Source organism: Mauremys mutica, chromosome 13, assembly GCF_020497125.1.
Source record: "Mauremys mutica isolate MM-2020 ecotype Southern chromosome 13, ASM2049712v1, whole genome shotgun sequence".
NCBI classification, from domain to species: Eukaryota; Metazoa; Chordata; order Testudines; family Geoemydidae; genus Mauremys; species Mauremys mutica.
This window is the reverse complement of record NC_059084.1, coordinates 27347275-27417863: the sequence shown is the minus strand read 5'-3', so window position 1 is coordinate 27417863 and position 70589 is coordinate 27347275. Positions and strand designations below refer to the sequence as shown.

The 70589-nt window shown below is 46.3% G+C and overlaps 2 protein-coding genes and 1 long non-coding RNA gene across 9 annotated transcripts; 2 read left to right on the top strand and 1 right to left on the bottom strand.

Annotated features, from left to right (window-relative positions):
- Positions 1-16192: 16192 nt before the first annotated feature.
- On the bottom strand, positions 16193-28011 carry LOC123348688 (perilipin-3-like). Of its 2 annotated transcripts, none has more exons than XM_044986291.1 (8): positions 27869-28011; positions 25643-25719; positions 23707-23899; positions 21774-21853; positions 20304-20559; positions 17993-18180; positions 17604-17732; positions 16193-16927 (listed from the first exon to the last, which is right to left on the bottom strand). In XM_044986291.1, exons 2-8 carry the CDS (start codon positions 25700-25702, stop codon positions 16556-16558), a joined length of 1278 nt encoding a protein of 425 aa, XP_044842226.1. In that variant the 5' UTR covers positions 25703-25719; positions 27869-28011; the 3' UTR covers positions 16193-16555. The 2 variants fall into 2 exon arrangements, with proteins under 2 accessions (XP_044842226.1, XP_044842227.1); XM_044986292.1 differs by lacking the exon at positions 27869-28011 and adding an exon at positions 26410-26444.
- Positions 28012-32356: 4345 nt separating this feature from the next.
- LOC123348689 (perilipin-3-like) lies at positions 32357-42187 on the top strand. 4 transcript variants are annotated; one of them, XM_044986294.1, is made up of 8 exons: positions 32357-32465; positions 33553-33633; positions 34115-34310; positions 37793-37875; positions 38272-38503; positions 39028-39218; positions 39461-39586; positions 39678-42187. In XM_044986294.1, exons 2-8 carry the CDS (start codon positions 33568-33570, stop codon positions 40041-40043), a joined length of 1260 nt encoding a protein of 419 aa, XP_044842229.1. In that variant the 5' UTR covers positions 32357-32465; positions 33553-33567; the 3' UTR covers positions 40044-42187. The 4 variants fall into 4 exon arrangements, with proteins under 4 accessions (XP_044842229.1, XP_044842228.1, XP_044842230.1 ...); XM_044986293.1 differs by having other exon boundaries at positions 39675-42187; XM_044986295.1 differs by lacking the exon at positions 33553-33633 and having other exon boundaries at positions 32373-32465; positions 39675-42187.
- Positions 42188-48636: 6449 nt separating this feature from the next.
- Positions 48637-63402, top strand: LOC123347949. 3 transcript variants are annotated; one of them, XR_006573127.1, is made up of 4 exons: positions 50265-50367; positions 58335-58501; positions 62651-62906; positions 63288-63402. It is a non-coding gene; the product is annotated as an uncharacterized LOC123347949 (long non-coding RNA). The 3 variants fall into 3 exon arrangements; XR_006573126.1 differs by lacking the exons at positions 50265-50367; positions 63288-63402 and adding an exon at positions 48637-48775 and having other exon boundaries at positions 62651-62933; XR_006573125.1 differs by lacking the exon at positions 63288-63402 and having other exon boundaries at positions 62651-62933.
- The last annotated feature ends 7187 nt before the right edge of the window (positions 63403-70589 follow it).

Genomic DNA, 70589 nt, shown 5'->3' with positions numbered 1-70589 from the left:
GGCTAGTCTACACTGGCAATGCTAAAGCACTAAACTCTCCCAGCGCTCTAAAAACACCCACCTCCACGAGGCGCAGGAACAAACCATCCCGATGTGCAGAAAGAATAGCAAATATGGCAGGTGACCAGCTTGGCTTAACAGAGAAATCTTCGGTGATCTTAAACACAAAAAGGAAGCTTACAAGAAGTAGAAACTTGGACAGATGACCAGGAAGGAGTATACAAATATTGCTTGAGCATGCAGGGATATAATCAGGAAGGCCAAGGCACAATTGGAGTTGCAGCTAGCAAGGGATGTGAAGGGTAACAAGAAGGGTTTCTACAGGTATGTTAGCAACAAGAAGGTGGTCAGGGAAAGTGTGGGACCCTTACAGAATGGGGGAGGTGACATAGTAACAGATGATGTGGAAAAAGCTGAAGTACTCAATGTTTCTTTTGCTTCAGTCTTCACAGACAAGGTCAGCTCCCAGACTGCTGCAGTGGGCAGAGGAGCCCTCAGTGGTGAAAGAACAGGTTAAGGACTATTTAGAAAAGCTGGACATGCACAAGTCCATGGGGCCGGATGCGATGCATCTGAAGGTGCTGAGGGAGTTGTCTGACGTGTTGCAGAGCCATTGGCCATTATCTTTGAAAGCTCATGGCGATCGGGGGAGGTCCCCAACAATTGGAAAAAGGCAAATATAGTGCCCATCTTTAAAAAAGGGAAGAAGGAGAATCCGGGGAACTACCGACTGGTCAGCCTCACCTCTGTCCCCAGAAAAATCATGAAGCAGGTCTTCAAGGAATCCATTTTGAAGTACTTGGAGGAGAGGAAGGTGATCAGGAATAGATTCACCAAGGGTAAGGCATGCCTGACCAACCTGATTGACTGCTATGATGAGATAACTGGCTCTGTGGATATGGGGAAATGGATGTGATATACCTTGACTTTAGCAAAGCTTTTGATATGGTCTCCCACAGTATTCTTGCCAACAAGTTAAGGAAGTATGGGCTGGATGAATGGACTGTAAGGTGGATAGAAAGCTGGCTAGATCGTCTGGCTCAATGAGTACTGATCAAATGTTGGCAGCTGGTATCAAGCGGAGTTCCCCAGGGGTCGGTACTGGGGCCAGTTTTGTTCAACATCTTCATTAATGATCTGGATGATGGGATGGATTGCACCCTCAGCAAGTTTGCGGATGACACTAAGCTGGGGGGAGAGGTAGATACACTGGAGGGTGAGGATATGATCCAGAGTGATCTAGACAAATTGTAGGATTGGACCAAAAGAAATCGGATGCGGTTCAACAAGGACAAGTGCAGAGCCCTGCACTTAGGACGGAAGAATACCATGCACTGCTACAGGCTGGGGACTGACTGGCTAAGCGGCAGTTCTTCAGAAAAGGCCCTGAGGATTACAGTGGATGAGAAGCTGGATATGAGTCAACAGTGCGCCTTTGTTGCCAAGAAGGCTAACGGCATATTGGGCTGCATTAGTAGGAGCATTGCCAGCAGATGGAGGGAAGTGATTATTCCCCTCTATTTGGCACTGGTGAGGCCACATCTGGAGTAGTGGATCCAGCTTTGCCCACCCCCCCCAACTACAGAAAGGACATGGACAAATTGGAGAGAGTCCAGCGGAGGGCAACAAAAATTGGGGCACATGACTTATGAGGAGAGGCTGAGGGAATTGGGATGGTTTAGTCTGCAGAAAAGAAGAGTGAGGAGGGATTTGATAGCAGCCTTCAACTACCTGAAGGGGGGGATCCAAAGAGGATGGAGCTAGGCTGTTCTCAGTGGTGGCAGATGACAGAACAAGGAACAATGGTCTCAAGTTGTAGTGCGGGAGGTATAGGTTGGATATTAGGAAAAACTATTTCACTAGGAGGGTGGTGGAGCACTGGAATGGATTATCTAGGGACCTGGTGGAATCTCCATCCTTAGAGGTTTTTAAGGCCCATCTTGACAAAGCCCCGGCTGGGATGATTTAGTTGGGTTTGGTCCAGCTTTGAGCATGGGATTGGACTAGATGACTTCCTGAGGTCTCTTCCAACCCTTATTGTCTATGATTCTATGATACTAGAAAGATAGGACATGAATTAGCAAATTCTCACCCTGGCTGATGATACAAGCAGGCTACAGATTCTTAAGGCACAAGATACACTTGCTTTGCAGCTTGGAATCCCCAGGTTTTCATACATGGGCTAGAAATCCCTTTAAACTGGGTCCAGCACTTCCCCCAGTTCAGTCTTTGTTCCTCAGGTGTTTCCAGGAGTCTTCTTGTGTGGGGAATGAAGAACCACAGATGATGTCACTCCCTGCCTTATATAACTTTAGCATATGGCAGGAATCCTTTTGTCCCAAACTGAATTTGTGGAAAAACACTGACATCCCAAGCTGGAGTCCAGGGTCATGTGGCCTGGTCACATGCCCTTGCATACCTTACTTACAGGCTGTCTGGATTGTTCACAGGAAGGTGAAGTTCTTACAGAGTCCATTGTCTTTGCTGATGGGCCATCAGCACTGTCTGATTTCTTCATTGTTATACCAGAAAGGCTAGTTGTGGGTGTCACACTGTCATAGGTCTCACCCCCACTTAGAGCTTTTGGGTTCACAAGATGGGGACCTGCATGGACTCCTCTAAACTAAAATCCTAGTTTAGATTTGGTTCTCGCTGCCACCAGTTACGTTTTAAGTGAGTAACACACTGCCTGTTTCCCCAAACTTTCCCTGGGAAACCCAGATTCAATCTCCCTGAATCTCAACACAAAGGGAAGCAGCCCACTTCCCCCTCCCTCTCTCCTAGCCTACTCCGGAGAGATACACACCGAGTCAAATCCTTGACTCAACACAAAGAGGGACTTACCTCCCCCTCCCCTTCCCTAGTCCTAGAGAGAGATACCTTGATTCAACTCCTTGAATCAAGCCCAGGAGGAACTCACTCTTCCCCCCTCTCCTTCCCCTGAATTTCCACAAGAGAAGGAATTAACCAAGTCCAAAGAAAAGAAAAGAATTTATTAAAAGAACAAAAAAAAAGTAAACTGTCTCTGTAATACCAAGATGGAACAATACACAGGGTCTAAACTTATCAATCTTTGGAGAGAATCCCCCCTCCTTTCTTTCTCAGTAAAAGCAATAACAGTACAGAATTAAAGAAATTCTATAGCAAAACACACAATTGCAAATGTAGAAATCAAATAATAAGACTAATCCGCCTTTCTAATTAATACTCACTATTGGATAGTAGGAACTACTCCAGGACAACTTGGAGACATGTCTGGCCTCTCTTAGATCCAAAGAGAGAACACAGAGCCAACAAGGAACACAGACAAAGGCTTCCCTCCACAGAGATTTGAAATTATCCTGTCCCTTGATTGGTCCTCTGGTCAGGTGTTTCTCAGGTTACTGAGCTTGTTAACCCTTTCCAGGTAAAAGAGACCTTAACCCTGATCTGTTTATTTATGACACACACAGAGTAAGCATGATTGAAATATAGATACATAGTCAATATTCCTAACTTTAGATATAAAAATGATACATGCCTACAAATAGGATAATCACTCAGCAAATCATAACTTTTCCAATCACACCTCGCATGACTCGTCTTGTGCAAAATGCATCATAATAATGCCATAATCATATAATAATAATATCACTGTGAAGAATATGGAGTGCAGTGTCACACATGCCTCAAGAGTAATGACACTGTCAGCCTCAAGGGGGAGACTAGTGAGGGCCTGTGACAACTTCCTCAGCCCCTGGCTATGGAGCTTATTTCCCCAAGAGGTTGGAATGACCATGCACCTGACCAGCTGCATATCAGAATGATGAAGTCACTGCCCTCCCACAAGAGCAAACATGGCCAAGACAGGAGGGAGAGAACCTGTTGAGTTAAAGAGTGTGTGCCCCCTAGGTGCTCTGTCTTTTCACAACTACCACCACATCCCCCTTTCTGAAGAGGAAGGGTGCTAATCTTTATCCAGACTTTTCATGGAACAACAACATGTAACTAAATACAATGTCCACACAAACAAAAATAAATACCCCATAGGAAGGATGGGGTAGACTGCCCGAACCTTCGGCCTTGTCTGAGGGACGTATTCTGCCCTTTCACTACATTCGGCTATTAGTCCTCTGACTTTCTTGGATTCTCAAGATCTTAGGTAACCCTCCAGGGATGCAGGAGGCCGTCTTTCTCTAGCTGGGGCCTCCTGGCAGGGAGAGGACATGGAGAGCTTGCTGGCAGTTCTACGTGGGCTGCCAGGAGATTGTTCATAGGTTCTGTCTCATGGTAGGGATCAAAGTGTATGGGAGGTTCCTGGGGCAACTCAGCAAAATGACACGGGTTCCAGTGGGCTGGTTCTTATACATGAGCACAAATATCACACTTCTTGACTCTCTGTTGTAGTTGTTTGCTTAGCCCAGGCCACCAAACAGATTGTTTAGCTCTGTGCAACTTTCCTGCTGTCCTCACTGGGCTGGAGGATTGCTTTGCTGTTTTCCTTTCTCACTCTTTCTCTCTTGCCAGGGTCTGCTGTGATCTTTTGGGTCTTTATTCAGTCCTGTTCTGACCCCTTGTACAGTTCACAGAGACCCAGCGCACCAGGGTGGAAGCGAATACCAACTGACTTCATTTCCTGCCTGCACAGGCTTATGGCTCCCTGCTATGTGCCCCCTAGTGGCTCTAACTTTTCACAGATAACGCCACTGAAACAGAAAACCTTATCGCTGTAAACTTTCAGAATGGATAAGGTGTTACTGGGGAGATTGGGGCAGTCTAGGGGCCTGGAATAAAATAGTGCCACCCCTGTACAGGCTGCATTAGCCTTAGCCTGGCATGTGCTGACATTTTCATGTGATTTTAAATGAAAATATTTGGGTGCAATCATCATCTCTCAAAGAAAAGGAAACATTTCCTTTGCTTTCTCCAGGCCTATTTTCCCACCATCAGACCTACTGAAATCGAAACCTATTTTGGGTGGGGGAGGAGGTGTCCCAAAGAAAAGGGCTCTCCTTTTTCCTTGCTGTGTTGAGGAAAAATAGAAAATGCAGCTTTGCTTCCTTTATGATTCTCCATGCTTAATTCCAATACACGTCTCCTGTGCATTCTATAAAGCAATTAGCCCTGCTGTTGAAAAGGCATCACAACTCAGCAAATGCATGACTTGCTAAGGCAAACAAGGTATTAGGTGGAACGAATTCAGAAAAAAAATGACTCTCTCATCTCTTTCTGCTGAGCTATCTGTGCTGAGGGTTTTGGTTTCCCTTGGTTGCACAGAAGAGCATGTGATTTATAGAAACTGGAAAGTCTTGCAGAGAAAAAATCTGTGAGATTATTTTGTATCTGACACTATCATTATTATTATTATTATTATTATTAATTCTGTAGCCAGGCAGGACACTTATAAACTACCCAACAATGTGCTAAGGAGACTGACTGAAGATCTGATTTCAGAACCTCTTACTGCAGCCGATTCCTTGATGCTTTGTACATATTTCATGCTCCAAAATCTTCAGGTGTAAGTGAAGCAAAAGGAAATTTTTGACTGGTTTAGGGTCTCTGTCACCTGTAGTCGACAGGTGACCCTGTTGTTGGTGTTTCCTTCTTTCTGTGTTTAGATTTTTTTCCTCCAAATAGTGGCCTAAATTCCCTGTGAGGCTAATTGCAAGCAGTGACAACTGAAATGACTGATGTGGTCTGAGCTGGTAAGTGAGAGAGCAGAGAGACGTTCTTCCCTGCTAGTTTATGTTGCTGAGATGCTGTAACCCCTGACTCGTGCAAAGTCAAGTGGGATCATGTAGGCCCTCGAGAGGCATTTCCCAGTGCTACAGTACATGCAAGCCCTTAAACAGGGACTTTGCACCCAAGCCAACCTGAAGAAGCAGATTGTTCATACAACGAGAGGTAATAGACGTGTTTAGCCTTTTCCCTCTGCAATCATTCTCCTTCACAGCTTTGTCTCTCCTTCAGCTTCTTCCAGCAATTAAACCAGAATCCCGTATCAGTACAAGTTCCAATCCAGCTTAGATAGACTGAGAGTGGCTACCAAGTGACGGCAAAAGTGGCCTATGAGAAACAAACTGTTGGCATTGTAGCCAGCTATGTTACTTTAGATATATGGGCATATGCTAAATAAGGTATAGTTATGGATTAAGGCAGTAATACAAAAGCCTACATGTCTCAAGTCTGTAACTATGCTAGCTTAGCCAAAGTAACTAAGACCCAAGGCCTAAACACTTGACATAAGCAACTAACTAGTGCGTGACTCTGTATCACAAGATGTTGCAAGATAGAGTGCTGGTAACAAGTGTTGTTAAACTGCTTACAGCAAGCCACAAGATGCCATTTTATACCAGCTTTGGATATTTTAAGTTAGGAACATCAGCAGAAGTCTGACTGCATGAATTTCATAGTAACTAATTGACATACATGCTGATAAGCTTGAGGTAAAAGGCCTGGTGACCTATGGGAGAAGACAGGCACCCCAACATTAGTAGGATGAGGAATTACACATAAGGAAAAGGGGCTGAGACCCCTACTGAATATGTATTAGGCATAGTGGGCATTACTGTAATCTATGATAAAAAGTGGCACTCGGCCCATGCGTTCGCAGGAGATTTCCTTGAATCCTCCAGGCCAAGGACCACTCATGGGTCATCTTACATATTACAGGGCTCCCCAGCAAAGGATGGTATGAGTACACAGGTTCTGATGCTTGTATTATCACTGTCCACTTAGCACAATCACAAACATTACAATGTAGCAAATGAAATTATTGCCAATTCAAAAGGTCTTCCCTAAGTGTATTTGTGGCACCTTAGAGACTAACAAATTTATTACAGCATAAGCTTTTGTGAGCTACAGCTCACTTCTTCGGATGAGCTGTAGCTCACGAAAGCTTATGCTGTAATAAATTTGTTAGTCTCTAAGGCCTGGTCCACACTAAAAAGGGGGTTCGAATTAGGGTACGCAAATTCAGTTACGGGAATAGCGTAGCTGAATTCGAAGTACCCTAATTCGAACTACTCACCCATCCAGACGCGGCGGGGTCGAACTCTGCGGCTCCCCCGTCGACTCCACCACCGCCGTTTGCAGTGGTGGAGTACCGGAGTCGACCGCGGCGCTTCTGGAGTTCGAACTATCGCGTCTAGCTCAGACGTGATAGTTCGAACTCCGAGAAGTCGAACTCACCGCGTCGACCCGCGTGGTGAGTATGGACCTGCCCTAAGGTGCCACAAGTACTCCTGTTCTTTTTGCGGATACAGACTAACACGGCTGCTACTCTGAAACCTTCCCTAAGTGTGTCTCTCCCGCATAGACCAGGGTCCTTACTCCCAAACTAATTGTAATACTGTGACTGATCTAGAGGCTAATGAACCCTGCCAAACCACCGAATGTTAAACTGGACATGCTAAATAATACCTAACCAAGAATTCATGCAACAGCATTTGTCCAACTCTCGGTCAGGTGTTTGCATCGTAAGACCATCATCACAACAGACACTGATTGACAGTCTCAATGGAGAGGACAAGTTTTGATAGAACAGTTTGGACTGCTTTGGCCTCTCATTCTTTGAGATGATTGCTCCAGGGTGAGGAAGTAAAACTAGAGATGAGCTGAGGAGAAGGTGTTTGGATCTGGAGTAGGTTTATCTTAGCTTTGTGTTGGAAGCTGAACTAAGGTTCAGGTTTCATGGTGCTGTTCTTGCTGGATTCCAGTAGGGAAATAAACCACTTCTGGGTTTGGATCCATATCTGTCCAGGAAGCAGATAAACCTCAAATATGAAGGGACCCTGAGCCAGGAAGCCAGATCACAAGCATGAGCAGAATCTAGCCTGGGAATCAGAAAAGTCCTTTTTAAACACAAACATCATTGACTATCAGCAAATGTAGCAAAATTATGAACCCCCCTATGCAAACTGATTCATGTACCTGTGACCTCCAGGTTTGCTTGTTTTGGTTCATTAAATATAGCTAGAAATGAGGCCAAACACTCTGAAAAGGCTCCAGCTGGTACAAAAGTGCATCAGCCAATATGCTGAGCAACACAGGTCATCTTGACCACATTGGGTCAGTGTTCTTGTAGCTTCCCATGGCACACAGAGCCCTGTTCAGAGCCTCTCACCTAATAGTTAAAGGTCTCCACAGGGCTGGAACTAGTTACCAGACAGATGCCTCTGCCTTTGCCGCCATGACCTTCTGCAACAGCTTTTATTCTGCTAGAATCACAAAACAGACAACCAACAGGTAAGGCTTGTGAATGGATGAGCCAGAACCTTCACAGGAGATTGTAGACTGAGCCCAAACCTATCCCTTCTCCCCAGAGATAAGAACAACCCCATTGGGTTTAGAACGCCGTCCTAGGGATGGGGGTTTCACGACCACCACTCCCAAGAGGAGGAGGAGGAGGGTGGTGGTGGTCGGGGACTCTCTCCTCAGGGGGACTGAGTCATCTATCTGCTGCCCTGACCGGGAAAACCGAGAGGTGTGCTGCTTGCCAGGGGCTAGGATTCATGATGTGATGGAGAGACTGCCGAGACTCATCAAGCCCTCGGATCGCTACCCCTTCCTGCTTCTCCACGTGGGCACCAATGATACTGCCAAGAATGACCTCGAGCGTATCACTGCAGACTACGTGGCTCTGGGAAGAAGGATAAAGGAGTTTGAGGCGCAAGTGGTGTTCTTGTCTATCCTCCCTGTGGCAGGAAAAGGCCAGGGTAGAGACCGTCGAATCGTGGAAATCAACGAATGGCTACGCAGATGGTGTCGGAGAGAAGAGTTTGGATTCTTTGACAATGGGATGGTCTTCCAAGAAGAAGGATTGCTAGGCAGAGACGGGCTCCACCTCACAAAGAGAGGGAAGAGCATCTTTGCAAGCAGGCTGGCTAACCTAGTGAGGAGGGCTTTAAACTAGGTTCACCGGGGGAAGGAGATCAAAGCCCCGAGGTAAGTGGGGAAGTGGGATATCGGGAGAAAGCACAAGTGAGTGCAAGAGGGGAGGGCTCCAGCCCCATACTGGGACACCAGGACGATCAGTCAGTTATCTTACATGCCTATACACAAATGCAAGAAGCCTGGGGAACAAGCAGGGAGAACTAGAAGTCCTGGCACAGTCAAAGAATTATGATGTAATTGGAATAACAGAGACTTGGTGGGATAACTCACATGATTGGAGTACTGTCATGGATGGATATAAACTGTTCAGGAAGGATAGGCAGGGCAGAAAAGGTGGGGGAGTTGCGTTGTATGTAAGAGAGCAGTATGACTGCTCAGAGCTCCAGTATGAAACTGCAGAAAAACCTGAGAGTCTCTGGATTAAATTTAGAAGTATGAACAACAAGGGTGATGTCGTGGTGGGAGTCTGCTACAGACCACCAGACCAGGGGGATGAGGTGGATGAGGCTTTCTTCCAGCAACTAACAGAAGTTGCTAGATCACAGGCCCTGGTTCTCATGGGTGACTTTAATCACCCTGATATCTGCTGGGAGAGCAATACAGCAGTGCACAGACAATCCAGGAAGTTTCTGGAAAGTGTAGGGGACAATTTCCTGGTGCAAGTGCTGGAGGAACCAACTAGGGGAAAAGCTCTTCTTGACCTGCTGCTCACAAACAGGGAAGAAATAGTAGAGGAAGCAATAGTGGATGGGAACCTGGAAGGTAGTGACCATGAGATGGTCGAGTTCAGGATCCTGACACAAGGAAAAAAGGAAAGCAGTAGAACAGAGACCCTGGACTTCAGAAAAGCAGATTTCAACTCCCTCAGGGAACTGATGGGCAACGTCCCCTGGGAGAACAACATGATGGGGAAAGGAGTCGAGGAAAGCTGGCTGTATTTTAAAGAATCCTTATTGAGGTTGCAGGAACAAACTATCCCGATGTGTAGGAAGAAAAGTAAATATGGCAGGCGACCAGCTTGGCTTAACAGTGAAATCCTTGCTCGTCTTAAACACAAAAAAACAGCTTACAAGAAGTGGAAGATTGGACAAATAACCAGGGAGGAGTATAAAAGTATTGCTCAGGCATGCAGGAGTGAAATTAGGAAGGCCAAATCACGCTTGGAGTTGCAGCTAGCTGGAGATGTTAGGAGTAACAAGAAGGGTTTCTTCAGGTATGTTAGCAACAAGAAGAAAGTCAAGGAAAGTGTGGGCTCCTTGCTGAATGAGGGAGGGAACCTAGCGACAGAGGATGTGGAGAAAGCTAGTGTACTCAATGCTTTTTTTGCTTCTGTCTTCACAGACAAGGTCAGCTCCCAGACAGCTGCACTCTGCAGCACGGTATGGGGAGGAGGCGACCAGCTCTCTGTGGAGAAAGAAGTAGTTCGGGACTATTTAGAAAAGCTGGACGAGCACAAGTCCATGGGGCCGGATGCACTGCATCCGAGGGTGCTAAAGGAGTTGGCCGATGGGATTGCAGAGCCATTGGCCATTATCTTTGAAAAATCATGGCGATCGGGGGAGGTCCCGGATGACTGGGAAAAAGCTAATGTAGTGCCCATCTTTAAAAAAGGGAAGAAGGAAGATCCAGGGAACTACAGGCCAGTCAGTCTCACCTCAGTCCCTGGAAAAATCATAGAACAGGTCCTCAAGGAATCAATTCTGAACCACTTAAAGGAGGGGAAAGTGATCAGGAACAGTCAGCATGGATTCACCAAGGGCAAGTCATGCCTGACTAAACTAATTGCCTTCTATGATGAGATAACCGGCTCTGTGGATGAGGGGAAAGCAGTGGATGTGCTCTTTCTGGACTTTAGCAAAGCTTTTGATACAGTCTCCCACAGTATTCTTGCCAGCAAGTTAAAGAAGTATGGGCTGGATGAATGGACGGTAAGGTGGATAGAAAACTGGCTAGATGGTCGGGCTCAACGAGTAGTGATCAATGGTTCCATGTCTAGTTGGCAGCCGGTATCAAGTGGAGTGCCCCAAGGGTCGGTGCTGGGACCGGTTTTGTTTAATATCTTCATTAACGATCTGGAGGATGGTGTGGACTGCACCCTTAGCAAGTTTGCAGATGACACCAAACTGGGAGGAGTGGTTGATACGCCGGAGGGTAGGGATAGAATACAGAGGGACCTAGACAAATTAGAGGATTGGGCCAAAAGAAATATGATGAGGTTCAACAAGGACAAGTGCAGAGTCCTGCACTTAGGACGGAAGAATCCCATGCACTGCTACAGACTAGGGACCGAATGGCTGGGCAGCAGTTCTGCAGAAAAGGACCTAGGGGTTACGGTGGACAAAAAGCTGAATATGAGTCAACAGTGTGCCCTTGTTGCCAAGAAGGCTAATGGCATTTTGGGTTGTATAAGTAGGGGCATTTCCAGCAGATCGAGGGATGTGATCATTCCCCTCTATTCAGCACTAGTGAGGCCTCATTTGGAGTACTGTGTCCAGTTTTGGGTCCCACACTACAAGAAGGATGTGGATAAATTGGAGAGAATCCAGCGGAGGGCAACAAAAATGATTAGGGGGCTGGAGCACATGACTTATGAGGAGAGGCTGAGGGAACTGGGATTGTTTAGCCTGCAGAAGAGAAGAATGAGAGGGGATTTGATAGCTGCTTTCAGCTACCTGAAAGGGGGTTCCAAAGAGGATGGATCTAGACTGTTCTCAGTGGTAGAAAATAACAGAACAAGGACTAATGGTCTCAAGTTGCAGAGGGGGAGGTTTAGGTTGGACATTAGGAAAAACTTTTTCACTAGTAGGGTGGTGAAGTACTGGAATGGGTTACCTAGGGAGGTGGTGGAATCTCCTTCCTTAGAGGTTTTTAAGGTCAGGCTTGACAAAGCCCTGGCTGGGATGATTTAGTTGGGATTAGTCCTGCTTTGAGCAGGGGGTTGGACTAGATGACCTCCTGAGGTTCCTTCCAACCCTGAGATTCTATGAACCAAATTCATTTATTTGAATCAGTTTCCCCACAATGAGTGGAGGAGGAATAGCTCTGTGGTTTGAGCATTGGCCTGCTAAACTCAGGGCTGTGAGCTCAATCCTTGAGGAAGCTGCTTAGGGATCTAGGGCAAAATCAGTACTTGGTCCTGCTAGTGAAGGCAGGGGGTTGGATTTGATGACCTTTCAGGGTCCCTTCTAGTTCTATGAAATAGGTATATCTCCACATATAATTTGTGACACACACACAACCCCACCCTTTCTCCCAAGATCTTATAAATTGCACTATTGTTATTTTTATTGTTCTCTTTTAAAATAGTTGGGATGTTTTAGATATAATAGGGAGGGCTCTATAAATATCACAGAGAGGGATAGCTGAATGGAGGTCAACCAGCCAAGGCTGGTTCCAGGCACCAGCATTCCAAGCTGGTGCTTGGGGCGGCAACTCCTGTTGTTTTGCCCCAAGCAGCACGCTGAATTGCCGCCCCGGATGGTGGGGGCAGTCCCTGTACCCTTAGGGCGGCAGGCGTGTTTCCGCGGCGGTGGCAATTCAGGGGCAGCTTCAGCGAAAACTCTAGAGCTGGCCCTGGTTCCACTTGACAAAGTCTGTCCTGGTATAAACACTCTTCTCAGAACCTTTATTTGAACTAGATGTCCAAGGGGCTGGAAGGAATTCCATCCCTTCAGCCCTTTTCTTAAGTGGCTGAAGCTCAGTGTCGTCTTCTTTGGTCACTGGTAACAAAATTATTCTACTTAATCCTCCACTGCTTCTGGGGCTGGTAGAATGCAATAGCACACAGCTCCTGTTTAGACATAAGATTTAGCATGGTTATGGAGATGGATCTCATAGTGCTGGAGTCAAAGCTGACCACAGGAGTTATTTAAGACAAATCTAAATTGCCAACTAGCCCATTTAATGGTTTCTCAGGGAAGACTTGGGGTAATTGTGCATTTTATTTTGCATTTTTTGGGGGTGTAACTTTAAAATTTATGTTTTTAACAGCTCATTGAAGAGCAAGGTAAGTGATGGGACTGGCTGGAACTGTGAATGATGCTGGCAGGCTTAGTCCAAGACTAGGAAGCACCTCAGTCCTGAGGTGGGAAAGTTCTTGCTCTTTTAGTCAAGATCCTTCATGCATCTCTGCCAGTGAACCACATTTCCAAATTGCTGCAACCCCACCCCCACTTAGACTCAAAGTAGCCAGTTGTACCAGCTTCTAGGGTTTAATCAACATTTCCTGTGATTGATCCCTCACTTTCTGTGCATGTATAGTCTCAGGGCCCAGCTCAGCAAGGCTTGTATAGATCATAACAGTATTTTTCCCTGTAGTAGCTGATTAGTTTTCTATTAAAAATACCTATCCTGAATACTCTGCTTTTCACCCATAGGTCTCATAGTGTTTTACAAAGGTTAGTATCACTAGCCCCATTGTATGGATGGGGGAAAGTGAGGTGGTAACTGGACTTTGCCAAGGTCACCCAGCAGGAGAGTGACAGAGTTGGGAATAGAACGCAGGATGTGAGAGTTAGAGCACTGGACTGTATCTGCTAAGTAATTGTCTTTACAAAACAAAAATATTATGGAACAAAAATTTAAGAAACCCTTTCAATCAGTATTGAAAATTTGAGCACTATAGCAGGAGCTAAAGTCACTGCTGGTGTAAGGAGGCCAACCCCAGACTTTACTGAAGTTGTGTTCCTTTAAAATAGCAGTGAACCTAATTCCTCAGGTTCCTAACACCTTCAGAGGTCAGTACAATGAGTAGTGAGGAAGCAGCATCTCATTACCTAACACCTCTCACTGTTTATAATAGTGATATTGTTCTTGGGGATTCCTATGTTAAGTAAATGGCTGGTTGCAGCCTTTCCTAGATTATTTGGGCTGGGAGCTGGAGCAGGCCTTTAGGATGATGCTTTATATTGCTGGAAAGGCAGCCTTCCCTAAAACTGAATTAGGGACTCAGACAACCTTTGTTCCTGACATCAACAATCTGATCACTTGCTCGCTGTAGCCAGACATCTGCTTCCATAAGTGACAGACACTCTCAGCAGATTGTCAGAGCTGAATAAAGTAAAAACCCTGTACAGAAAACCAACTGGAGAATTTTAGTTGAGAAAATAAGAATGCAGTTGTTTGTCTAGAACTTTGAGACACTAGCTGCCAACTTGCTAATAAACCTACACTGACATCCTGTTCCTACCTCCTCTCTGAACTGGAGGCAGGGATATGCAGAATGCTGCTACAGCACTTGAATCATGCTATCTCCCTGTCAGCAAGGAAGCTGCAGGCCTCCCCTTGTGGAGCTTGTTGTGTCTCTCCCTGGCTCACAGACAGATCAATTCTGACATACTTTCCTTCCCGCCAGGAGAACTCACCATGGCTCCAGAGCCAACACAAAAACCTGTTCTGACAGCACACCTGGGGGTTGGTACCTTCAGTGTTTATCTCATGCAAGAGCAAACTAGTAGGAACACTTACTCCAGGCCTCTCATGAAGTGCCTCAAAGAGCTTTAATTAAAGGGAAATGGTCAATTAAAAACTGAGCTGGTAACTTTGCCTGAAGGCAGTTTGGCCAAAACTGCTGTGGCTGGGACCAGACCCTGATTCAACTGTGTTAGAAAGACATGGAGTTCTAGGTTATCAGTTTGACCAGAGGTTAACCACAGCTGGGCCCCAGATCAGAAGAGAAAACAAAAACAAAACCCACACCTCACAGACACCACACCCCTGCTCCCTTAAACAGATCTAGGTCACGGTGGGTTTGAAAAACTCTGCTGTGCAGTCTGAACAATGCTCAAACTCTGCTAGTCTACTCAGGATCACAGAGTGTTGGCATGCCAGCACCCAGTGACATGGTAAGTCACCAGCATCCCTGGAAATACCCTCAGTTGTATGAGGGTCAGTCCAAATCCTTTGCTCATGCAATATTAAACCAGGCCAGACTCAGCCATGTTGAGTTCAGCTCAGGTACAAGTGTGGTGAGCCTGGTGTAAAGAACCTAAATAGAACAGAACACAAGAATTTGAACTGAGGATTGCAGGAGGAGCTTGTGATACTTAAGCCACTAAGACCTGCCTTTCAGCACAGACTGTTGTGTCCAACACTCCCCAAGCTGCCCTATTCCTCCAGGGACATTTTGCTTGAATATTTCACTCACATGAGTGAAAGCTTTCAACTTTTACCAAGTCATTTAAAAAAATGAAAAAGTGAACAGGATTGGGGGGGGGGGGGGAGAAGAGGGCTTTGCAAGGGGTACTGAGTTGCCTGTAAGTGGGACACCAAGGATTCTTCTGGCTTTTGAAAGCTACCTGCAGCAGCTGAAGCTTAGAGGCTGGATACTGATCTTACCTTTCCTGTGAGCATTATTATGCTATATTGGAATTCCCCCAAGAAATTAAGGAGCCCCAGCTACAAGAGTCAGACAGACAAAGGAAATCTAGGAGTCTGACTCATCTCTGCTATGGAACAGTGGTTGTGTGACCTGCAGAAAAGTAGTCCTGTAGAGAAAGGATAAAAAACAAAAACCCACTAAAATTAAGGTTGCTAAACAGCCATCTTAGTCTGTCTGTAGTGTTCTCATCTCAGTTAAGAAGCTTCTGATGCCAGGATCCGGGGGGGGGGGGGGGGAAAGCAATGCGTGGAAGGAAAGGTGAAAAAAGCAGCCCTCCCCCCCACAGGTTCTGCCCATTTCAGTTTCTAAAGATCAGCTAGCATGAGACCCATGAGTTGTGCAGGTCAGTTAGCAAGATTGCTACTAAAACTTGCACTACATAGGATGCAGAAGACCACTGTCCAGCCTTAGGAAAGCTTCAGCTTCATGGTTCCTTGCATGAAAACAGAGTGGGTTATAAGTCAAAACTAGACATACAGGATTCAGACAGAATGACCACATAGGTCTCCAGAGATTACCTCAAATGGCTTTTCTGTAAGCAAGAGACTAGTATCTCAGGACCTGGCACAGGTAGAAGGAAGCTCTGCAGGTCTCAACAGAAGCATCCTGTACAGTTCTAAAAGAGTGCTGGAGGTTTTAGAGTATAGGCTTTTAAAACTGCCATTGGGACAGAACTAACTATTGCCTGAATCATAGTTTTGTTATTGTGTGGAGAGAATATACCCCACCCCAAGCCAACATGTTTGGTTTTTGTTTTCCCCCAGGAGGTTCCCCTTCCCCTGTCAGAAGCTGCTGGGGCCAGGAATGTAGGAGTAGTCAGGCAAGATGGTTTAGTGGGGAGAGCCCAGCTCAGAGGGCACAAGATGTAGTTTCAATTAAATGCTCTCAACCAATTATATGAGAGAGAGAGAGATGAATTAGAGACAAGTCAGACTGACAGCCTTTAAACAATGCTTTATTTTTATTTTTTTGTTAGAGATTCTGCGCCATACATGGTCTCTAGGAGGATTAGAGGAAGCTATTCAGTGCAAAGCCGACTTACTTTTAACAGGCTTGAAGGTCTATTGCTATAAGACTGTTCTTGGGTCTAAGGTATTCCTGGGAAAAGAGCCATTGGCTAATAAGTTTAGTTACTTTATTAGTTTTTCTCAAGGCATTCACCTGCAAACAGTCAACTGGGTTCAAGGTGTGATATTAGTGCTGGCCAGAGAAGTTAGTCCCCACTCCTCCCACAAAAGCTCTACCCCTTTATACATTAGGAACTTTCCAGAGACCTTGCTAGGTACAGCTATAATATGGTCCCTAGTCTGCCTTCTGAGCCACCACCTCTTTCTCAGGCTCCTCCTGTGGTGTTACATAGGCTCTGCCAGATGGGGTGAAGGGTCCCACCAGCCAGGAGAAAGGAGTGTTGTGCTCTACATACTCAAGCAGCTCATCTATGTACTCCTGGGCTTTGGTTATCTTCTCCTGGCTCTGGGTGACACTTGGTAGGTCCTGGAAAGACTTGGCAACAAAGAAGGAATTGTGGAGCTCTTCTAAGTTCTTGAGAACCTGCTGCACCTTTTCCTGTAGGCTGGAAGGGAGGCCCTGGATGCTGGCCTTCAGGGTCTGACAGGTGTCCTGCAGCTGCTGAGTGATGCTCTGAGACATGGCCAGAGTATGAGACTCCACCTGCTGTAAAGCAGCAAGTTAACAGGTTTAGAAGACACATTGAAGTGAACTAGGTCTTGTGGCAAGTTGCCGGCACTATTATGATGGGTCTCGTGCTCTCTTGGGGGGGGGGGGGGGGGTCAGGGCCCCATTTCTTGGCCCTGAATTGGAATATTAACTGCCCCACTAGTGTCCTAGAGGAGGGGAGTGGAGAGGGAGGGACCTGGGCCTGCCCTCTACTCTGGGTCCCAGCCCAGGGGCCCTGAGGATAGTGGTAAACCACATGAACTGACAGTTCCTTCCCTAGGCTACTTCCCTCTCCTGCCCTTCTGCTTGTACGGGGGGGGGGGGGGCTTCCTGCCCTCCCTCTGCACAAGCCAGGTGCCCCTTTACCTAGGGTCTTGGACTACTTAACCCACCACAGCACTTCTCCAAACTTTCCTCTGCTTCCCTTCAAACTGTTCTCTGCTCCAACACCACTCCCCTGTCTGATTGAAGCAGGGGTTTTTATCAGGTGACTGACTGCAGGTGCTCTAATTGGCTTCAAGGTGCTCTAATTAACCTATAGCAAACTTTATTCCCTCTACAGGGAATAAGGCTCCCTTCTAACCCTCTCCTGCTGCCCTCTGGCCATGCTGTATCAGTCTGTTTTTTCTGCAGTGATGTCCCAGTTCAGAACTGCTCTCCAGTACCCAAATACCTTTGGCTCCGTAGAGCCTGCATCACTACTTCCTTCTGGCTGCTTGCTGCTCCAGTCAAGCCACATCTGGTGCAGCTTCTGCTGGCCATCCTGAAGCTTCTGATCAACGTTCTGCCTGATAGAGTTAATCTAGAAGGGGACAGAATCAGCAAGGAACAAAGGATGAATTTCTACTACAAGAACTCACATATATTTTATGCCTCACTGAGCCACTTATAAAGATGGCAACACCAGCATAAAGAGGCTGCTGGACACAGCAGCACTGCTGGGACAATACAGCTATTCTCCTGGATTGAGCCTCTTGAGGCCACAGAAACCAAGACGACCATTTTCCACAAAAATAGTGTTAGGACAGGATACTTAAGAAGATGAGGGAACAGAGTTCTTACCAGGTCAAGGACTTCATGAAATTGTAGGAAGGTCTCCTGCATGCCTTGCTTAGCCTGTCTCACTTTGCCCAAGGAATGCTGGTAGGCACGTTGGCGGAGCTGAGCTGACAAGGAGCCCAGCCGCACAAAGTAGCCCTGATGCTGGACAGCAGACTCTTCAGCTCCCTCCACAGATTCAGCTAAGCTTGCTGTAAGGAATGAGAACAAGGTCAGTCACCCTTTTGGATGAAGGGCATGGGGTCAACATGAGCCACCTACTCTATCCAAGGCCTCACGGAGCTGAAGTTCCGCAAAATAACCAGGGGTTTAGATTTAGAAATATCACCCCCAATAAGACATTTTATTCCCTTCAGCAGCTGGTTGGAGGGATCTGCCCCATGAGATTGTATGAAAGGCCTCATGCCAGTCCCAAACAAAGTTACTGCCTCCTAGGTCATCTTTCATGAGTGTTTAAATTGCAAGTGTACACTATGCTACCATGTATTGGAGATCTTGTCCACCACATCCCACCTAGACGTAAGAAGAGTCATAGCCAAATTCTGTGCTATAGGGCAGATGGAGTCACACTTTCAGCCAGGTGTTCTCAACTGACATGATCTCCCTTCATGCAGGGGTCCCATTGAAGTCAACAGGCCAGGTACCTGGCACGAGGTGGGTCTATGCAGATAGAAATGCAGAGCTTTTCAGTACAGATAAGCATTTCCCTGGTAATGGAGAGTTCAGTATTGGTTTAACAATCTGGACAATGGCCATAATCTTCAGGTTTAGTCCCCCATGAAGACCCAGGTGAGAGTTACCAGGGAAGATGAGTGCATTCCAACTCTTCCCTGTTTGGCTGATTCTGTGCCATTGATATGTCCAGCCTTCCATTCTCAGTATAGAGGAATGCAAAAGATTAAAAGTAACCCAGGAACAGCAGACATGTCAATCCAAGCATAAGTCTTCCAGCCCTTTACTCAATGAAGTTGTGTTCACCCCCCTTTCCCACTGCAGGCTCTCTGGTCTGCTCAGTCTGTGTCATTCTTTGGGGCCTACCTACACAGCAATTAACACCTGCTGCTGGCCTATATCAGCTGACACTGGCTCATGGGGTTGTTTTATTGTGGTGTAGACATTCAGACTTGTGCTGGATTCTGGGACCCTCCTCACTTGCAGTCTCTGGCCTGAGGCCAAACATCTACACAGCAATTTTTAGCCTGAATCAGCTTACCCAGGGCAACCACAGCCATGCTGTGGGTCTTATTCCAATGTAGACATACCCAAGGACTTTTTCAAGTGTACATTTGCATTCTGCAGTGTTATTTGTGCAGCAATAAGAATCCAGATTTAGGCATCCAGATCAGAGGTCTGAATTACCCTCCCACTTGTCACCTCATTTGTCTGTTTTTAACTCAAGATGCACACTAGATTCCTGTGAGGAAGACTTTTAGCAAGTTTCTCTAGGTAGTTCTCCTACTTGTGTCCAGTCACTTAACTATTTGTACATGCAGCTAGAGGAAATAGCAGTGACATCTTGAATATTCTGTAGCTTTCAGCTTCACTCAGTGGGAACAAAACAATGGTAGCTGTACTACTGTCATGTGACAACTATTGTTGGTAACTATGATGAAGAATCAGTCCCTTACTTTGAGGCACTAAGTCCTTTTGGGTCAAGAAAGCCATATTATCCTTGAAGTTATTTTGCTTCACTCCAAGGCTTCTACCTAGAAGAGCCTCCATCCCACCGGCGTTGCTTCCTGCTACAAATTTAGCGCTAGTGTACACCCTCAAAGCTATTTAAACCTTCTTTCTGAAGTGATTTGGGGTACTCAGAGACCCCAAGAATATGGCCCTTTTGCCTAGTTCCACCTGCCATCTCCAAAAAAACCCATGCCCTTTTCCTCAGGGACAGATCCAGAATGGAGTCATTTGTACAAGTCCTTGTCTTTGCAAGTTGTACCCACTTCAGAGAGTTTGGCCTCATCTCTCCAAGATTACGTTGAAATAGGTGCACCATACAGGGCCTCTTTCCCTGCCCCCTGAAGATCAGGGTAGGTACCCACTCCATAGGGTGGAAGATATGTGTGGGAGTGACTATGCCACTCACTAGCCTCATAGGACCTAGCCGTTTCTTGATGACTAACCTGATTTAATTAGACTGCTGGTGAGGGAACAGAATGGCTGGGCCTTCAGCAAGCCTGCTGCATTAATGCTTAAAAAATATCACACCTTCCCAGACTCATGTTCTCACTCTTTGTAGGAAAGAGATTTAATGGAGGGAGAGACAGACATGTACTATTTGTAATTAAGGGTCAAGCATGCATTCTCAGACCTAGTTCCTCATCTGTGATGGGGAGGTAGTGATCCACCAGATCCTCAGATTTCTCCAGCACAGCTTCCATTCCACTCATAGCCATTTGACCCACTGTGGAGCCCATGACTGTGCTCATGCCACTGGTCACCATTGATTTTGCAGCCTCTATGCTGCCCTGAAGAGTCTCCTTGGTTACATCTACCACCTCAGTCATTCTGCTGCTCACAGCATCCACCTCTTTGGAGGACACCAGCTCTTTGGTGTCCAAGAGATCCTAGGGGAAGAAATCAAATTGGTATAAAACTTGTTTCCACCTATGCCAGTGCTGTACTACAGGGGTCTGACCTTGAGGGGACTGTACCAATATCTCCAGAGTTTTATAGTTGGATGGGAGATGGAGTCTGGGCACCAGACTGAGTGGGAGCAAGTATTACTAGAGATGGTGGTTGGGTTTTTCCACAAGCACCTAAGTGACTGGCTCAATGGGACTTGAAAGTTCCTCCCAGTTTGATTTAATGAGCAGTCAGGAGTACATTAGTAGATTTAACTCTTTGCTCCCCAGCTATATTCCCAGAGGATTTTAGTGGCAGGAATATTTATGGAAACAGCAGCTATTGAATATTTGCTCTGAGCAAATGTCACATTGAGCTTTATAGCTTCAGGCTCTCTGAGGATCAATTACATCGTACACTTATCAGGGATGATAATATCCAATATGACCTATATGCATAACCATGACAGCTTACATATTGAGTACTTCACATGAACTAAATCTAAGAAGTGTCCAGCAGAGACCAACGTGGGCTTGTGCCCTTTTTGGCTGCTTTAGGATGCCTAAGAGGACTGAGGAGTTTCAGAAGGAAAAAAAAAGTCTTTAAATAAAGAAGTTCAAGTCTCATCTGGCCTAAAAAGTTAGTGAATCACTGCAAGGGTCATGAGACCTGAAGTTGTGCAGTTGAATAGACTTCTTCTAAAAAAGAAACATTATACATCTCCCTCAACAATCAACGTTTTGCATGAGCAGCCACCTTCAAGTATTGATCTCCCCTTCCCTATCTAACAGATCTCCCAGCTAAACTAAGACCAGACTATTTGATATAAAAGGTAAAAGTGTCTTGAGAAAAGCCTCAGGTCTTCATCTATCAAAATAGCAGGAGAGGGCATGAGTCTTTGCTGGCCAACTTCAAGGTAGGTAAGATATCATGCAATTTCAAGTAAAAGCGATCAAGGATCACTATTTGTGGCAAATTCAGACAGTAAGAACTAAAATTTGCTAATTATGAATTATTTGTCCAGCTCCAACTAGCAGCTGAAAGGGCAGTGAGATAAGAGGAAGCCTTCTGTGAGAAGAGCCTAGTACTTTATTCTAGGCAGAAGTAATTCTCGGCAAACAATCAAATTCTAACTAGCCTGAAGACTCAGGGGCAGCTCTGAACTAGCTCTCTAGAACATTGAGACCAGACCTTCCCACCCATGAGAGGTAATTACCTGATCCGCTGGCTCTTGGACTGGCAGCTTCTCCTCCAGTTTCTCCAGGCCCTTGCAACCACCCTCATTTGCAATTGCAACTAGAGACAAGATATGAAGCATGTAGTCTCCAGGTTTACAGAGGGTACGTGCAGACATATGCTAGAAAAGTCATTTCATACGTTGGAGAAGCATGTTTTTACTCAGTTGGCATTAGACTAGGCTGTTTGAATAGAGCTGGTCAAAGTTTCCCCTCAGGAAATGCCAGTTCAAACACAAATTGGAGTGTTTTGCAGAACAGATTGTCGAGTTAAGAAAACCACCATGTTTTTGATAAGGATGATGCACTTACAGCAAATTTTATAATCTAAAACCTGCTGTAATAGTCAAAACATCAGCATGCTTCATTTAGTCTCTAATAAGGTCATTTCAATATTTCTGAGAATTTCCTGCATAACAATTACCTTTTCATGCAATGATGCTTCCATATTGGAATGAAAGAAAACAGTTTCCCCACAGACCAGAAACTGAGTCCCATCAGCAAGTCCAAGACACTAGTCATAAATGGGCAGTTAGGTCAAGAGCCTCCCAGGGCAGTGTTATTTCAGGTAATATTTCCCCCTCCATACAGGGTGTTGTTCTTACCCAGCCTAATGCTGCTGCTCTATTGTCTTTAGAGAGTGGTAGAAACCCCAATATTTAATGGGTCAATGCTTCAAAGGCAGTTCTTTGCAGACTATCTGAAGTCAATGGAAGACGTGTAGGGAGCAGCTATGAATATGGGAACCCAAGAGTGGGAATGTTCTTTATGCCTTGAGCAGCTGGATAAGCTGAGGTGTTTTAGGAGCCATCTCCAGAGAAAGGGGAGCAGTCTCCTCCTTTGCCAAGATCACTTGACACCTGAGCTGCCTAGTGACCTTGGCAGTCTCTTTATATGCCACTAGGAGCATTTGCTGTCCTGAGAACCTTGTCTGTGAGGACAGATGAACATCTGAGGAATTATCCCTTGTAACAGGGGATGCCTGAAGCCAGAGCTGCCTATGCCAGTGCAGCAAAGACCCAGAGAAAGGTTTGCCCAAGATCTGCATCTAGGACCAGATTTTTGGAAAAAAATCTGCACCCAGCAGCTCTTATTCTCAGTGGGAGCTGCCCAGTGTTCAGCACTTTTGAAAGACAGGCCCAGATGTGGATGTGAGTGCACCCTCCACCCCCAGCAACCACCTTCTTTACACAACCAGATTCTGACCTCCTCTTTAGTCTTCCCAATATACTGCTGCAAAAAAAGCTATGTTGCCTACCACTGTTCAGAGCAGCTTCCCCTTCCTGTCCACATCAGATTTAGTCACCTAGTTATGGTGTTCAGTGCTCCATACAACCTCTTTGCCTCCAGTGCTGAGAAGAGCAACAGTCTCCTTTGCCACCTGGAGTTTCATGAATGATCTCTGGGGGGGGTGGGGAAGGAGGTCTTACTCCACAGGCTTGCTACACCTAGAACCCCTCCTTCAGTCTGCTGTGGTTTTAGCCTTCTGCTCTTTTGAGTCTGACAGAGCGCTTCTAAAAAGCTCTGTACAGACACCCTCCCAGTACAAACCGGAAGCATGCAAGTTTTGAACTAAGATGACGGGCAAGTGATGTTCACGATCACTGCTTTTCACAGCATCCCCTCTTTAGTGTGGGCATAGTCTATTTCAAATATGGTCTGTCCAGAGAAGGGACCTGTTCAAGCCTTTCAGAAGCTGCTAGCACAACAGTTATTACTGTGTTATCGCTCACTTGTAAAGTCACTCCCCCCCAAATAGCACTGAAGTCCAGAACTCTTCAGAACTGGAGCTATGAGGTGCTTCCCTCCCCCGCCCACCCCCACAAACAAGCTACCCATCAAACACCAAGCACCCACTTGCTTTCCCTATGCCTTACAAAAGGGAAGGCCATTGCCAGCCCATGGCTTACTCACTCTGAGGCTCCAGATCAGTTAGAGTCGGCTGTGCACTAGTGACAGCTTCATCAGCCATGGCAGTCACTTTCTCTGCTGCCTCGCACACAGATCTGATTAATGGCTGGGTTTCTTTGGCAGAAGTCAGGGCAGACAACACCATGTCATAAGTGGACTTGAACAAAGGTAGACCAGCCACTTGACTCGCTGTGGTCTAACAAGGCAGAAGAACAGTCATGTAAATGATGTGACAGTTCATACCGGAATCAGTCCTCTTTTATAACCCTCACTAGGTAACAGTTTTGTTGCTACAGATCTCCTGCCCTAAAACTGTTCTTCCGGCAGGGGATTCAGGGCCCCCCCCCCCGCTGCCAAGTTGCCAGAAAAGACCTGGCACTTCGGCGGTGGGTCCTGGAGTGGAAGGACCCCCTGCTGCCGAAGACCTGGAGCGGAAGAGGCTCCAGGGGCCCAGGCCCCATGAGTTTTCCAGGGCCCCCAGAGTGAGTGAAGGACCCTGCTCCAGGGCCCCAAAAAACTCTTGGGGGTCCCTGTGGGGCCCAGGGCAAATTGCCCCACTTGCTCCCCCTCTGGGCAAGCCCTGTCTTCCAGTAGAAGTTAAGCAACTCTCAAGGTATTCCCCCCCCAAATCAGATTTTTAGACACATACCACAGAAGTTTCCCCTACCCCATTTCTCCCTCTAGTTTTGAGGCACAGAGGTGTGTTGTAAGCCACACTGCTAGAAACTCATATCAGCAGTTTGACAGGTCAGCCCTGGACCCCTCTTTAGCAGAGAGTTCTAGGGTAGCTCAGAAAACTAGTAACTGGGCTTTATGTACACCCCCGCCCCCACAACATAAGTTTGCTTGACATGCTTCCTTCAGGCCAGAGACAACTCCTACTATGAGCTGTCTCTGGCCTGGAGTGGCAACCTTTGCCATGCAGCCCACCAGGGTAAGCCCCCTGGCAGGCTGGGCGAGTTGGTTTACCTGCCACATCTGCAGGTTTGGCTGATTGAACCATGGCCAGTGGAAGCTGCACCACTCCAGGTAATGGGGACTGGGGGAAGCCACAGCCAGCACATCCCTCAGCCTCTACTGCTTCCTGCAGCCCCTATTGGCCTGCAGCCGCAAACAGCAATTGGCCAAACCTGCAGACACAGCAGGTAAACAAGACAGCCTGGCCCACCCTGGTGGGCCATGTGTCAATGGTTGCTGATCCCGGGTCTAGATGTTCACCTAGAGTAGCCTGAATTTGTCAGGCATGTCATTGACAGATTACACCACAGCATACTCCAGGAGCCTGTCCCAGAGGATGGCCAGGAGACTAGTTCCCAAGCAGTGGGAGGGGGGGGGAAGAAGGTAAGTGGCATGGGAAAGTCAAGCATGGGTGGCAGATTTAGAGACAATTAGTAAGAACTAGCTCTTCAATGGCTAGCAAGCCAGGAAGTCCTACTGAGGCTTGTCATTTTACCTAGGGCAGGCAGTGGCTGAGATTAAGCCAAAAAGCTTTTTAATAGGCTCTCCACAAGCCACTTGCATTTAGCATAAAAAACAAACAAAAAAGTTATAGCACCTGTCACTTTGGCAAAGATATCAGAAGGAATTTAGATTAATAGGAGCATTTGCCAAGTTTTGGCTCAAAAAGCAGGCCTATTCTCCACTCAGCCACCAGCATAATGCTGCTGCAGTTCAGTGGAGAATCAGACCCAGGGAGTTCCACTTACGAGTTATAATCTAGTGTGTGTGTTCACTGCGGTAAGTGGAGAGCACCACTGGTAACTGACCATTCCCACTCAAGAACATTAAGTGCTGGTTCAGGACTAAGAGAAAAAGACCCATGTCACTATAACAGGGGCAAGGACTGCATGCCTAGACACTGGTGAAGGACTAAGCTGCCTCTGTTGGTTGGTAGGTAGCAGCACAGATCAGGATCTTACACATGCTGCGGAGCAGTTACCTGCTGCTCCTTGCTGTCTGGGGCAGGGGCAGGAGTAGTTGTTTGGCTCTCGTCAGACATCTTCTAGTTAGATGCAACTGAAAGGCAAGAACAATCCAGCAGTTAGGTCAGGACTTCTCCTACAAGTTATAGCCTCCAACAGAGTGAGTACAACCCAAGAACTGCAACATGCATTGAAGGCAATAGGGTGCTGCTACGAAGGGAGTCTGCAGGGCAGCCCCACTGCGAGAGCAGAGGAATAATCCAGGCACTCAGAGGGAAGGCAGCCAAGCAGTGCTAGAGTCTGTAACCTGCTCAGGATCACTGGGCCAAGTAGCTTTTGTTCAGACTGTTTTCTAGTCTATGCTCAAAGTCTCCCACCAGAGAGCACAGCCACCATCTTCAATCAAGCCTCATGCTCTCAGAGCAGAGCAAGTACAACTGCAGCTTCAAATCTCCCCCCGCCCCCCCCCCCCCAAAAAAGTTCTAGAGGCACCAAGATCCAGCTTTGTTCAGCAAAGTTCTCCTTCACCCCAAAGTCTCAGATTTCCCTTGAGACCTGGGAAGCTGACCCAGCGCTAGGGAAAGCAAAGCCCAGCCAGGCCTACTCACACTGCAGGCAGGATCTCACTACTGCAGCTCACCAGGCTTTACAGGGCCCAGCTCATGCGCAAGGGCCCGTGCGTCACTGTCCCCCCTGCCCCAGGGTCTGCAGCTCTTGGTGATGGTCTCCCCTCCATTGTCATTTTAAGCCTTCCCCTCCCACTCCGGATCCCATCTGCCCTTACGGGATCTAGCTGGCACAAGCTGACTGGCTGCTCAAGGCTCCTGGCACTCTGTGCTGGGGTTTGAGGCCTGGTGCGATGTGGTCACCACAGCACGCCTCCACCAACGGTCACCCCCTGCTGGCGCCCACAGCACCAAGCTGCACATCCAGCAAGTCACAGCTTGTTCCCCAGGACGCAGGCCCCAGCTATTTCCCTAAAGCCCCCCTCCAAAGTGTCACCTTGTGATCAACGAGCACATCTACCCCTCAGGCAAAGCCATGTGAGCTGGGGGGCAGGGAAGAGAAGAAGAGGGAAAAAATTAAGTTCCACAGCTGCCCCTCCCATTTGTTCCATGAAAGCCATGGCTAGAGCTTGCAAGCCTGTGGCAAGCTCAAAGCATTTCTGCAGGGGGTCCCAGAGTCTGGGCAGCTTAAGAAACTCTATTTTAAATTTTAGAATAAACTTTTGAGAGTCAGTCCCCTTGTGTCATCACATGGGCTCAAGTTTTGTTTACATGGCATATTTCCTCCTCTCATACCAGGTCTAGGTAGTTTTAAGAGAATCTAGTGTTCATCACTTGTTGCCTGTTCCCCACCCCCCTCAGAATTCCAGCCCCATATCATGCAATTGACATTCTAAGTGTGTGTTAGAAGAGTCTCTAGCTCTGACTGCTATGGAGGGAAAGTGGGAAGGCCTGAACCCTGAAGGCTCAAAAACCCAAAACAGCAATAAAAAAAAGAAAATGAGACATTTTACAAGTGTCAAGATATTTTTTTAAGCACCTAGAGTGGACCTTATTAAGACCTCATATTATAATACCTAGACATTATAAGAGGCAGGTAGTAGCTTAATGAAGAAGAATCTTCACCACAGCTTATGCTCAAATAAATTTGTTAGTCTCTAAGGTGCCACAAGTACTCCTGTTCTTTTTGCTGATACAGACTAACACCGGCTGCTACTCTGAAAACTTCAGCACAGGTTTCATTGTATTCAACTCCCACCTCCAGGTAATTAGCACTTTTGCCAGCTCCTTCCTAATCAAAGGCTCTGGCTGCAGTGAAAACCCACCTTATTTCTTACTCAGAGGTGGAGAGGAGAGAACAGTAGCAGGTCAGAAGAGACCTCCACACTCCAGCCTTTTGTCACTCCTCCCCAAATATAAACAAACAGTCAGTCCTGTTGTTAGACTAACACCCTGCAGCTTTTTTCCCAGAATACCACCTCCTATAGAGACCAAAAAAACTTTAATCAACAAGCACTTAGGAATACTTTTAGATTTAAGAGCATTAAAGGAGGATAATAGGTCTCCCTCTCTCTGTTAGAGATAGGCAATAGAAAAATCACCCCTCTGCTTAAAAACCAATTACTCCTCTTCCCCCCCATCATGGTGCAGTAAAGAGAAACAACTGACTATATTGTATTAAATAACAAAACCATCAGGGTTTAAACAAGTCTACCACTTAAAAACCAGCATACTCACCTTTCTTCCTAGCTGAATCTCTACTCACCAATCCAAGCACCATACAATACACCCTTCACTCTGCCCTTAATATATAGCTACTGACATCAGCAAATGGGGAGCACACACAAGCCAGGTGCATTGCTTATCCTGACCAATGGGAGATGGAATGTGGTTGCAGTTCTAGGCAGGAGGAGAGGATCCTAGGAGGAAAGTGACTTGTTCACCACATGTGACACCAATTGAGACCGCCAGCTCTTTGATTGACAGCTACCATTCATCCAGCTGGTCTATCTTGGAAGGCACAGCCTACGTCACAACAGTTGCTAGTTAGGAAAAGCTTTTCTCATTAATGATTGCGTGACTCAGCAATACAAGTTCCGGTGTCAAGTGTTGTTAGAAAGCTTAAGTGATGAAGTTTGACATAGCTGAAGACATTTCAATGACAAATAAAAAAATGTCATAAGTGATGGAAAATGACATAGACCCTGATCCTAACCTGAGTGGGACTCTGTGGGAAGAGGGATCCTCTGGCATGGTGCTCATTGCAGGATCAGGGTCTAACCATGGGAAATTTCATCCTCAGAGGAATATTGTCTTGCAGAAAAGCTCCAAAGGAAAGAAGAGGTGGGTTTAGAATGAGATTGCACTTATTCTCCCCATGATGGGGGTTGTGTGCCACTCATTCTGATGTTTTCCAGCATTGCTGTGCTCATTGCAACAGGCTCATTTTACCAGCTCCCAGACAAGTTTCAAAACATAAAGAATTCCGTGAAGTTCACGTTTAGAATCCCGAGATAGTCAGCTAGGAAAGCCCATTGCACCAAGCTCTTTATATGGTGAATGCCTTTAAAAATTGATTATGCACCTGGAGTTACCAGCAATGGCTGCTGGAGATTCACAGCTAGTATCTGTAGTATCCATCTAGCCCTCCTCAGGACAGTATCTGAGTGCCTCATGACATTGCTAGGGGGTAGGGAAATACTGCTTGGGGAACCAAAGCCCAGATCCTCAGAAGTACTTAGGCTTTTAATTTCCATTGATATCAATAGAAGTGAGGCACTTAAATACCATCAAGGGTCTGGGCCAGGACTTGCCTAAGGTCATACAAAAGTCCTGAGCAGGGAATTGAACTCAGGTCTCACAAGCCCTAGACTAACACCCTATCTACTTAGACCATCCTTCCTCTCAAGCGTATACTTTGTAACTGGCTAAATGCTGACTTTTTAATGGCAATCCCAGTTACCTACCCTGTCCACATAGGACAAGCTTGTGCTGACTACCAGCTGTTGCTTGGTAGGGTGCAATTTCCAGGAAGGTCTAATTGCAGGCAGACTGCTGTACTCTGCCCACTAAGGCCTTGATCCTATGAACTATTCTGCTTGGGCATATTCCTGCACCTTTGTGGGGGCCACCGAAGTCAATGGAGCTTGGTGCGGATACAAGGGACTAGACACATGGAACAATTTGAAGGATTGGGCCCTCTGCTGTCTCCAGTAGGACTACATCTACACTCTGGGTCTCTGAGCAGCTTCAAACAGTTGCATCTTAAAGAAATCTCAGCCTGTCATAAAAATATTCTTTTCCCACAAAAGTGACATTCTCTCCTGAATATCCCACTCATCCTAAACAGCAGGGCTTCTAGCTCAGTGGTTTGAGCATTGGCCTGCTAAACCCAGGCTTGTGAGTTCAATCCGTGAGGGGGCCATTTGGGGATTGCTCCATTTGGGGATTGAGCAGGGGGTTGGACTAGATGATCTCCTGAGGTCCCTTCCAACCCTAATAATCTATGATTCTAATCAGTGAGTCAGGACCCAAAACTGGGTCACCAGAATGTTTCAAAGGGTGATGTGGTAGTTTCCTGTGGCTCCTGTCCCACAAGGCTGGCTAAGCTGCCTCCCTGCTCTAGGCACTGCAGCCTCTGGGATCCCAGTGCCACTCAGGTTAGGCCCAGCTGTCAAGATAACAGGAGTCAGCTAAGCCCCGGGGGGCAGGATCCAACCAAAACCACCCTAGGACAGAGCCGTAACCAGGGTGGGGCAGCTGCCCAGGATGCAAAGCTGCGGGGGGTGGCTTGGGCTGGCAATGCCAGTCAGCTAGGGCCAGCCATGTGTGACAGGGGTCGACGCGGCTAGGTGGGGCCAGCCCTACGTGTAGGTTACCTTTGAAATGCAAAAAACTGACACCACCACCCATAAGGCCCTTCAAGAGCCATGTATAGTATGCAAAGAGACAACACATATAAGATTGATAACACTGCACGTCTTCTCATGACTCAAACCCTCTCTCACACACATGCACAGTGGGCTTGTGTGTTGTTGGGCAGACACCTGCTGTATTATCAACAGTTTTGATCTGCTATTGCCTAAACTGCGGAAGTGGGAACACTGCAGTATCTTTAGCTGGACACAGAAACGTTTAACATTAGAGATCCCAGTGTAGTGGGATAATAATGCAAATCTTAGACCCACATAACCCTCCGACCCCCAGCAGATTAAATTATTTTTCTGGCAACTGGCAAATCAATTAAAAAACTTGGATAGGCCAGTCAAATACCAGCCAGGTTGTAACCCCCACGCATGCAGCGGGCTCAGGGAGGGCACGTCACCTACACCTCCGACTCACCTCAGCCAGCCACCCAGTCTGTCTAGGTTGGGAGGGCACAACCCAAAAATTGGGGGGGGGGGCACATGAACCTGTGTGCCCCCATGTGCTGCCTCTGGTAGGGGGCACAAATATGCTTGCTCACCCTGGGTGCTAAAATGCCTAGTGATGGCTCTGTCCCAGAGCCTCCATCCCCAGACTATTTACTGGGTTGCGACCGGCCATAAATACCTACAAATGGGTCCTGAGCCCAAAAAGGTTGAGAACCACTGCTATAAACTATGACACTCACCTAAGGCCTAGGCTAGGCAATAGTCAGGCTTGGACCAATGATAAGTTTTAGGATCAGCACTTTATGATTTCCCTTCCCCTCTCCTCAGGGTTAAAATGTGTAATTTGCAATAGCACTTTCAACCCCTCCTGGTATATTTAAATGCACCCCTCCTAGGCCACAAGCTGTCACCTCACTCGGGATGGATCATGTGGTTCTACTCTCAGACTGAGCCTTGGATTGCAGTTCCCAGGTGCTAACTGTGATTACCTTAGCACAGAGGTGCTGGAACTAGGGATGCTGGGAGTGCAGTAGCCCCCCCGGTTTGAAGCAGTTTCTATCATTTACAGGGTTTTCCATTTTGTTTAACCGCTTTCAGCACCCCTACTATAAAAAATTGTTCCAGTGCCTATGCCTCAGCAGGCCTGACTTGTGTTCAGTACCTGCAGTTCTGTTCCTTTTCATTTTGGGAGCAATGATAGTGGTAAAACAACAACGAAGCAGCCTCCCGAGAGCAAAGTACTATTTGCTTAGAGCAAAAGCTTTCAGAGCAAACAGATCTTAAAAACAATAATACAGACTAGTCTACTTTTTCCTTAAGGCCATACCGTTTCCTAGATCTGGGAAGGCCCTACTGCTTAGACTTCCTCCCTGTGTCCACCTGTCTCCCTGGAGTCAGATTCTGACAAGTGTCCGTCCCAAGAAAGGATTTAAAAAAAAATGGTTTTTTGAATCTCCAGGCTCTAACTTCGGCAAAACAAGGCCTGCAACTTGTGGGAGACAGACCTTTGAATCTAGCAGCTTGCTCCATTGTCTTTCTAGTGTGTGGGGGGGTGGCCTTGTCTACATGTACTGTGTTGCTTTCCTCTTTGCCCCCTGTTAAGTTAGATAGCTACAGTCATATCAGAAATTCCAATAACCCACCATTGTTACACAATAACTTTACCTTACTGACCAGGTCACTTACAATATTCATACCATTATTACATATAGGTATTCATAGAAGCTTCTCCTCCCTCATACTCACACCACAGGAAAGCTGGGAATCTACCCCTGCTAAATGGGACAGTTTTTATTTCCAGCTCTGGAAAGTCCTGAGAGGTTGGATCTTACAATCATGAAGTTAATATGCACAAGAAAGCTAGTCTGGGTAATGTCTTAAAGGTTTTGGGGAAAAAAATGTGTTCTCTTCATCTGAGTACAGTTAATCAGTACAATATCAGCACGACCTTAGAGGCAAGTCAATACCAACAAAATTTAAAACATGTTCTAAGAAAAAACTGGGAAAAGTGGCATTCTACAAGAGGGAGAGGGGGGAGTGCAAAAGTTTTATTAGCAATCATGAGGAGCAAGCTCCTTAACTCAGCCAGGGCTTTGCTACTTGTAACATTGCCACCCAAAAGCAATTACCATAAACATGTTAGGTGAGCCCTCTGTGTATTTTTAAAATCCATTGGCTCAGTCGAATCCAAGAACTAGAAGAATCATCTTGAATTGCATGAATTAAATGAACAATTGCAACTCAATTGAAGTCTGTATCTCTCTCTTTCTCTCCCAATTGCTTGTCCTTATTCTATTCCTCATTGGTCAAGGCAGTCTGGTTCATTCTCATTGCAGCCCCAATCTGTCAGTCCCTTGATTCCCCTCCCATGATGACATCACTTGCCCATACATAAAGGCAGAAGATGGTGTGGCTTCTATAATGCTGAATCTGTTGGGTAGAGACAACTTTTAATCTATTAGGTAAGAGGTTTTCTTTTGCTCTTTAAATCTGAGGCAAAGTTGTTTAGAAGTGGTATGGAAGTTAGTTTTTATTCTAAACTGGTTGCTTTACTGTAAGAGGTATGTTCTTATTGCTGCTCAAATAGTTATTTAATTATTAAAGTAAATAGTGGCAAAGGCTACTAGTTGAAGGCCTTAAGAAGGGTAGCTTTCACCTCCTTAAATTCCCCTTGTTTGGCTTGTATTTTTCAGATCCCTTGTATTGAGATACTGCACAGTTCAGGAAAACCCTGTCTAATCTCACTTGCATTAGGAGTCCTAATCTAATAAACACTAAATAACCCACTAAAACTTTCAGATAAGAAGGAAACCCTCCTATATCACTTGAGGTGTGAAGGTGGCTTCAGGCAATGATTCATTGATGTAGCAAGACAGACTAAACTTCTGCCTCAAATTCTAGGAACTCTAACTGGTGGTGAGGGAAGAGCTGTTGACCTTTGCACAATGGTTCTTATCAAGCTTGGATTCTAGTGCCCTCATAACTCTTAGTGAGAGTGTCCTGTGAATGTTATTTACTAGCCTAAACCCTGTAAGTGGCTAGGGCTCCGCCTGAGAGTTTCTTACTCCGAGTGCCATAGATCTGCTCATTAGGGCTACTAATGATCACATGATAAACAAGCTACCTCCTTTTTATATCAGTAGAGATCTTAACCCTGAAACTAGGGAGGGGAAGTCAAACTACTCTCAATCACATAACTGCTAACAGGGGGACACATAACTGAGAGTAGGGTGGGGAAGTCAAGACTGCTGAAGGTTCTATGGCTGATTGGTTCCTCCAGCAGCTGATCTTGAGCACTTCTGGAATATATTGATTGCCTAGTAATGTGACTTGCATTACTGTAAGATAGCCAGACTCTTGGGTAGGTGCACTTGTATTTAATCTAAATGGATGAACTTTACTTGAAGGTCAGGCTTTTGTGCCCTCCACTGAGCCCTGACAAACTGAAGAGGAGAGCAGATTGTCTTCATACTGGGCTTCATTTTCACAGCCATGCACCAATGCTGTCTAGGGAAGGGACAAAGCTCTGACTTTCTCTCTCCTCTTTAGTGGCCTGACTAGAAAATGTCTGAAAACAAAAGCCAAACTCCTGTTGCTGACACCCCAGAGAGCAGGGAACATGGACAGCAGGTTGGTAGCCCATGTTTTATGCCACCCTGCAGCTATCTGGCCACTAACGGATACTAGACAAATCTGCAGTAGCACCCTTCAGGCTCTATAAGCACAGACTCTCCAAGGGTCTAGGGCCTTGTAAAACTTGCCTAGTCATGAATAATGTTGCCAAACCTGGGAGAGGTAACTGGTGATGGAAATCATTACTGTACTTCCATAAAGCACGTGTGGTCTAATGCTAGCTGAATTTCTGAGAAATTCAAATCCCTCAGCTGTAAACAAGGATATTCCCTTACTAACTAGTTAAATGCATCAAATACAAAAGCCATAATTGGCTGGAGAGTCACTTAACCTTCCAGTCTATAAAGGACTGGGAATTTCTCATTCTTTGACTAATGTGTTAAGTGTGTGTGTGTGTGTGGTTTCCCACCCCCACAGTCAAACCTCCCTTCATTCCACAGCAGATCTCTTCTTGATGTGACTTCTCTATCTTTGCCAGAATGTGGTGAGCAGGGTGGCCAACATGCCTTTGGTCAGCTCTGCCTGTGATCTGGTTTCCATGGCCTACACTTCCACTAAAGAGTGCCATCCCCACATCAGAGCTCTGTGTGATGTGGCAGCTAAAGGAGTGAAGACTATGACTGAAGCTACAATCGGCTGTGCACAGCCAGTTCTGACTAAACTTAAACCTCAGAGTGAGTAAGCCATGGCATAAAGATGTATTGGGGGGAGGGGGTGTCTCCAAGTGATCACACAGGCTTCAGTTGTGTAAAATCCCACATAAGAACCTCATGCTGGCTCATCTCCTAAGTGGAAGCCACTCCCCTCCATCTAGCTGAGTGACTCCTGGCAAGTCAGAGTTTGAGTCTTTCAGCATCTGAACAATGCCTCTCTAATGGAGACTTACCATTACTGAGCTTCACTGCTGTGTCTACCTATACATGCAATTCCTTGAATGTGTGGAGGAACGTGTGCAATACACAGTTCTCTTTGAATGTGTGATTGGAAGGGGCCATGTGCACAACTAAACTCTCACGGCCATGGGTGACCTGTCCCCACTATACAAAAGCTTGACCCTTCTTGGCAAGAGCAAGTTTGTACTTGCTAAAAGAATCCGCTCCTACCCCATTCAGAGAGTAACTCTGACCTCCAACCCAGATCACTGCTGAAAAGTAACTGCCAAACAGCTGTGCAACGAGTGTCAGTAATAAAGGTAGGTGATGTCTGATCACACAAGTAACCCTTAAGATGTTTGGTGACAAAAGCCTTCACTTTGCAGGGACAATGTCTCATGCACAGCATAAAGTGGGAGGAACATAGCCAAAATGGCTAATGAACATGAATTACAGGCACTGCCAAGATTGGCTTTAGCTGGCTTCAACCTCATGTGGAGACAGTGTCTCCCAATGTGTGAATCAACCTGGAGTTTTTCTACTAACTATTCCTTGGTTAATGGGTTACAGGCAAGGGCTACCTTACCACTCAAACAACTCTTGCCACTGTGACCATAGACTTAAATGCAGTGCAATTTGAAACATGCTTGAACTTGGTTTTAGTATAAACTGCCCAAAGAAACATCACTGGATGACTTAAACCATTCACAAAGGCTAAGGAATTCTACTGTGGGAAATCCTTCAGATAACCCATGGAGGAGGGGGAAATCAGCAGGGTTTGAACCTTCAGCCCACACTCCTGCCACACATGCTAGAGGAGTAATTGTTCTGCACTGGGAACTCTACTGGAGGGGGATGTGGCACACTTTACCAGGGAGCTACTCGACTATTGTCCAGACAATACTAATGATGGGATTTGGCCTCCTGGACTCTAGAGGGGAGTGTCCTCTAGTGGTTGGAGGACATAGTGTAACAGATGTGGATAGGAATGGGGTCTGCCATGTTAGACATCTCTTTTCTAGAGATCAAGTATTTTCCTCCCCAGAAAGTTACAATAGACTTGATTTCATCACACTTGTCTTGATTAAAGTTGTCTTTTTTAAGACAAAAAAAGTTCTGTGTTTTAGGGAGGCTGGGTTTTTGACAAAAGGATAATCTTTATGCAGAATGCACACTCTTCACAATCCCCTGCAATCAATACCCTGATTCCCCTCTCCCCACCCCATAAACAGTTTGACCCTGCCCTACTACATTCTACTCCCACCACTGGCTTGGTGCAGCCTCTCCATTACTTTCATTGTAAAATGGTAATGGTAACGACTGCCTCCTAAGGCTGCAGTTAGGGCTGCCAACTTTCTGATTACAGAAAACCAAATGAATACCCCTTCCCTGAAGGCCCCCCTTGTTCTCCTTCAACCTAGCTCACTTGCCCCAAGCTGGGGCAAGGGGCTGGGGTGTAGAAAGGGGTGATGGCTCCAGCTGGGGGTGTGGGCTCTGGGATGGGGCCTGGGGTGAGGGTTTGGGGTGCAGGAAGGGGGCTCAGGGCAGGGGGTTGGGGTGCAGGAAGGGGCATGGGCTCCAGCTGGGGGTATGGGTTCTAGGGTGGGGCCAGGGATGAGGGGTTTGGGGTGCAGGAGGATGCTCCAGGCTAGGGGGTGGGGCTGAGGGGTTTAGAATACAGGAGGGGGTTGCAGGCTCTGGGAGGGAGTAAGGGTACAGGAGGGGGCTCAAGGCTGGGGTAGGGAGTTTGGGGTGCAGGCTCTGGGTGGCATTTAATTCAAGTGGCTCCCCAAAGTGGCTAGCATGTTCCTCTGCCTAGGGGCTGCAGGAATGGTTGGGCAGCTCCATGGTCTGTCTGCCCCAGCAGGTCCTGGCTCCGCAGCTCCCATTGGCTGCAGTTCCTAGCCAATGTCAGCTGCAGAGCCAGTGATAGGGCAGGGGCAGCATGCTGTGCCTAGGGGTCTGAGGGACATGCCAGCCACTACCAAGAGCCAGGGCAGGCAGAGAGCCTGCCTTAGCCCTGCTGTGCTCCCAGCTGGACTCTAACCACCTGGTCAGTGGTGCTGACCAGGGCTGCCAGGATATTTCCCATAATATCCTTGAGACCAATCTGTACAGGTAGCTATGTATCCAATTAGATGTCAGTCAGAAGCTTCCATCATGGACGGTGGCCACCCTGTATCTTATTCTTGTTAGGAAAGTGAAGTGAGAATCTATGCTGAGAACCACTACTTAGCCCTAGAGTCAAATCTAGGGTTATTGGGTGAGAAGCTCTGGGCTCCCCAGCACGGCTAGATATCTAGCCTTTGAAAATTGCACATGGACTCTGAGGAGCTGTGGCTGCTGCCCCAACAGACCAGATGCAGCATCTCTAATAAAGAAAGTATTGGCAGAACTGGTGGGATTTTTAAATCCCCATTTTATCTCTCATTTAATACAGTGCTCTGAGTGATCCACTTTTTTATTAATATTAATTTCCTTGCCTTCGAATGGTAAGCTCAAGGACTTTTATAAATACATGCAGACACACACAATAATATTAAGCCATCTGCAAGGTTTTCCCCCTGCTGTTGGTTTTCAGACACCACTGGTGTTAAAGCCTAAAGATGGAACAGCTGGGTTCCCTGCATATCCCCACATGCCAGAGGAAGGTGGGAGGCATCCATTCCTCTAGAACCCTCCTACACTTTCTATATTAAACCAGAAACTGTGTAAGCAAACTGTCTTAAGGGATTAAGGTTGGGTAAATTCCCTTCTGCTTTTGACAGATAAGGAAATGTACTACACAATAATCTCCCTCATGGTACAATGCAAAATGTCAATTAAAACCTCATAACACTTGCTAATAGTCAGCATTAACAAGTGCCGTGTCTGGGGAAAGAATGAGGTCACAACAGAGGTCTTGCTTTATGCTCTGAGTCTCTTGTCTGGAGATGTTTCCACTGAGTAATTACATGTGGTATTGGCACTGGGTTATAGTAAAAGGCTCCCATAACATGCAAGGAGATGCCAAGTTAAGGTTTTTTCCTGGGATAGGTTAATGACCCTATAAATGAAGCTTGTCCTTCAGTGAGACACTCTCTACTCAGAAACACTGCCCACAATATGCTATAAGCAAACACTATATTAACACTTGAGAAAACGCCTTTGTGCCTTGGCATATGACAAGGATATTGCAGAACCAAAAAATTAAAGAGCAGAAAGGACCATCAGCTACTAGAGTTCATTTTTTTTTTTAAAACCAAAGATTTGGGAAACTTACTTCTTAGTGTCAACTTTTACAGTTGCAGCAGCAAATGAATTTGCCTGCAAAGGACTGGATAAGCTGGAGGAGAAACTGCCAATCCTTCAACAGCCGACTGATAAGGTAACTCCATCTTTGAGGCCCTAGATGGAAGGGAGGGCCATGGTCTGATAAATACTTCTATCTAGCGTCTAGCTAAATGCTGTCAGTCCCTTGAGTTTCCAGGCTGGGTATAGTGGGAACTGACCACTTCCTCACTTCCGTAGCTAGCTAAACCTTGTGCCAAAGCTTCCAAACTTGGATGCCTAAAGTGAGACCACTAACTAGAATAGACTGACTCTCCAGCGAGGCTGTGCACTTCTGACCCCTGCTGTGGCCTTCTGACCAGTTTAGTGGTGTCGGTGCCACTGACATGGTGTCCTCTCTGCAAGCCTCCCTTGAGGGGTCATGTCTGCTTCTATCCTTGAAACAGTCATGAATGTGAAGTAGCATGAAGTGATGACCTTTGACCTTTTCTAGGTTCTTTTGGATGCCAAAGAGTTGGTGACAGGTACCAGGGATGCCATGAACAGCAGAGTGACAGAGGTGCTGGACAAGACCATGGAGGCAGCAAAATCAGCAGTAACCAGCAGCATGAGCACAGTCATGGGCTCTAGACTGGGGCTTGGGGCTGTGAGCAGAGCAGAAGCTGTGCGGGGGAAATCAGCAGACATGGTGGATCACTCCCTCCCCATCACAGATGATGAACTAGGTTGGGGAAATAATTGGATAACACCTAGTACACCATAGCAGTTGGCCTTCAAGACTTATGCTTTGGTTTGGGCACTCCCCTTGCACAAGTTTTCTCTGTGCTAATGATCTAGGTCTCAATCCTATTACTCTGACTAAAGGGCTGTTAAAACATTACTTAGATACATGCACCCAGAGGAATGATTCCCATAGACTCTGCTGTGGAAACAAATGTAGATAATGGTCCTCAATAATGGTAACTGTAATTCCTTGAATCTCCAGTCTCTTCTGGGCAACCTACATGACTCTGGAAATGGAATGTAGTAAGGCGGGGGAGGCTCCCAAGCAAGTGGCAAATGCCAGTTAGATGGGGAACACCTACCTTCCAGGGAGCTGATAGAGAGGAACATGAAGGTGAAGATACTGGTGATGTATTCCTAAGGGAAAAGGCAGATATTAATGAGGGCTCTGAAATAGCCATGGTCTTGCTGACTGAAGCATCTGCACTGGCAGGATGCCTAAATTGTGTATCCTTCTCTTCCTTAGCTAAATTATCAGCCTCTGTGAAGGGGTTTGAGGTGGCTTCTGTGGAACAGCAGCAGAAGTACTTTGTGCATCTGGGGTCTCTGTCCACTGAACTCCGCCAGTGTGCCTACCTGCAGTCCATGGGCAAAGTGAGACTGCTTCATCAGAGCATGCAGGAGAACCTCTCTCAGATCCAGCACATCATAGACCTGGTAGGTGGTCCTTAGTCTGTGCTAGTAGCTCTTTGGGACAACCCTTCCCCAAAGGGCAAACCACAAAACCTTCCTCTAAAGTATTCTGGCTTAACCTACATGACTGCAGTCATCTCTGAGATCCATGGGAGACTTGTCTGACACTTCTGTCCGGCAGACTGTCTGTACTGATAACCCTTTGCTTCATAGGCTGGTCCTCCTACAGTAAAGCTTGAAAAAACCTTGTTCTTGTCCCACTTTAGATTCAGAATGTTAAGCAGAGTGTAGGTAAGAAACTACACCAGGATCAGCAGAAGCTGCACCAGTTGTGGCTGGAGTGGACTAAGAAGGAGCTTGCAGTAATTGACAAAGGATCTGCACAGCCAGAGGTACTTGGATACTAACTCATGTTGGCAGTGGTGCCCTATCCTGCCCATTAATATATTCTCAAACACACACTGACTTGCTTTATCCCAGCAGGTGGATGCCCTGGTTCTGGTCATGTCTTGGAGAATCACTCAGCAGCTGCAGACCATGTGCCTGAACCTAGTCATTATCATCCAAGGCCTTCCTACCAGCGTTCAGGACAAGATGCAGCAGGCTCATCACAATCTGCATGAGGTCCATGCTGTCTTCTCCAAGGCCAGTTCCTTCCAGGGCCTGTCTACCAGTATCCTGACCTGCAGCAAGCAGAAGCTGCTCAAGGCCCAGGAATATGTGGATGAACTGTTGGAATATGTGGTGCATAATGCTCATCTTTCCTGGCTAGTGGGACCCTTTACCTCCTGTGGCAGAACCTCTGTAGAATTGCAGCACCAGGAAGATCATAGGATGGAGACAGATTAGAGAATCCTGCTAGCATCTTTGCCAAATACAAGCATTACTTTTCTAGTCATAAGGCAGCTGATGGGGAGGGGGGAGAGAATAACCTGCTGTCATAGAGAATTGCAGCTCTCCTCCCAGAAGAGGCTGAAAGTCCACATATCCAAGCCTGCTATAGAATCCTAGTGCTAGCATAATGTTGCAGGAAATAAACTGAAGTGGTATTGATGAGCTGTATGGGCTCTGAACTACATTTCCCCACCCATGCTTGGATAACACCATGGGTTAGATAATACCCCTTAAGCTGGAACATCCCTCAGTGTTAGGTTTGAGACCTTAAGGTGGTTCTCTATGCAAATGGTACATATCAAACATGCAGTTCTCATCTATCAGTCATGTATTGTATTGCTATTCACTTAATCAAAGCTGCATGCAAAGGAATAGATTACTAGGAGAGCTAACCTAGAAAATGCTTTAAGCACCACTGACTAGATCATTTCAAAGCCTAGTACAAATTTCCTGGACATGGAGGGTGTAAACCTTGAATTGGTAGGCCATAAATATAGAACTACCAGATACCTGTTGTGCAGCTGTCTAGAGCAAAACTTTCTAGAGGATTTCTTTCCATTGCAGCAGGTGTTTGGGTAGACCCTAAGCTGCTGATAACCACTCTCTCCTCTACTCTAAGCAATTAACTGCTTGTATTGCAACACTTCTATGCATTTAACTCTAACAAAGAAGCAAAGCTGGTGCTGTGTGGTTGTCCAAAATGTAAAACCTGCCTTTATGTGAAAGATGTGACTAAGATCTCTACTGAAAACCCTTTTATTTTTGAGACTAAACATGCTTTGATATGTGAGTGGTCGCCATCTCTCACTAACTGTTCCCCTAACCCTATCTTAAACTGGGAGCAGGAGCCCTGCTCCTTTGTTAAACCTTCCTTGCTTGTTACTCAGGCTGGGTGAACAGGGGGAGGAGAGTCTAAAATGTGAAACAGTGCAGCCTATATCTAATGCTCACCATGCAGCTGGCAGGAGGAGGGGAATGACTTCTGTCCTTCCTAAATCAGAATTAACTACCTGTGCTTAAGGCTGGGCACTAGCAACTCCTGCCTCCTATTCCTACCTCCTAAAATATGTGCATGTAGCAGCAGAAGTGCAACTTGTATCCTTACATGGCTTTATAGGTGCAGGAAGAAACAACTCTCCAAGCTTTCCTCTCCAGGGAAGTGCACTGTGCGTCTTTTGAACACAGGGTGGAGTGTCCTAGTGGGCAGTGAATGGTAAGTGTCAACCCCAAGGTTGATAAGCAGAGGTGTTGCTTCTGCACATTTGATAACACAGTACAGCTAGAGCAGTATCTACTAGGGGAGTGACTGAGCTAGACCTTGCTGCTACCACTCCACAGCTGCATTTTCTAGGCTAGGTTCCCCCTTTCACCTCTTCAAGTCAACTGCAGTAAAAGAAGATTGTTTGCTCTTGCCAAGGTGCACAGCAAGAGCCAACATAGTTCTGACACCACTACCCCATGGAACTCCCTCTTACCCCTAGTTTTACACTCCAGTAAGCTGAGAAATCAGTATCTTTGCAGGGGAAAGTAACATCTTTCCTAGCTGAGGAACATATAAAAGAGTGAAGCTTTCTTGTACATGCACAGCTTCTTGCCTGCTACCTAAGCAACACCAGCTGTTGGAATTCAGGTGTCCTCTCATGGCAAAGAACTAAAGTATCAATTGGGACCGAACTGGGTGGGGTCATCACTATTGTAACACATGACATAAGGTTTAACCAGGTTGGGGTGGGGGGAAGAAGAGAAGCTAGCTCAGTGCAGATTGGAGAAGTAACCTAACCATTAGGAATGGAACAGCATCTCTTTATGAGTGACTAAGTAACTACCTCTGAATACAACAGCAAAAGCCTACCATTGGCATTGCAGGAAGGCTAAGCATCCTTGGGTTGGGCATTTCCTAACTTGAAGATTGGACTTTACAATCTTAAGTCCTTTAGTGCACTACTTTGTTTGTTGAAGTTTAGCTAGAGTCTGAGTAGCTAGAGTTCTCTGAAAGTCCTATGCAAGGATGGAGCAATACTGCAGGGTAGCAGTATGTGATGCATCCACTGTAAAAGGAAGAAAATGAAAAAGCTTAATACAGGAAGGGCCATTGAAAACTCTCACAGGGAAAAGAGAGCAACTGGAATGTACCTAGTGGCACCTAGGAGTTTAAGACAGCAATGGTCCCACTGTACTAGGCATGGACATGGGCCATCCTTGCCCTGAGGAGTTTAGTCTAATCAGAGGGACATACACTTTTAGTTAAGCTCTGAAAAACCAATTGTCTAGCAACTGAATGAAGTTTTCAAACCTGGAGTGACTAAAACCAGAAGCTATATTGTGGAGATGGAGTTTGTGTAGGCTTAGAGAGAGGGTCTAAAAGACAGAAAAGGTCTTTTCCATATCAAACTATACATAGTAAGAGCAAGAGAGAATGAGGGGCAAGGACTAGGTCATCACAGAGAAGGATGATGTGAAAGTCAAACAAAACCTCTAGGAAGTTGATAAGACCTACTCTTCCAGAAGCTTGCTCAGAGAAAATAGTTGCAAGATGGGATGCAGCTATCAATATGAATAATGGCTCAACAAAGGCACAGCTATATATAATTAGCCTCTTCCCTGAGACAGCTGAGAGAATGGGGATATTTCTGTGAAATAAAACTTATTTAAATACAAAGCAAATGCCCTTGAAGGCATGCTTGATCTTCATAATGAAAATACTACTATTGTCGCCCCTAAAAAGCTGATGGTTATCGAGTTATCACCCTAGAATATGACACGTGCTATTTCCCTATCCTTACTGCAGAAAGTAATTTCCTTAGTTTATATGCTATTCTGCATGAAACCTACAGTGAGAGAGAACAGTGTTACAGTTGAAAAGTCAAGCTCTCAAGTTAGAAAATGCTAGACGAAAGGTGGTTTTGTGCATATTTATCTTGGGCAAAATTTTTCTGGCAAATAGTAAATTAATCAAAAATGTATTTTTCAGGACACCAAAACTAATCATGAACTTGAATTGAGTTGTGTGAATTGTTTCATCAGGAAAAAAGAACAACCTTGATTTCCCCCTCCCCCCCCCAAAAAAAGGTTGAAACAGTTTGTTTCAAAAAATGTCAAAATGAACCATTTTGGCATTTCATTTTGACAAACAATTTTTTTCTTCTGTTTTTTTGTTTTGGTTTGAAACTGAATTTTCTTCCAGGTTTTTCGGTTGTCACTGAACTGAAAAAAAAAATAAATTATTTGCTTAGCCATAATTGTGATACGGTCTCTAGTTATATGGTCACATTGCACTGTTTTCAACAGGACTCCTGCCTCATTTGATGCACAGGAAGGACTGTGCTTGGGAAATGAGGCAGCTTTTCCCCATATTTTCTTTGTATCCTCATTCACTTCCTGCCCAGATTTTATTGGCTGCATTGGAGGAGAACCAAAAGAGGGTCACTGGAAAATCTCACATGAGTGACTAGAGTTTCTCATTCTCCTCGCTATGTAGTCCAGTCTGCCATGCTAGCGCATAGTCTGCATTATTAAGATCAGGAACCAGTACAGGAAAAAAAAAAGGGAGCAAGTGTAACCAACAGACCCCCGTCGCAGGGCGGGCTGGATGAAATCTGGGACCTCTGGAGCTTACTGCATGAGCTAAAAGCCATATGACTCATAGCTAAGGCTGTAGAAAACTCTCTCGCGCTCTCTCTTTCTCTTCACCCCCCCGCATCTTGGTGGAAGACATGGATCAAGTGACTGATGATGTGGTTCTGCCACTGCTCCTTCCTGCAGGACAAATGTGTCTGTGCTGCAGTACATGACCTGCAAGAATCTTGGTTGAATGGCCTCAAACCTTTCTCACAAGCCAAAGGTGAGAGACTGGGACAGTGACTGATCCACTGATGCTATATGACAGAGAAACGCAAGAGGTTGCTGGTGTTGTGACTGTATATCTATGACTGGACTGCTGCTTTTGGGCCAGGAGGATCAGCACAGTGTGGTGAGATCACATTGTCTTGGAAACTTGGGATGACGAGCTGTGGCTGCAGAGCTTCAGAATGAGGAAGCAGATGTTCCTGGAGCTCTGAGAGAAGTTGGCTTCTACCCTACATTGGCAAAACACTTGGTTGTGGAGACCCATACTGGTGTAGAAGTGGATGGCTATTGCTCTCCGGAAGCTGGCAATGCTGGACAGCTATGTTTCGATCACAAACCACGGTTGGTCCCATTGTGGTGCTGGTTTGCAAAACTAACAGTCCCATCTACCCATGGGTGGTCGCCATCACAAAAGTTCTGGAAATTATTGCTGGGTTCCAGAAAATGGGATTTCCAAATGGTGTGGGGTCCTCAGTGGCACCCACATCCCATATTTTGCCCCCTGCAAGTAGCGAGTGAGCACATCAGTCAGAAATGGTATTATTCACTTGTTCTTGAAGGCCTAGTGGATCTCAAAGTCAGGTTCGTAATCACTAACATTGGACACGCAGGGAAGGTTCATGACACCAGCGTGCTAAGGACATTGAGACTGTACCCTGGCTAATGAAACCCTACCCTGACAACAACAACAACCTGGCAGAATGGGAATTCAGCTACAAACTAAGCAGCTGCAGGATAGTAGTGCAGTGTGCCTTTGGGTGGCTGAAGGCTTGCTGGCAAAACCTATACACCTGGTTGGATGCCATTGGGGCCAAGGCAGTCTGCTTTACTGTGGCACGCATGCTTCATAACATTTGTTAGACTAAAGGCAAGTAGTTTAGGACAAAATTGGACACTGGAGAAGACTGGCTTCCAAAGCATTTATAGACAGCTGGATCCAGTTAACATTCATACTGGTTGCTGGATCAAAGCAGGCCAGGGAAATCCAGGATGCAATTTGTGCTGACATCTTGGAAAAGTGAGTGGGCAGAGGGTGAACTCAGCCTGGTCTGAAACAAAGCACCACACCCCATGCAGCTGTTGTAAAAACAATCACACGAACAACACCTTGCATGGCCTATTCCCACTCACCCTCCCACTGATGGTCATTAGCCAGTCATTTAGGTAATGGCTCGGTACAGATAATTGTGGCAGTGCACCTCTATGGGTACAACACCTTTTGGCTTATGATTGTTCTGCGGAGGGCATCTGCCAAGTTAAATTGCTCTTTCATTTTGTGTTAATGCTCACAACTGTTAGCCGCACCACTGTTTGGGGGGATTGCTCAATGCCTGAGAACCTTGAGAATAGATGGTGAGGGGGTGTGGCTGTTAACTGTGAGTAATCCCAGGTACAAAGTGGTGCTAATTTTTGAGGGGTGGAGGAAGGTGGCATTTTAGCGCTGTTCAGGGTGTGATAGCAGGTATTTCACTTTGTTTTCCTGTTCTCTGTTTTGTAAAACCCATGGGGAAGTTCACCCAGCCCATCTTTCTTTCCCCAAGTCACAAAGTTACCAGTTACTTCCATGCACAGTGTACTTTCCTCATGTCTCTAGTTTCCCTGTATTCACATGCACTTGGACTGGGGATTGGGAGGTGGTTCTGGGAAGGACAGAGAGGACTTTACAGGTCTCTGCCCCAGACAGTTACATGACTCAAGGCACCGATGGGAGGGTGCCACAGCCAAAGGGTGGACAAAAAATGTAGGTGTTCACCACAGCCCCAATGAAGGGTCCATACATCAATAAAGGAAACAAACTATTGTTTATTGAAACTAGTACATGTAGCGTAACACTTAACACATTTAAAAAAGAACTGAGAATTAAAACAGAACCAATCAGATGCCCTGAAGAACATTACAACATCACTGCCTGTAACCCGTCTCCTTGGCCTTCATCTCCCCTTCCCCCTCAGGAGGGAAGAACGGCTTCCCCAGACAAGGGGGGAATGGCTGTGGAGAACATTCCAGGGGGACAATTGGGGGCCTCTCCTGTATGGAGTTTGGGGGCTGGACACATGCTTACCTTCAGGCCCAGTCTTGGGCTCATCAATCTCCTGCATGGTTATAGGGCTCCCCCCGGGAGGGGTTTTGGGTGCCAGTGTAGCGTGTTGTGTTGCACTGCGGCCTCCCCGCATCATGGGGGCTGGCGTCCTCCATCTCAGCAGCTTGGTGGGCTGCAGATGTAGAAGGAGGGGGAGTCAGAGGAGGAGGTGCCAGCTCTCATAAACTGGCAGTGGCTATGGTGGCAGGCAGGACCTAAATCTGTTTCCCCACCATTTGTATCATGGACTGCAAAAGGGCATGCACCTGGTGCCTTTGGTAGAGCTCCTGTTCCCTGAACTTTGCGTCCAGCTCCAGGAACCGGAGCATTAATTCCCCCTGCCTCTGGACAAAACCTTCTTCCCTCTCCATAGCCCATGGCTCCTGCTCAGTGGCATGTTCCTCCCTTTTCCTCAAAAAGTCAAACTGCTCTTGGCTCTTGTAGATGCCAATGAGCAGCTCTGCCAGGGTCCTGCCCCTACTGCCCATGGGGTGCTGCTCCTGGCTTTGGGCAGAATGGGTGCAGTCTCCTCAGCCAAAGGTCCTGCCAGTTCAGTCACAGGCACACCATTATACTTTATTTTTCCTTGGAAAGCAGGGAAGAACCCCGCCCCCCCGCACACACACAACAGAACTTTGCTTTGGAAGGCCACCAATATAGATGCGTTTCAGCATTTCTGGAACACGATTGTTTCATTACCTTGTTTCTTCAAACGACTTTTGCACCCCCCAGGAAAGGAGCAACTGCTGGAAATGGTCCGTGGCATGAACTAATGGTTTTAAAATATTTAATGTCTTAAAGCTTCTGATTGGGCTGGTGGGCTGTGGGGTGCATTTATTTCAGGGGCAATGTTAAGTGTTCTCAATTTCTCCTTTACAGGTGGCCATCTGGTGGAGAACATTGCAGTTTTGAAAGCACCAGACTGAAAAAGGGAATTGGCTTTCCAGTCTGGTGGTGGAGATCTGGCAATCTGTGCTGTAGGGATGTCTGTGCCACTTGTCACCCCTTTACATATCACTGAATGCAGAGTTTGGTGAGCCATGAAGGTGGACCAAGCCCATTTACACTGCCATTGAACCTTAAGAACCAGCTGGAGTTTCTGCTGCATCAGACATTTGCTGACATATGCTTACGGGACCGGGAGGCAATTCCAGTGGAAACAGATGCTATTCAAAGTTGCAGGTGGAGCCTGAATGGAAGGGGAGAAGGAAACCACTTCAAATGCCCACACGTCCCCAAACCAGCCCTTGCAGCATCAGGAAATCTGGAATACGGAAAAAAAGAGTCACATCACAATTTATTGTGTTCCAGGGACTTTCAGATCAAGACCACAAACCACTCGCCTCCCCACTGCAAAGGGAACCACATTGTGTTTGTGCAGCCAGAGCAGATCCCTGATCTATCCCCATTTCTCCCAGCTTCTGCAGCATGGATCTGAGTGGGCAGGCACTGGACAGCAGGGCATGGGAATGCCTGAAAACATTTTTACTGTGACAGAGGACTGCTGTGACAATGGACCACTCGTGCGTAAAGTTAAGCAAGTGTGTATTTGTGGGATCAGGTCCAGAAAGGGATACCACTAATATAAATATCACAGTACCATCCTCATGGGTGGGTCTCTGCCCCTGCTCAGAGCCCTGGAGGCCAGCTTTCATGAAGCTGCTTGCAAGAGTAGGGCCTAAGAGTCGTATAACCAAAGGAAATGATTGTCTATGTTTTTCCAGCTCATTTTCTCTGTGTATTTGACAGCATATAGTGAGTTTCACCGTTTCCTCCCCTTATAAGTCGTGATCCTGCAATCAGATCTGCATGGGCATCAATTCTTACATTTATTTATTTTCCCAGACTCTGTGACCCACCTATAATAATCATTTCTATTGTTATATGATTGCAAAGGATAATTTGTCCCTGGTCAATCATTATGACTCTATGACTAATTACACTCTAAAATAAACAAAAACAACAGCTCTTCCTCCCCCCTTCCAGGTCATATTTATTATCCCAGGAAATTCAAATGGAAGGCTGCCTACCACTGATTTGTTAATATGTCAACTCCAGTAACTGTAGCTTCAGGCGTGTCCTAACTAGCAGTAGGCAGGATTAAACTGGCTGCTTGTAGGGGATGTTTATACTACAGCTGGGAGGGGTGATTCCCGGCTCTGGCAGCTGTACATGTGCTAGCTCTGCTTAAGCAACAGTGTGGCTGCAGCAGCTCAGGCTGGCCACCCAAGTACATACCCAGGGGGTCAAGCAGCATTGTACTCCGGCAGCTAGCCTGAGCTGCCATGGCCACAGTGCTATTTTAGCATACTAGCTCAAGCAGAGCTAATGTGTGGACAGTACCTGAGCTGGGAATTATACCTCCCAGCTGCAGTGTAGGCATCCTGTCAATCAAAGACCCAGCAGAAGCAGTTGGAATCACATGGGTTAATGATCATGCACTTCCGCACATCACAATAATCCTGGGTCTCAGGCCTATGCCCCACCCAGGTTCCAGCTCTCATTGGTCAGGACAGATCACGGCTTTTTTTTTATTGCTTCTCTGAATTGTCAGTCATATGTCCTCCATTATTACAACACTATCGCTAACTAGTCAAGACAGAACAGAGGCAGAACAGAGAGGTGAGCTCTGAGGTATAGGTTCTGCTTGGGATAGAATAAGGGACAAGAACAAGTGAGGTGAGTTATTCTTGTTTTTACTGGTCTGATCCCTGGCATGAAGGCACTTTTACTTAAAGATGAAGTAGTTTGAGTTTTAAAGGTAATGAGCAAGATTAAGGTTTGGGTTTTTTGAGTTTTAAGACTTTCTATTTCAAGTTGAGACATAGTGTAACCCTTCTGCCGGGCTGAGACGATAGCAGCAAGGGCCGGGTTCAATACATAGGGGTCCCTTCCCCACAACAAAATGCAAAACCAGCTCGAGCCCCCACCCAGTGACCTGGGAAAATCTTACACGTACCCCGGGCGCCTCGAAGAGGCAATACTTCCCCTCTCGCAAGCACAGAGTCTTGGTGTAGCAGAAAAGGTTTAATACATGACAAACAACAAGCATTAAATTGGGAAAATACCTCAGCTAGAGTTCATAGGTCAAACCATGAGCAAAGACCCACTCCAGCAAATTGGGCCATGTCCTTCTCTCGGGGCCCTTGAATCCAGCAACCCCCAAATCACCCACAGTCCCAAAAGTCCCACAATCCCAAAGTCTCAGTCCCGGGTCAGTGCAGCCCCAGAGCTCAAGTCTCTCTGCAAAGGTCCCCCTCCCCAGCCTGGGTAGAAAGGGGCACCTTACGTGGTTTCGGGGCCAACTGCCCTGCCTCTTCGTGGTGTTCTGCTTCCACTAGCCGTCCCCCGCAAACGCTCAGCTCCGTTGGCTCTGTGGGCTGCTCCGCTCTGCCAGCTGCTCTGGTCCACCAGCTGTCCTGTGATCTGCTCCGGCCGTCCTCGCGAGCTGCTTGGCTCCACTCACCCAGGGCTGCACAAACTGCTCCACTCCGCTCTGCCAGCTGCTCTGCTCCACGGTATTGCTTCAGGCTCCCCCACTCATAAGCAGTACTCAGTGCTCTCAGCTCAGCAAGTCCAGCTCTTCAGTGAGTTCAGCTCTTTAGTGATTCCAGCTCATAGTAGGGGAGCACCAGTGCCAGTGAGTTCAGCTCAGTAACCTGTATCTAGATTCTTAAGGGAATAAAAAATTAACTCTGACATTCCACAGTGGAGAGAGGCACAGGTGGAATTGGTGCATCTGGCTCACACAAGAAGCCTGTACCACCCAGTACAGATATCTGTCCCCAGCCTCTCTCCTTTCAATGGGTTTTGGAACCCATGTGCCCCATCTAGCAAGCGCTATCCAGCTGACAATGAAACCCCCCATCACAAGACAATTTTGTAGTTCCCCATTTACCCAATCAGGGTGACAACATTTCATTCCTCCTTCCCCAATAACAATGAAATTGGGGCTCCCACAGCTGTGAAAATAACCATCCCATGCTGCTTTGCGGTATGCTAAGTGGGGTGGGAGTGCCCATGCAAATAACTGAAATGCTAATACGAATACTTGAAAACTTCCACTCTGCACTCCCCATAATCTACCGCCAGATGTCAGGGTAGAGCTCATCCTGACTCTGCTTACAATAGCTTGTCTTTCTCAATTACTGTGAGACTTCCTTTAATTCACTAAGGTAATGCAGGTGGAACTTGCAGAATGGCAGCTGCCACTGCTGGACATGCCTCTTGGCCATGTCTCAAAGCTGCTTTCTCCAGTTAGAGAGAGGGTTTGAGCTGGAGGAGATGTCTGGGCTCTGGCTGGTGTCTGTTCAGCCTGTTCCTGCCAGGCAGATTTCCAGGCTTGAATGGCAGGTATGCCTTCCCTTTCACTAGGGGCTTCTTGCTGGCTGAGGAGGTTTGAAGTTAGGGTTCCGCTTAATGGCTTTTCTCTGCCAGTTGTACTAGGTGGACCTAGAGACACCATGGAAGCTGTGCTTGAAGCACCTGTAGGGCACCAGAGTATTCATGGAGATGCATTTCTCTAGGCATGACCTGGCTCCTTGCATGAAGATTCCTGCTTGGTTGGGCTCCAGGGGAGGGATCTTTGGCCTTCAGCCCCCTCTGACTTTGCTGCATCATCCCTGTCTGGGTGGGGCTTTTTTTTTTTTTTTTGATGGGCTCCTGTGACACCATGGCCTCAGCTGGAGCAGAGGTATCGCTGCCATTGACCATGCTCTGCATTTTGTGCTTCCAAGTGTAGTAAGTGGAGTAGGAGATTTCTGGGAACATTTGTTGGAAGTGCTGAAGAGGGATCACATTGCCCTCTTGGAAGCAAGACTTCTAGGGAGCAAGACTGCAGGACGTGTTTGGCTGCAAACCTGGTGGACTTAGTTACAAATTCTATTTAGCCTTTTATCTGTCTTGTCCTTGGATTAAAAGCTAGGTTCAGTTTGCAGTATTCAATAACAAAATAACTCTAAGGTGCTAGTTCTAGCTGTAAGTTTATCTTGGTTTCAAGTGCTAAATCCTCCTATAAGCAAGCCCTAGGGTGGAAAGAGAAAGAGGGGTGTGTGATATCTATCTACCTTCAGTGAGTGTGGGAGAGGGTGCTGAAACAACTGCTGATTGCCTGCCTGCTAACAGGAAGATACAGATTTCCTGGGTGTAAATTGCTTCCATACAGACTGTATCAGTCAGAACTCAGTGATGTCTGACATGAGTCCTAAATGCTGACTTATCCTTCAAGGAGCACAGCTCTTTCTAGGGAGGATTTGTGTTGACAGGCACAAGTAAATGTGCTCAGTTTTGTAGTTAAGTAAATGGGTGCTACATAGAGGCAATTGTACTTGGCTCTGGCATTGAGCCTGTGATTCCTTCCATCCTAAACCTTTTTACCAGGAGAGAGTGTATTTTGAAGGAGAAAAAACAAGGCGTGGGCTCACTGCTCTCCTTTTCCCCACACCTGTGCTGGTGCTCCTGGGGCTGGTGTCACAAAAGGACTTGGCCACTGAACTGCCTGACCCCCAAAATCAGGACCCTCTGAGATTCACAAAGCCCCTTCCAAGAACCCTGTAGGCGCCCTAAACTTATTCGGTACCTAAATGTTTGCAGTCAAAGTTCCTGAGCTTCTGCCTCTGAGCATGTGCACTGCAGCACCATGCCAGGTGTCCCAGTGCTGAGGCCCCGGAGCACTGCACAGACCAGGGAGGCTCGGTGTTCCTCTGCCCAGCTTGCCTGCAGGGCCCAAGCTGGTGGGTGAGCTCCGAGCAGGCTTATCAGGTCAGGCTCTTATACGTGAGCTTCTACAAAATTGGGAGGGGAGAGGAACCACCTACCTCATAATTGTAACATGGCGGTTTGTGCACTCCCCTGGGACGTGGGAAACCCCTAGTTCAAGTCCCCCTCCCTGCCCCTACCTCAGGGACCAGGGATTTGAACTAGGAAGTGCTATCTCTTGGTGAGCAACCTAATCACTTGCCATGAGGTGCTGTGATGAGGGCTTCCTCAGCCTCGCTGTTGGAGCTGTTCCACTGAGAATAAATAATGACTGAATCACTGGGCCAGAGAGGGTGAGCATGAGTTACTGTGTAGGCTGGTGGTCAGAGCACTCTGGATACTGGGTCTTCTGCCTCCCACCCCACTGCTCCAATGGTATTTTAAAGTTATTTATCCACAGTGGAACAGCTTCCTCAGGAAAGGCTGAGGGACCCTGGCCTCAAATATCCCATAGCTCTTTTGTGAGATTGCAGCTCCCTGTTCAAATCTTCTCCCCCTCAGGTGGCAGGGAGGCATAAACCAGCATGCTGGCACTTGTGACTTCCTTTCCGATATCTCTGACTCTTCCCCCAGTCTGGGCTTGCATAATGGAGCTCTTGGCTCCTAGAGGGCCATGAAATCCTGTTTGAGAGCACCAACAGTAGTGGCTCCTCACTCTCAGAACCGTGAAGCCTGCCTGGCCTGGGTTTCCTCTGTTCGGTCAGTGGCAGTGCTAGAACTTGCTGATGAGCTCAGACGTGAGGATAGAGCTGCTGCACTTCTCCATCTTGCCTTTTAGTTACGCTGGACTGCACAGTGCCTGTTAGAGATGGAAACGCTTACCAGTCCCCAAGAAAGCAGGGAACAGGAGCAACAGGTGCTTCCAGATGCATCGGTATAACTTGGGATGGCCATGTGATCCTAGTCCCTACCATGGCTGTTGTGTATTTGGTTGTCATGGGTTTTGTTACTATGGCAACTGAGTTAGACTATTAAGGGATAGCTCAGCCGGTTTCAACCGGCTGAGTGAGCTCTCTGTTTCTGTAAATAAAATGGAGGTTTTGGTTAGCTGTCTGCTCTCTGGCCTCAAGTGATTGCTTCCTACACTGGCTGCCCCTAGGACATAACACTGGCGACGAGGATGGGATTCCGGTGCTGCTCCAGTAACAGAAGGAAGTAGAAGTCAAGGTGAAGACCAAACAAAGAAAAAAAGCTGCTTGTTTGCACTGACTGTGAAAGTGAAACTAAAAATCATGGCTACTCTGACCAGGCCCCTGGAGCCTTTTGATGAGAATACAGAGCAGTGGCATGTGTATACTGAGCGTTTTGAGCTTTTTGGTATTGCAAATGACATTACAGAAGCGAAGAAGGTGCCAATATTCTTAACTGTTGTAGGGGCTAAAACCTACTCTCTGCTACGCAGCTTACTACACCCTGTTAAGCCTGAGACTAAATCTTACAGTGACATTGTTGGAAATCCTGGGGTCTCATTTCTCCCCAAAACCACTGGTAATTGTTGAAAGATATAGGTTCCACAAAAGAGACCAAAAGGAAGATGAAACAGTTGTACAATTTGTAGCCATTTTAAAAAAGCTAGCAGAACACTGTGAATTTAAAGAGATGTTAAATGATGCCTGCGTGACAGGTTAGTGTGTGTGGCCTCTGCAGTGAAGCTATACGGAAGCGCCTATTGACAGAGGCTCAGCTTACATTACAGAAGGCTGTTGATATTGCTGTCTCCATGGAACTGGCTACAAGGGAGGCACAATACATCGGTGCATCCCCTAGGGTGCAAAAAAGTGTCACAAGAACTGACCCACAAAACGGTGCAGAGTCAAGAATGTTACCGCTGTGGTAAGCTGGGTCACCAGGCATCAGAATGCTTGGTGTTAAGGACCTGGTGTGTCGACACTGTGGCAAAAAAGGGACACATTGAGTATGCCTGTAAACAAAAGAAAAAGAGGCCTGTGGTCTGGCCGACAAAAAGAGGAACCTTGCATACCCTAGAGCAGACCCAGGATGATCAAGGTGACACCTCCTCACAAGAGGAAGTGCCACTGCATGTTTTGTCTTTGGCAGCGGGCTCACATGAATACTGGGTAACCCCTTTATTGGAGGGCAAACCTATACGCATGGAACTAGACACCGGTGCAGCTGTCTCGCTGGTTCCTGAGACTGTGTATAAGGAAAAGCTACAGTATCTTCCGCTTAAGGCAACAAAAAAACTGTTCTGAAGACGTATTATACAGGTGAAGCTGTGCCCATGTTGGGCACTATTGATGTTAAGGTGGAGCTCAATGGACAGGCGGCTAAATTGCCACTGTTTGTGGTGAGAGGTGACTACCCAGCCTTAATGGGTAGGTCTTGGCTTGGGAGAAGATTCAGCTGAACTGGGCAGAAGTGCACCGGGATGACTAAAGAAGAAACCAGTCTAACCCCTATACTAAGGAAACATGCTGCTGTTTTTTGGAGATGATTTGGGAAGTATGAAGGGAATCACTGTGACATTGAACATTAAACCTGGCAGTCCACCAAAATATCTGAAAGCCGAACTGTGCCATTATGCCATCAAGGCCAAAAGTTGAAGCAGACCTGGAGCGCCTGGTCAACCAATGGAGTCCTAATACCAGTTACCCATAGCTCATGGGCCACTCCTATCGTTCCAATAGTGAAGAAAGATGGCTCTCTCCGGATTTGCGGTGATTTTAAAGTCACTGTCAACCCAGTGTTGTGTGCAGAGCAATACCCGCTTCCCCGCATCGATGACCTCTTCGCAGGCCTGGCTGGGGGACAAAAGTTCAGTAAGATTGATCTGAGTCAAGCATATTTACAGATGCACCATCGATGAAAAGTCCCAAGAGCTGTTGACTATTGTGACTCATAAGGGGCTTTATCGATACTGTCGCCTACCCTTCGGAATCACATCGGCTCCTGCCCTGTTCCAGAGGGCTATGGACCAGATCTTGTGTGGCTTGTCAGGAGTTCAGTGCTATCTGGATGATATCCTGGTCACTGGAAGAAAATGAAGAGGATCACTTAAAGAATTTGGAGGCTACCCTACAAAGACTGGAAGAGTATGGCCTACGAGTTCGCAAAGACAAGTGTGAATTCTTCAAGCCCTCTGTTGAATATTTGGGAACATCATCGATTCTGCAGGTCTTCATAAGGCCCCTGCAAAAGTTAAAGCTATTGTGGAGGCTCCCCCACCTCGAAAATGTAAGCCAGCTACGCTCATTTCTAGGGACTACTGAACTATTATGGAAAGTTCATCTCACAGTTAGCCACACTGCTAAAACCACTTCATGAGCTCCTTGGGCAGAACAAGGCCTGGATGTGGACTGAAGCCTGTGATGTTGCATTTAACAAAGCTAAGGATGCATTGTTAAATTCTGAAGTTCTAACACACTTTGATCCATCCTTACCCCTGCAATTGGCCTGCGATGCTTTCCCCTTATGGAGTGGGAGCGGTCGTGTCACACATTATGCCTTCGGGAGAAGAAAGACCTATTGCTTTTTGCTTCACGCACTCTAAGCAAAGCAGAAACTAACTACGCCCAAAATCGAACGTGAGGCATTAGGAATTGTTTTTGGAATTAGGAGTTTCATCAGTACCTGTTTGGGCGAAAGTTTACTCTTCTTACAGACCATCGACCTCTGACATCAATTTTTTGGACCCTACACAGGCATTCCCCCCATTAGCTGCTAGTCGTTATGCAACGTTGGGCATTGATACTTTCTGCACACACGTATGAAATCAAATATCGGAAATCCACTCTGCACGGGCAATGCAGATGGCTCTCAAGGTTGCCTTTACCGGTCAAATATCAAGATAGTGCCCAAAAGGAAATCTTCTACTTTGAACAGGTAGAGAATTACACCCATCACTGCCTACTCAGATAAAGAAGGCAACCCGCGTTTGACCCAGTATTATCCCAAGTTATGGACCTGGTGATGCATGGGAAAATCTTCGACAAACCTCTCCGGTCTCATCCCGACCTTGTTCCCCTACATGTCCAGGCGGACGGAGTTATCGGTCCAATCTGGTTGTTTGTTGTGGGGGAGGCGTGTCATTATTCCACCCCCTTGAGATCACAGGTGTTAGAACAGCTACATTCCGGTCACTGTGGAATAGTGCGCATGAAGGAAATTGCACGAAGCTATTTTTGGTGGCCTAGATTGGACAGTGCTATTGAAGAGAAGGCCAAAGCTTGTATGTCATGTCAGAGTGTAAGAAATGCCACCCCAGTGGGCACCCCTAAACCCATGGGACTGGCCTTGAAAACCCGTGGCAAACGTATTCACGTTGACTTTTGCTGGCCCCCTTGAAGGAAGCATGTTCTTGGTGGCAGTAGATGCCCATTGTAAATGGCCAGAAGTCTCTATAATGCAGTCCACTACTGCAGAGAGTACTATCCAAAAACTACGAGGACTCTTTAGTCATTTTGGTCTGCCAGAACAACTTGTGAGCGACAACGGACCGCAGTTCGTCTCTCAGGAGTTTCAAAATTTTATGAAGGCAAATGGGATACACCACATCACGTCAGCACCATATCATCCGTCCACCAACGGATTAGCTGAAAGATTTGTGCAGACAATGAAAAACGCTTTGAAATCAGCAAAGGGACAACACTCCATTCAAAAGCGTCTGGATACCTTCTTACTTTCCAATAGAAACACACCTCATGCTACAACCCAGTCTTCCCCAGCCTTTCTAATGATGGGACGACAGCTGCGCACTTGCTTTGATCTGCTGAAACCTTCTGAACCCAGACAAACTGTGCAACATCAGCAGCAATATCAAGTAATCAGACGGGGCACCAGAGCAAAAAGACCGAACCTTTAGCCCAGGGCAGCCAGTTTTGGCTCGGAATTTATACTTCCAGAGCTAAATGGGTCCCGGCCACAGTCATCACTCAAACAGGACCTGTTTCCTATACAGTCCGGACTGCAGAGAATCTTACCTGGCGGCGACATGTAGATCAGCTGTTGCCAGGTCATGCCAGTCTTCAGGACCCATCTGCAGTTGAGGGGTTTGATTTCACCCTCCTGGTGAGACACCGAATCATGAGTCACCTGTGTTCCTGACTGTTCTCCTCCATTACTGCCGGCAGCTGAGATACCCCTTTGCCCAGCACGAGCTGATACCAACCTCCTCACACCTATTCGTGCTGCGGACCCTGAGCCCCTAGTACTTTTGGGTGCAACAACACCAGAAGTTCGCCGTAATCCACCTAGAGACAGAAGGCCTCCTCATCGGCTGGATCTTTAGTTAGGGCGAACCCACGGTTATGGGGCAAAATAATCCCCAGGGTTTAGCCGGGAATGGAGGCAGTCTACCCTCCTTCTCTAGTCTAGTGTGTGTTTTATTTAGGGGATGTTCTTATTAGGGGGGGAGGAATATGTTGTGTATTTGGTTGTCATGGGTTTTGTTACTATGGCAACTGAGTTAGACTATTAAGGGATAGCTCAGCCAGTTTCAACCGGCTGAGTGAGCTCTCTGTTTCTGTAAATAAAATGGAGGTTTTGGTTAGCTGTCTGCTCTCTGGCCTCAAGTGATTGCTTCCTACACCGGCTGCCCCTAGGACATAACAATGGCTAGGTCAGATCCAGAGCTGCATTCGCTTTCCCACCCAAAGAAAGATGGTATCTTTGTGTACTGATCAAACCTGTACCGGTGAGAGCAGCATAGACATGAGTATAGCTAGAGTGTCTAGAAGACTGTTCAGAGTTAAGCCAGCAGCTATGTGCTATATATGAGGCATTGCTGCTACTTAAAGGTGATACTTCACTCCAGGTTTCCAGTCCCTCCTGTGTGTAGTCAATCACCTATACATGCAGCAGCAAGCTGGACTTCAATGCTGCAGCAGGCTCCCGAGCTTCTGGTGTGCCAGGCTGGAAACTCTCTGCAGCTGCTTTCTCTCATTAAAGGGCTATTTATTGTATCCATTTTCTTACTGAATTCAGTCAGTGCAGTAATCCCCCTGTTACTTTGTTTGAATTCAATTTATTTAATGCTGTCTCAACACTTTCAGTTACCCAAATCCCAGCAACACTTTGAGTATTGAAAGGTGTATAACTGCTCTATAGCAGTTACAGAATCTCAGGCTTTCCCTATATCTAGGCAGTGGGGCCCTAGATTCTGCTGGTCACCAATCTGAGACATCTAGGTCTGTGCAAATATATCTCAGAGCTATTGGCTTCCGGCTGTCTGCAACTGACAGGCATCGCTGTCATTGCCTTATGCTTGGCTCGTGTTGTGAGGACTTCCTTCCCAACCGGAAGTACTAAATGGTGAGTTTCTCTCTGAAAATGAGGTGTTCTGGAGCACAGGTCTGTACTAAGGGATGGCTTCTGCAACATGGTCTGAGGCCAGGGGGCTGGGCATATTATCCCACTTAGCTGTCTCCACAGGCAGCTGACGTGCTGCTTAGCTCTTGCAATTTGCAGCCTGACTCCTCCCCCAGAGCACGTTTGGGGGTAGAGGGAGGAGTCTCTTGATGGTATGAAGGAGAAGGCAGGTAGCTCTAGCTCCGTACTAAGTCTCTTGTCAGCCTGACTTATCCCTTTCCTTCTGGCACTCTTAGAAAGTGGTGAGCTGAGTCTTCCCTCGGTTGGCTCTACCTACAATGTGGTGTATGTGGCCTACTCTTCCACCAAAGAGGCACCCCTGCATCAGATCTGTGTGTGGTGTGGCAGAGAGGGGTGAAGGCCATGGCTGAAATGGCAGTCTGCTGATCACTTGAAGCTCAGAGTGAGTACGCTATGGAACGCTTAGTATCTCTGGTCACTGGCAGCGGTGTACATGGGCGTGGAGATACGAAAGCTTGATGTCAATTGCTTTGTCTCCTTCAGACCGGCCAATCCCAGTGCATTGCATGGGAGCAGACTAGTGTCACTTCGAGTATCCATGGGATATGCATGCTGCTGTCTGTGGTTCTTTCATTTCTGCTGAAACGGCAAGTCTTCTAAACATGGCCAACAGGAGGCTAGCACACAGGCCTCTAGTCACAGTCTGGCCCCACTGAGCCAAGGGGAATTTCTCCAGGGACTCCAGTGGGGCATGAATGCCACTGTTTTGAGTTTGCCTGGGTGTTGCTCTGAGTGCACAATGCTTAAAGCTCTGTATGGGGATTCTCTTTAGCTTGTCAATGCATTTTGACACCTTGGGACAAGCAATCAGGGTACTGAGCTGATGGATTTACAGAGATGGGAAGAGTACCATGCAACTGTCTGCTGCATCCCATATACTGCTAAGGTTCTAGCAGTCTGGGAGGGGTGTCCAACCTTTCTGGGGAGAGGCTGGTCTGGTGCTAGGTGCTTTCACAGGTTGGGGATGGAATAGCACACAAGCCTGTCTGTAAGGAGACACCCATGCTAGGCTGGCTCCATTAGACACGGAGGCAGCTGTTGAATTGAACTGAGATTTGATCCCCCTGTGATGGTTTCAGTCACATAACCCCTGCTTGGGACTGTCCCCCAACATGCTGACTTTACCTCTGTACCCATTTTCTCTGCCAGTTTGGGCCTCCAGAACCCTGCCTTGTTGAGCAGATATGTTAACTTGCTGCAACACAAACCCAGGGTCTGAACCACGCTCCCAAAGCTGCAGACTTAACTGAAAACAGCTCAGCAAGTATTCTTGTCTCCAGTACCCAGACACCCAGCTCCCAATGGGATCCAAACCCCAAATAAATCCATTTTACTCTGTATAAAGCTCAGGTGGTAACTTGAGGATTTCTCATGACTGGCAGCCCCCTTTGTTCTGTTCCACCCCCTTTTTCTATCTTTGGCACAAGGCGGGAATCCTTTATGTCTCTCTCAGGGTTCCCACCCCTCCTAAGTGGAAAAGCACCAGGTTTAAGATGGATTCCAGTATCATGTGACAAGTTCACATGTCCTGTGAGACTTCATTACCCATTCACTGGCACACAGGTATACAGGAAAGCTTACATGTAAACAGAGCCATCTACAGTCAATTGTCCTAGTCAGTGGGAGCCATCAAGGTTCTAAACCACCCTTAATGGCCCACACTTTGCATAATTACAATAGGACCTCAGAGTTATGCTATATATTCCTAGTTTCAGATATAAGAATGATACATTCATACAAATAGGATGAACACACTCAGTAATTATAAGCTTTGTAATGAGACCTCTGGCATAAAGCCTATTCCAGTTGCATCATATTTACACCTCATAACCCTATTTCTATAAAGCATATGGAGTGCAACATCACACCCCAGAGAAGGCCAGAACATGTTATAGAAGTATCTGGGTAGTGGATTGCTCTCTGCTCAAACCCAGGGAGTCTAGTGTGTTTCTGCTCACATTACAGCAGGACCTGCAAGTCTCAACCATCTTGAGAACATTTAAACTCCATATAGGGTGATAGGGGTAAATTATTTAAATGTGGCGTGCTCTGACTCAAGATTCATAATAAAGGCAATGAGTCTGAGCCACAGGATGTCTGAGGAGAGAGGGGCAAACTTGGAGGAAGCGTTAACTCTGTGTATCCTGACTGGCTTCATATATTATGTCCCTGATGCTGAGCTGCTTCTATAATTTAGGTCTACAGCTGGTGAGACTTTTGTCCCCCAGAAAAACTATTAATTGGGGAGGGGGAGGATTAGGGGCAGATCTGGGAATACTTTGCAGATGTGTCAATTTTGCTGAGTTCATGTCAAAATGTTTCACTTTGACCCTCTTGAAACAAAAGTTGTCTTGAACTGAAAAACATCTTTTTTTCAGTTCAACTTCTATCTTATTCATAGATTCTAGGGCTGGAAAGGACCTCGAGGTCAAGTCCAGTCCCCTGCCCTCATGGCAGGATCAAATACTGTCTAGACCATCCCTGATAGACATTTATCTAACCTACTCTTAAATATCTCCAGAGATGGAGATTCCACAACCTCCCTAGGCAGTTTATTCTAGTGTTTAACCACCCTGACAGTTAGGAACTCTTTCCTAATGTCCAACCTAAACCTCCCTTGCTGCAGTTTAAGACCATTGATTCTTGTTCTATCCTTAAAGGCTAAGACGAACAAGTTTTCTCCCTCTTCCTTATGACACCCTTTTAGATACCTGAAAACTGCTATCATGTCACCTGTCGTCTTTTTCCAAACTAAACAAACCCAATTCTTTCAGCCTTCCTTCATGTTCTCTAGACTTCAATCATTCTTGTTGCTCGTCTCTGGACCCTCCCCAATTTCTCCATCTTTCTTGAAATGCAGTGCCCAGAACTGGACACAATACTCCAGTTGAGGCCAACCAGCACAGAGTGGAAGAACGACTTCTTATGTCTTGCTCACAACACACCTGCTAATGCATCTCAGGATCATGTTTGCGGGTTTTTTGTTTTTTGTTTGGCAAAACCGCATCACACTGACTCATTTAGCTTGTGGTCCACTATAAGCCCTAGATCCCTTTCTGCCATACTCCTTCCTAGACAGTCACTTCCCATTCTGTATGTGTGAAACTGATTGTTCTTTCTAAGTGGAGCACTTTGCATTTGTCTTTATTAAACTTCATCCTGTTTACCTCAGACCATTTCTCCAATTTGTCCAGATCATTTTGAATTATGACCCTATCCTCCAAAGCAGTTGCAATCCCTCCCAGTTTGGTATCATCTGCAAACTTAATAAGCGTACTTTTTATGCCAGTATCTAAGTCGTTGATGAAGATATTGTACAGAGCTGGTTCCGAAACAGAGCTCTGTGGAACCCCACTCGTTATACCTTTCCAGAAGGATTGGGAACCATTAATAACTACTCTCTGAATACGGTTATCCAGCCAGTTATGCATCCACCTTATAGTAGCCCCATCTAAGTTGTATTTGCCTAGTTTATTGATAAGAATATCATGGGAGACCATATCAAATGCCTTACTAAAGTCTAGGTATAGCACATCCACTGCTTCTCCCTTATCCACAAGACTCATTATCCTATTAAAGAAAGCTATCAGATTGGTTTGACATGATTTGTTCTTTACAAATCCATGTTGGCTATTCCCTATTACCTTACCACCTTCCAAGTGTTTGCTGCTGATTTACTTGCTCCATTATCTTCCCTGGCACAGAAGCTAAACTAATTGGTCTGTAGTTTCCTGGGTTGTTTTTATTTCCCTTTTTATAGATGGGCACTATATTTGCCCTTTTCCAGGCTTCTGGAATCTCTCCTGTCTCCCATGATTTTTCCACAACAACCACTTAACAATTATCTTAACCACTAAACTCTCTAAAGCAAACCATTTCACTTTGGGTTGAGCAAAACGATTCATTTGACAACTTAACTTCTTGGAATTGCCAGCACACCAAAAATAGTTATTTGCACAGCTCTATCCGGGACTATTAGCTGAGGTGCTGGAAACCTTTCTAATTCAGAGATGGTGTCACCATCTAGGGTCTCTCTGTAGATGTAAAATGGGCAGGTGGTATCAGAACTTGCAACATGGAGTCAGGAAACTGAACTCAATACTTGCCTCTGCATTGTTCTATAGTTGCAGTAGCAAATGAGTATACACGTAAGGGACTAGATAAACTAGAGGAGAAGCTGCCAATTCTGCAACAACCAGCTGATAAGGTATGAATGTGCTTCATGTAGCTGCTGTGATTGGGGGGGTGGGGGTGGAGGGAGGCTGGTTCTGTTTAGGAGAGATGTTCCGCTACATCATGATTACTATTTCTCCCAGGCTGGCTATAATGAAAGCTACCTGTTAGTTTATTTGAGAACTTCTATTTCTTTGCTGACACTTGTGTCCAAGCCTTGATACAAAGGCTCTCTATATGCAACCTTCCCTCCATGCACTAAGGAATATAAAGCTACCTGCCATATGATCTGGTATCTAACTTGAGATACAACACAGTAGATGTCAGTTGATATGACATAACCTCTCCTCATTCCTAGGTTCTATCAGACACCGAAGAGCTGGTGGTGTCTTCCAAAGCAGCAGATGCCATGGTCAACAGACAGTTAGAGGTGGTAGATGTAACCAAGGAAGCTTTTCAGGACAGTGTGGAGGCTGCTAGATGAATGGTGACCAGTGGCATGAACACAGTCATGCATGCCAGAATGGGTCAGATGGTTGTGATGGGAGCACAAACCATGCTGGGGAAATCTGAAGAACTGGTGGATCATTATCTCCCCATCACAGATGAACTAGGTCAGAGGATACTTATACAACTTTAATAAAATGTGGATATGCCCTAGTTTCAAGGTGTAGTCTCCTTTTTATGTGGGATGGGTGTGGAAGGGAGAGCAATGTCAAGGGAAGAACTCATAACGGCAATCCAAAAGAACCTTAGCCTTCGGCTTCCACTTGAGCAGTGTCAGTCTACTCCTCTCAATCAGTCTTGTCAAAGGAAAGTCAATGGTTACACTTGGGTATAATGTAATTGGATTTCTTCACTTGCCACACTGGAGTTAAAGTTGTGTGTGTCTACTATTCCAGAGCACAGGCTCCAGGTGGAACGAGGGCTTATGCTCACAAATAGTGAGGGTCTGCTTGGCCAGGATGCTTAACCCTATTCTCCATCCCCATCAGCTAAACTGGCAACCTTTCTGGAGGGGACTGAAATGGCTTCTATGCAAGAGCAGCAGAAGCATTTTGTGCATCTGGGGTTTCTTTCCACTAAGCTCTGCTGGTGCACCTACTCTAGTCTGTGGACAAAGTGAGACAGGCCTGGCAGGGCATGCAGGAGTCCCTCTTGCAGCTTCGTCACACCATTGACCTGGTAGGTACAGCTAGACCACCTCCTAGTCTGGCCTCCTTCTTGGCTACCACGCACCATTACTGCTGCTGCTGCAGAGCCAACTTTAGTATGATAAACTCAATTCTGATGGGCCCCCTTTGCTCTTGCTACTTTTCAGTCTTCTCATTGTGCTGATGTTGGCTGCTTCATAACCTGTTGTCTCCATCTAGGCTTAGTCACTGACATAGAACCTTTCCTACCTAATTACAAACTCTATGGCTCTTCCCCTCCAGGTTGAATCTGTGAAGCAGGGAGTTGATCAGAAGCTCCAGGATGGCCAGGAGAAGTCGCACTGAGTGTTCCTGGATTGGAGCAGGGCATGGAGACCAGCTCTATAGAGCATGAGGTACCAGATTACTGGGTTCTGGCTTGGTTGGGAGACCACCCATATCTCATTCTACAGAACAACCTCTCCTAACCTGCTTCCTTCCAGCAGATGGAATCTTTGGCTCTTGTCCTGTCCCAAAAGATCACGCAGCACCTGCAGGACACCTTTCAGAGCCTAGAGTCCATGATCCAAGGCCTTCCCTCCAGCATTTAGGAGAAGATGAAACAGGCTAATTGCAAGGTTGCAAAGCTTCATGCTACCTGGAAGGACCTGGCAGCAGAGAAGGATCTGTCCGACAATATCCCGATCCAGAGCCAAGGGAAGTTGTCCATGACCCAAAAATACATGAAGGAGCTGCTGGTATATCTAAAGCAGAACACCCCCTCTCTTGGCTTGTGGGACCCTTCTCACCAATGGTCAAAGCTTCTGCTACCTTCCAGGAGGCTGACCAGGTGGAAGAGTAGGGACTAGCCTGCAGATATCTCCATGTAAGGACTTGAGTAACACATCTGTTCACCACCGCCCCATCCATGTAATGGGAATGTCCTCGTGGCTTTAATCACTCAACAGCATACTGTATGTGGCTTGAACTGGAAAGGCAGTTCTGGGTGACAAAATGACTCCTGCAAACTATGGTGACTGACTTTGGCAATGTGCCTAAAATCACTGTGTTCAAATAGCTATGCTGGAGTAGCTTTCTGAGACCAGAAGAAAGGAGAGCAGTAGAACAGAGACCCTGGACTTCAGAAAAGCAGATTTCGACTCCCTCAGGGAACTGATGGGCAAGCTCCCCTGGGAGAATAACATGACGGGGAAAGGAGTCGAGGAAAGCTGGCTGTATTTTAAAGAAACCTTATTGAGGTTGCAGGAACAAACCATCCCGATGTGTAGGAAGAAAAGTAAATATGGCAGGCGACCAGCTTGGCTCAACAGTGAAATCCTTGCTCGTCTTAAACACAAAAAAACAGCTTACAAGAAGTGGAAGATTGGACAAATAACCAGGGAGGAGTATAAAAGTATTGCTCAGGCATGCAGGTGTGAAATCAGGAAGGCCAAATCATGCTTGGAGTTGCAGCTAGCCGGAGATGTTAGGAGTAACAAGAAGGGTTTCTTCAGATATGTTAGCAACAAGAAGAAAGTCAAGGAAAGTGTGGGCCTCTTGCTGAATGAGGGAGGGAACCTAGTGACAGAGGATGTGGAGAAAGCTAGTGTACTCAATGCTTTTTTTGCCTCTGTCTTCACAGACAAGGTCAGCTCCCAGACAGCTGCACTCTGCAGCACGGTATGGGGAGGAGATGACCAGCTCTCTGTGGAGAAAGAAGTAGTTCGGGACTATTTAGAAAAGCTGGACGAGCACAAGTCCATGGGGCCGGATGCACTGCATCCGAGGGTGCTAAAGGAGTTGGCCGATGAGATTGCAGAGCCATTGGCTATTATCTTTGAAAAATCATGGCGATCGGGGAAGGTCCCGGATGACTGGAAAAAGGCTAATGTAGTGCCCATCTTTAAAAAAGGGAAGAAGGCAGATCCAGGGAACTACAGGCCAGTCAGTCTCACCTCAGTCCCTGGAAAAATCATGGAACAGGTCCTCAAGGCAGGGGCGCCTCAAGGAATCAATTCTGAACCACTTAAAGGAGGGGAAAGTGATCAGGAACAGTCAGCATGGATTCACCAAGGGCAAGTCATACCTGACTAACCTAATTGCCTTCTATGATGAGATAACTGGCTCTGTGGGTGAGGGGAAAGCAGTGGATGTGCTATTTCTGGACTTTAGCAAAGCTTTTGATACAGTCTCCCACAGTATTTTTGCCAGCAAGTTAAAGAAGTATGGGCTGGATGAATGGACGGTAAGGTGGATAGAAAACTGGCTAGATGGTCGGGCTCAACGGGTAGTGATCAATGGTTCCATGTCTAGTTGGCAGCCGGTATCAAGTGGGGTGCCCCAAGGGTTGGTGCTGGGGCCGGTTTTATTCAATATCTTCATTAACGATCTGGAGGATGGTGTGGACTGCACCCTTAGCAAGTTTGCAGATGATACTAAACTGGGAGGAGTGGTTGATACGCTGGAGGGTAGGGATAGGATACAGAGGGACCTAGACAAATTAGAGGATTGGGCCAAAAGAAATATGATGAGGTTCAACAAGGACGGAAGAATCCCATGCACTGCTACAGACTAGGGACCGAATGGCTGGGCAGCAGTTCTGCAGAAAAGGACCTAGGGGTTACAGTGGACGAAAAGCTGAATATGAGTCAACAGTGTGCCCTTGTTGCCAAGAAGGCTAATGGCATTTTGGGTTGTATAAGTAGGGGCATTTCCAGCAGATCGAGGGATGTGATCATTCCCCTCTATTCAGCACTGGTGAGGCCTCATCTGGAGTACTGTGTCCAGTTTTGGGCCCCACACTACAAGAAGGATGTGGATAAATTGGAGAGAGTCCAGCGGAGGGCAACAAAAATGATTAGGGGGCTGGAACACATGACTTATGAGGAGAGGCTGAGGGAACTGGGATTGTCTAGCCTGCAGAAGAGAAGAATGATGGGGGATTTGATAGCTACTTTCAACTACCTGAAAGGGGGTTCCAAAGAGCATGGATCTAGACTGTTCTCAGTGGTAGGAGATGACAGAACAAGAAGTAATGGTCTCAAGTTGCAGAGGGGGAGGTTTAGGTTGGATATTAGGAAAAACGTTTTCACTAGTAGGGTGGTGAAGAACTGGAATGGGTTACCTAGGGAGGTGGTGGAATCTCCTTCCTTAGAGGTTTTTAAGGTCAGGCTTGACAAAGCCCTGGCTGGGATGATTTAGTTGGGTTTGGTCCTGCTTTGAGCAGGGGGTTGGACTAGATGACCTCCTGAGGTCCCTTCCAACCCTGAGATTCTATGATTCTATGACCAGGACTACTATGGCTATGGTGCACTTGTGTATGAAGTACCTAGACTGCAGCCTTTTGGATTTTCTGTTTAACTATTCTAGCAAGTATGAAATTCCTCTTTCTAGCAGATGTAGAGGCTGTACTTGGTGCAACACTAAATTGACTCATCAGTACCACTTTCTAACACCTTAGAATGAGGGCAAGTAGCAAGGGAGTAAGCCGATGCATATACTTTCAGCAGGGCACAACAGATATATTTCCCAGAACACTAGCCTCCATAGGCCAGAAGCAGAATTAAGACTGAACTTGTAACAATTAACTTTGCTGTAGAAGATGTCCCACACCCCTGCTAGTCTTAAGCACTTGTTGACAGACTTGTTCCTTTAGGGGAAGTATTGTAGCTAGTAGCAAAGGCCTATGATTCAGGTGCAAGAATGATACTGACTGACTGAAAGGGGATATTTTTTCCTTTGGCTAGTGACTGTATTTAGACCAATATCTCTACTTTAAAAAATAAACCTTCAGCATACAACCATTTCTTGGCTAGATTTCCATGTCCTTCTCCTTTCCCTAGATAACTGACAACCTCTCTAATAAAGAGTGCTTAACCATTGGAGACCTAGTATACCCCATCCAAAGCTAAAATTAATCTAGTTTGATAAACCAACTTCTATTGCACTAGTGCTACATCCTAGCATAGTTTGGGACTAGCATTGCTGAGCTTATGGGGGATCAGGGCAAGAGCCTTTTGGCCATTCATCAACTCAAATTCCACTTTCCAGCCAACTTTACTGATAGGAGAAGGGGGAGAGAATTATGGTTTAGAGCTGGGTGAAACTTTTTTTTTTTTTGAGCTCCTCATTTACCAAAAGGTGGCCATTTAAGGCTGACAACAGCTGTCTGTGAGTTCAACACTAATCCACTGTATGGCTTCAGCAACCAGTTGTTTGGGTAGCTTCACCAAATGGGATGAGGCAGAGGAGCACCTTAAACCAATAACTCTGTGGTTAGGGCACTTGCCTCACTCATTTGTGGCTCTTTCCTTTAGATTTGTTTTATTTTAAATTTCTATCTTGTTTTGGGTTCAATGCAACACTTCATTTTAGCCCCCCCAACAACTCTTCAAAGTTTTTGGGGTCTTTCATTTATGAGAAATTGGTTTTAAGTTGAACTCAATGTGAATTTTCCTTTCTTTTAGAACTCAGTGAACTGAGAAATCTGTTATCTGCACAGCTGTAACTGCATTACTATGCAAAAGTGAAGGTAGGACTAGCTTGTGCTGGAGCAGTCTGATAAAGATATCTGCTGTTTCTACTGTGCCTCTTTCACATATGAGAGGTGTCTTCTCATAAGGTGGAGAGAACTCCTCTCACATAATCAAAGTCTGACTCTTGAAATGAATATGGAATAACTTTGGCTGAACAATACCAAACTCTGCAACGTCCTTTTCATAATACTTCCAAAAGTGCCTAAAATCCCATCGACTGGTCAGTAGTTCAGAAACAACTTTAATTGCCCACCCTTCTCTCAGGTATTCAGTCACTAGGCCTTGCTGGAGACAAAATAAACCAATCTGAGTTGCCAAATCAGTGGTGAGAGATTTGAACTAAAACCATAGAGGTCCTATCACTCCACTCCTTGTCCCATTATCACCCCATAATTACTCTTTACCAAAGAACCATAGGCAAATCTTGTGGGGGGGTGGGGTGAGTTGGGAATCCCATTTAAGCTCTTAGCAGAACTAGTCACACTGTAAATAAGGAACAGTGACACCATAAGGAACTGAGCTGCATTTAAATTTAACCTTTCCTGAGATTAAACTGTTTGTTTTGGAGATAATTACAGCAGCCCTCTCATGTACAGTATTTTACCTTAAACAACTAATATTCTCAATCTTAAATCCATTTTAACCTAGCTCTAATCTAGCAATCCAGAACCCTTTACAGACCACAAAATTTAGGCTTAAACAATAGAGTATCTCCTTCTACAACTGGGCCCACTAGGCTGTTTTGTCTTGAGGACCCTCATACAGTTGTTACAGAAACCAAATAATTCTAAAGAGCTTTTCATACCAAGATTTGCTTGCAAACTGTTTCAGTTTATGGGGAGAGGTCTGCAGGATACAGTAACACCAGCACAAGACTTCATGTGAAAACAAGTTAATTCCTTTTTGTGGAGACAAGGTGTGTGTACATGCATAGGGGTGCATTAGCTATATCTTTGGCTCAGAGTTAGAACAACACAGACAAGATGACTCCCCTCCATGTTCACAGGTCTTAGAGAAACACTCATGAATATATTTTATGCTATTTAACATTTTATCTATGACCTGGAAGAAAACAAAATCATCACTCATGAAGTGTGCAGATGACTGAAAAATGGAGTGAGTGGTAAATAATGAAGAGGACAAGTCACTGATGCAGGGTGATCTGGATCCCTTGGTAATCACTAGGCCCAAGCAAAGTGGTGTGTGTGTGTGTGTGTGTGTGTGTGTGTACTTTCAGGATGAGGGAGTCTATCCTGGAAAGTAGTGACACTGAAAAAGATTTGGGGATCATGGTGGATAATCAGCTGAACGGGAGGTCCCACTCAGATGCTGTGGCCAAAAGGGCTAATGCAATTCTGGGGTGTATAAACAGGAGCAGCTTGAGCAAGAGTAGGGAGGTTATTTTACCTCTGTATTTGGCACTAGTACAACTGCTGCTGGAATCCTGTGACTGGTTCTGGTGCCCGCAATTGAAAAGATGTTGATAAATTAGCGAGAGATCAAAGAAGAGCCATCGGAGTGATTAAAGGAGTAGAAAATGTGCCTTCTAGTAAATGAGCTTCTTGAGTCTTAGTTTAACAATGTGAGTGGTCAAGGGGTGACTTGATTACAATCTGATGATGGGCTCTTCAGTCTAGCAGGGGAAGGTATATTATGATCCAGTGGTTGGAAGTTGAAGCTAGACAAATTCAGAGAAGGTGTAAATTTTAAACAATAAGGGAAATTCCTGGAACAACTTAGAAAAGGTGGTTGTGAATTCTCCACTGGCCATTTTAAATCAAGATTTGATGTTTTTTTCTAAATGATCTGCTCTAGGAATTATTTGGTGGAAAGTCTATTGCCTGTGGCATACAGGAGATCAGACTAGATGATCACAGTGGTACCCTATAGCCTTGGAATCTATGGGGAAAAACTTTCAAAACTCTAAGGCTCGGGTGAAATAGCTCAGCAGCATGATTTCCCTGATTGTTTAAATCCTGTAGCTTCAAATTCCTGCTTGTAGAGGAGGAATCTTTGCTTGGAGGCTTAATGGAACTTACCCATGTAGGACAGGTGCAATTTTAAGGATCCACCACTGTACAAGTCTATTTTTACCTACATTTGTCATTATTTCCCCTAAGATGACTTAAAGGAGGTAAATTGAGGTACCAAGAAACTGAGGACATGAGTGTGAAAGACTAGCTGGAGACTAGAACTGTGTGGAAGTTGTTGTGTATTTGGTTGTCATGGGTTTTGTTACTATGGCAACTGAGTTAGACTATTAAGGGATAGCTCAGCCGGTTTCAACCGGCTGAGTGAGCTCTCTGTTTCTGTAAATAAAATGGAGGTTTTGGTTAGCTGTCTGCTCTCTGGCCTCAAGTGATTGCTTCCTACACCGGCTGCCCCTAGGACATAACACTGGCGATGAGGGTGGGATCCTGGTGCTGCTCCAGTAACAGAAGGAAGTAGAAGTCAAGGTAAAGACCAAACAAAGAAAAAAAGCTGCTTGTTTGCACTGACTGTGAAAGTGAAACTAAAAATCATGGCTACTCTGACCAGGCCCCTGGAGCCTTTTGATGAGAATACAGAGCAGTGGCATGTGTATACTGAGCGTTTTGAGCTTTTTGGTATTGCAAATGACATTACAAAA

Excerpts from the sequence above, each read along its gene's own strand:
- LOC123348688 (XM_044986291.1), bottom strand. The coding sequence starts at position 25,702 with ATGTCTGACGAGAGCCAAACAACTACTCCTGCCCCTGCCCCAGACAGC. Across the intron at positions 20,560-21,773 it reads TCCAAGAGCCAGCGGATCAG|GATCTCTTGGACACCAAAGA; the intron begins GTAATTACCTCT and ends TTCTTCCCCTAG. Across the intron at positions 18,181-20,303 it reads CATCACAGATGAGGAACTAG|CAAGCTTAGCTGAATCTGTG; the intron begins GTCTGAGAATGC and ends CATTCCTTACAG.
- LOC123348689 (XM_044986293.1), top strand. The coding sequence starts at position 33,568 with ATGTCTGAAAACAAAAGCCAAACTCCTGTTGCTGACACCCCAGAGAGC. Across the intron at positions 33,634-34,114 it reads GCAGGGAACATGGACAGCAG|AATGTGGTGAGCAGGGTGGC; the intron begins GTTGGTAGCCCA and ends TATCTTTGCCAG. Across the intron at positions 34,311-37,792 it reads GACTAAACTTAAACCTCAGA|TTGCAGCAGCAAATGAATTT; the intron begins GTGAGTAAGCCA and ends CAACTTTTACAG.